This window comes from Rana temporaria, chromosome 9, assembly GCF_905171775.1.
Source record: "Rana temporaria chromosome 9, aRanTem1.1, whole genome shotgun sequence".
NCBI classification, from domain to species: Eukaryota; Metazoa; Chordata; class Amphibia; order Anura; family Ranidae; genus Rana; species Rana temporaria.
Genome location: NC_053497.1, coordinates 184,219,072 through 184,291,160, shown reverse-complemented (window position 1 = coordinate 184,291,160; position 72,089 = coordinate 184,219,072). Strand labels below are relative to the sequence as shown.

Below are 72,089 nucleotides of genomic sequence, written 5' to 3'. Positions count from 1 at the left end.
AACTCCTTCCAGACCTCAACCTTCATGCCCCACGGGTGCCTCTGCCTTTACAACTCCAAAGAGTCCCTCTCCTACGTGGTAGAAAGTATTGAAAAGAGCCGGGAGTCCAGTCTAGGAAGAAAAGACAACCACCTCGTGAACTTATATCTAACCCTAATCCTAGTCAATCGAAGAGGAGACATGAGCGGAGAGACCGCGCAGAGCCTCATCCATCAGGGCAAAGAAATCGCCGCCAGGCTGCAGTGCGAACTCTTGGACGCGGCGTCCACCGGCTTGGGCTACGGCCGCAACATAAACGAGAAACAGATTACGAAGATCCTGCGCGACCTGCTGGAATCCAAGCGGAATCAGAACCTCATTACCACCACGCCGAGCATCAAGGATCTGGTGGATTGCGATCTTCGGATCGTCATTTGCCTCATGTGTGGCGATCTCTTCAACATGGAGGATGTGCTGAACGCCCTCAAGCCTCACACCTACCGCCCTTCGCAGTTCGGAATCGGGCTCTCTGTGTTACTCGACTTGCACATCGGTAGCCAGAAGCGCCGCTTGGAGCTGCTCATCTTGTCCTATCACGCCTCCTTCAACATCCGCAAGACACGGCTGGTACACGGCTACATGGTCTTCTACGCGGCCAAGCGCCGCGCCTCACTGGCCATGTTGCGTGCCTTTCTGTGCGAAGTGCAGGACATCGTCCCCGTTCAGCTGGTTGCTCTGACCGAGGGCTCGCTAACGGTCCTGGACAACGTAACCAGAGAGCAGCTGGTGGAAGGAGAGGAAATTGCACAGGACATTGAGGGCAAGTTCATAATGTTGCCATGTGGCCCTGGGCAAGCCAAGATGGACATGTTCTACCCTTTCTTCAAGGACGTGATGGAGAAGAAAGTGATCATCGAAGCTTCGCACATGTATGACAACACGGCAGAAGCATGTAGCACTACAGAAGAGGTCTTTAGCTCACCCCGTGCCGGGTCTCCTCTCTGCAATTCCCACTTGCATGATTCCGAGGATGACTTGGACCCGTCTCCTCAGCACATTCTACCTAGAGAGGACCTGAGCATTGCTGCACCTACTAGAGACCATTCTAAACTGGCCAGAGAACTGGAGGACAGCGAGAGCCTTCCCTTCATCTCTGTCATGAGCACCTTAGAGAGCAGACTCAACAACAAGGTACCTCCACCCCTCAAACCAAAGCCCCCCATTCCATTTGATATCTCCAAGCCAGACCTGTCCTACCTAGATCCGGGCTCCCGAGACGGTCACAGGAGGTCCTTGACGTCCATCACCTGGCCTCCTCCGTCAGAAGCCTTCGATCCTTCGGATTACGCCGAGCCCATGGATTCCGTGGTGAAACCCAGGAACCTGGAGGAAAACATTTATTCTGTGCCCCACGACAGCACGCAAGGTAAAATCATCACCATCCGTAACACTAACAAGCCGCAGTCCAACGGCAGCGGCAACGGTTCCGATAGTGACATGGACACAAACTCTTTGGAGAGAGCAAGAAAAGCATCCATAGTGACCAAGCCGGTCCTGTACCGGACCAAGTGTGCCAAACTCGGCAAGTTCTCCAGCTACCGCAGCAGCCTGAGCGTGGGCAGCGACGATGAGCTTGGGCCAATCAGGAGGAAGGAGGACGAGATCGGAATCCAGGGGCCAAAGGACAACACTACTAATTCCTATGAGGCGGACGGTGAGGATCCGAGGAAGAGGAACATCCTGCGCAGCCTTCGAAGGACCACTAAGGTAGAGTTGACAATTCCTGTTTTTTTTATTTTTTAACAATTTTTGGGGGTGAAATTTTTAAATGTTGTATCTTTTATAGTATTAATTTGGGGTGACGCACGACTTTTGTACAAAGAAAGCAGAAACGGGGATTTTTAATGTGCCAAAAATGTCACAAGACCATTGCGTGTATAATCACTTCCTGCCCGGTCAATAACAGATTGACGTCCGGGAAGTGGTTCTGAAATCCTGACTGGACGTCTATGGACGTCCTGCAGGATTTCATGCCCGCGCGCGCCCGGTGATGCGGGGTGTCAGTCTGACACCCTGCATCTCCGATCTCGGTAAAGAGCCTCTGGCGGAGGCTCTTTACCACGTGATCAGCCGTGTCCAATCACGGCTGATCACGATGTCAACAGGAAGAGCCGTTGATGGCTCTTCCTCACTCGCGTCTGACAGAGGAGAGCCGATCGGCGGCTCTCCTGACGGGGGGGGTTCGCGCTGATTGTTTATCAGAGCAGCCCCCCCCTCGGATCGCCACACTGGACCACCAGGGAAGAGCAAAAAATAAATAAAAAAAGGGGGGCAATAAAAAAAAAGTCAGTAAAAATTTTTTTAAAAAAGGGCAGTAAAAAAAAAAGATGCCAATCGGTGCCCACAAATGGGCACTGACTGGCAACATGGATCCATCAGTGTCACCCCACAGTGCCCATCCATGCCCAGTGCCCGCCTATGAGTGCCCATCAGTGGCGCCTCCAATCAGTACTACCTCATCGATGTCCATCAAGTGCCATCTCATCGGTGCCCATCAGTGCCGCCTTATCAGTGCCTGTAATTGTAAGAGAAAACTTACTTATTTACAAAAGAATTTACAGAAAAAAAATCAAAATGTGATTTTTTTTCAAAATTTTCAGTCTTTTTTTAGTGTGCAAAAATAAAATTGCAGAGGTGATCAAATACCACCAAAAGAAATCTCTATTTGTGGGGAAAAAAGGACGCCAATTTTGTTTGGGTACAGTGTAGCACGACCGCGCAATTGTCATTCAAAGTGCGACGGCGCTGAAAGCTGAAAATTGGCCTGGGCGGGAAGGTGCGTAAGTGCCCCCCGGTACAGCGGAACCTCGGATTACGAGTAACGTGGTTATAGAGCGTTTCGGAATACGAACGTTGTATTTTTTAAAATCGTAACTCGGTTTGCGAGTGTCTCGCAAAAAAAAGCACGATTCAGGCCTGAGCGGTGTGCAGTACTGCGTTTGCTGATCGCCGCCGTTTGTAAATGTTTAGAAAGGCCCGGGGACAACTTGGCTGACCTCGGGAACAGAGGTTTGCCGAGGTGTCCTCGCGCCTTTTGGGCTGTTTCTGATGCTCTCCGGCGCCGCCTCTGGCCGCATGCGGTATTGCATGCCATTGAAGTCAATGCAGAGCGAATTATTCTCGTTTCCATTGACTTCAGTGGGGAAACTCGCTTTGATATGCGAGTGCTTTGGATTACGAGCGTTGTCCTGTAATCCGAGGTTCCGCTGTGTGTATATACGCTGCCGTCTGCATATCGGGGTTATGGCAGGAGATATCGCCCATCACCTCAGTACTGAGTGTTGGGGTGTGTTTTATTTCTTCAGTGGCCGGCCAGGTACTCGTCTCCCCCCTCCCGCTGCTCGCGGGTGCTTCTTGGTATTACGGTTACCGTCGGTTCGCCCGAGAAACGGTCCAACGGTGCGGCCGTCTGGTCTCACAGGCGATCAAAGAATTAACACTCTTTGACTCTATGGCTTTGGAGGACTGGAGCAATGTCATGACATCACTTCCGGTCCAGGCTTTAAAAAAATAAAATAAATAAAAATATATATAATATATATATTTTTTTAAGTAACCACTTCAGCTCCAGGGAATTTAACCCCCTTCCTGACCAGAGCACTTTTTGCGATTCGGCGCTGCGTCGCTTTAACTGACAATTGCGCGGTCGTGCGACGTGGCTCCCAAACAAAATCGACCTTTTTTTCCCCACAAATAGATTTTTTTTGGTGGTATTTGATCACCTCTGCGTTTTTTTATTTTGTTGCGCTATAAACAAATAAAAGGCGACAATTTTGTAAAAAAAAAGCGATATTAACTTTTTTCTATAATAAATATCCCCAAAAATATATATATATTTTTTTTCCCCCTCAGTTTAGGCCGATACGTATTCTACCTATTTTTGGTAAAAAAAAACGCAATAAGCGTTTATCGATCGGTTTGCACACATGTTATAGCGTTTACAAAATAGGGATCATTTTATGGCATTTTTGTTACTATTAATGGCAACGATCTGCGATTTTTATCGTGACTGCGACATTGCGGCGGACACTTTTGATGCTATTTTGGCACCATTGTCATTTTATACAGCGAACAGTGCTATAAAAATGCACGGATTACTGTGTGAATGTGACTGGCAAGGAAGGGGGTTAACACTAGGGCAGGCATATGCAATTAGCGGACCTCCAGCTGTTGTAAAACTACAAGTCCCATCATGCCTCTGCCTCTGGATGTCCTGCTTGTGGCTGTCAGAATCTTGCAATGCCTCATGGGACTTGTAGTTCTGCAACAGCTGGAGGTCCGCTAATTGCATATCCCTGCACTAGGGGGTGATCAAGGGGTTAATTGTGTGTCCTAGGGAGTGATTCTTACTGTGGGGGGGAGGGGACTGATGAGGGGGAGGAGACAGATTGTTGTTCCTATGTACAAGGAACATGCGATCAGTTCTCCTCTCTCCCCTGACAGGGCGTGGCTCTGTGTGTTTCCACCCCATCATTACACACGCAGATCCACATCCTTGCTCTGTGAGCAATCGCGGGTGCCTGGTGGCCGCCATGATTGCTCACGTGTATATAGGAACAACGATCTGTCTCCTCCCCCCCACTGTTAGAATCACTCCCTAGGACACACAACCCCTTGATCGCCCCGCGCTCGCCAGAATGCCGGGAAAACAAAGACGTCATATGACCTCCACCCTGAGGGAGGGAGGGTGCCTGCCGCCGTCATTTTACTGTACGGCGGTAGGCAAGTGGTTAATGTGAATTTTATTCGGGACCTCCTTTCCACTGCACCATGGCTAAGTACATGCCCCCGTCCCCGTCCCCGTCCCCTTCTGGGACCTATGTGTCCCAGAAGACAACAGGACCATTTATAAAACGCAGCGTGAGTCGCGCATGCGCGGTAGGAAATGGGCTGTGAAGCCGCAAGCCTAAACTTCCTATTTCCCCTTAGTAAGGACGCTGCACTCTGAGCCGATTGGCTTCGGGTGGCGACCCCCCGGGCTCCCTGGACAGGTAAGTGTCTTTATATGAAGTCAGCAGCTCCAGGATTTGTACCAGATTTGTAGCTGCTGACTTTTTAAATTTATTTATTCCCCCCCCTCCCCCAGGCTGAACTCCGCTTTAAAGTGGATATTAAAATTAAACAATGTTATTGTGATGTACAAATTAAAAAAAAAATAAAAACATATTAAAGGCACCACAGAGAATCCATACTGCTTGGATGTAGCAGCGGTGAATTTAGCTCTACGTGTTTCACCAAAATAGGGCTTCTTCAGGAGGCTTACAAATACTGCAAAAAAAATAAATAATAATAATAAATGTCACTATAAATGAAACATACAATTTGTGAGTAGAGGAAAATAAAAACGTGTTTTTTTTTTTTTTTTCTCTCTACTCACAAATTGTATGTTTCATTTATAGTGACATTTATTATTATTGTTATTATTATTATTATTATTATTATTAATGTATTGCAGTATTTATAAGCCTCCTGAAGAAGCCCTATTTTGGTGAGGGTAGAGAGAATAAACTCGTTTTTATTTTTCTCTACTCACAAATTGTATGTTTCATTTATAGTGACTATTATTATTAGTAGTAGTAGTAGTAGTAGTAGTAGTAGTAGTAGTAAAAGTATTCATAAGACTCCTGAAGAAGCCCTATATTGTTGAAACCTGTAGAGCTGAATTCACTGCTGCTACATCCAAGCAGTATGGAATTTCTGTGGTGCCTTTAAAATGTTATACCTTGAGGATGTTTATTTTTATTTGCGTACACAATTTATTTGTATTATATACATAATTGGTCTTTTGAATTGTTTGGCGCCTTTTTATAAAATGATCCCTCGTTTCTTTCTTTGTATTTATTTGGTGCTTTTTGATCTCCGGACACCTTGTAGCTTCTATACTAGAAAAGGTTTATAGTTTTGTTACTTGTGTGTTTTAATTTTTTTGTAGTTAAACATTTTAGACTTTATTTGGAGAGAGCTCCAACCAACAGAAACCGTATCTTCTATCTTTTTACGTTGTTATCATTCTAGAGGTGAAAGATATGGGGGGGGGGGGGGGAAGGAAAAGGGGGAGGGGATTGCTTAGGCTTTTTATTTATTTTTTAAGGATGGTTAAAATGTTAGTAAAGTGTTAAAAAAAAAAAAAAAAAGTTTATATAAAATAAACATGTTATGCTCCCCGGCTCTGTGCAGTGGTATAGCACAGAGCGCCTCCGATCCTCCTCTTCTCGGGTCCCCCGGTGACGCTCCTGGCTCCTCCTCTTTTTCCTGTGTTCCTCATAGCCAACCATTTTTCTATGGAGGCACGCCGTGTCTGTGCGTTCCCGAGCTACACTACATTACCAAAAGTATTGGGACTCCTGATATATACACTATACTACCAAAAGTATTGGGACGCCGGCCTTTACACACACATGATCTTTAATGACCCCCCAGTCTTAGTCCGGAGGGTTCAATATTGAGTTGGCTCCGCCCTTTGCCGCTATAACACCTTCACCTCTTCTGGGAAGGCCGTCCACAAGGTTTAGGAGGGTGTCTATGGGAATGTTTGACCGTTTTTCTAGAAGAGCATTTGTGAGGTCAGGCACTGATGTTGGATGAGAAGGTCTGGCTCGCAGTCTCCGCTCTAATTCATCCCAAAGGCATTCTATGGGGTTGATGTCAGGACTCTGTGCAGGCCAGATAAGTTCCTCCACCCCAAACTCGCTCATCCATGTCTTCATGGACCTTGCTGCAAACCATTTGGTAGAGGGGGGGGGGGAATTATGGTGTGTGTGGGGGGGGATTATGGTGTGTGTGTGTGTGTGTGTGTGGGGGGGGGATTATGGGGTTGGGGGAGGGGATGATAGTGTTTGGGTTGTTTTTCAGGGGTTGGGCCCCTTAGTTCCAGTGAAGGGAACTCTTAAAGGGTTACTAAAGGGGAAAAAAAATGTTCTTTAAAATAAGAAACATGTTATACTTCCCTCCTCTGTGCAGTTTGTTTTGTCTCTGGTCCTCCCCGCAAGAACTCACCACAGTCATGAGAGAGCTGGCATGGTGACGAGTCCTTGCGGGCGCGCTCCCGTGATTCAGCGAGCGGCCATAGCGGCCCCGCCCCTCGGCACGCCGCGTCACTGGATGTGATCGATAGCAGCTCCAGCCAGTGGCTGCGCTGCTCTCAATCCATCCACTCTCTAGCCAATCAGCGGCCAGGCTAAGCGGCGAAGAGGATCTCGGGACCGAGCGCGGGACTTTCGACGGGTCAGGTAAGTAAAACAGGGGGCTGGGCTGGGGGGGGGGGGCGATGGCATCAGATGTTTTTTCACCTTAATACATAGATTGCATTAAGGTGAAAAAAAATTCATTTAAGGCGTCGGCACACAAAGACATTTTGGACAATTTCATGTTCCCAACTTTGTGGGAGGAGTTTGGGGACGGCCCCTCCCTCTTCCAACATGACTGCCCGCCAGTGCACAAAGCAAGGTCCATAAAGACACGGAGGAGCGAGTTTGGGGTGGAGAAACTTGACTGGCCCGCACAGAGTCCTGACCTTAACCCCCCCATAGAACACCTTTGGGATGAATTGGGGTTTAAGCATGGTACATTCGAACATTCAATGTCCTGATACCAACTACGGCCTCCTCCACACCTGGTACTATGTGGCAGGCGCCCGGGTACAGGCAATGGGGTACAGTCGCAGGCACTTGTTTTCCTAGTGGGTTGTAGAGCTGCACGATTCTGCCCAGAAGGAGAATCGCAGTTTTTTGTTTTTTTTCTTCACTTTTTGTATGCCCGGTCACCACCATACCAGTCATGTGATGGCGCTGCACTGGTGACCGTATGTAAACATTTCTTAATCTCCGCCCCCCCCCCTCTCAGTTTAGGCCGATACGTATTCTTCTACATATTTTTGGTAAAAAAAAAAAAATCGCAATAACCGTATAGTGACTGGTTTGTGCAAAAATAGGGGACATAATTATGATTTTTTTTTTTACTAGGAATGGCGGCGATCTGCGATTTTCTTTTTTTTCTTCGGTACTGCGACATTATAGCGGACATATCAGACACTTTTGACACATTTTTGGGACCATTTACATTTATACAGCGATCAGTGCTATAAACATGCATTGATCACTGTATAAATGTGACTGGCAGGGAAGGGGTTAACCACTAGGGGGCGAGGAAGGGGTTAAATGTGTATTCCCTGGGTGTGTTCTAACTGTGTGGGGGGAGGGGAGTGACTGGGGGAGGTGACCGATGCTGTGTCCCTATGTACAAGGGACACAGATCGGTCTCCTCTCCTCTGACAGGACGTGGAGCTCTGTGTTTACATCCCATCATTACACACAGAGCTCCACAGTCCTGCTCAGTTACTGGGCAATCGCGTGTGCCCTGGCGGCCGCCGGGCACACGCATTGTGTTCCCAGTAACGCGCCCTAGCAGCTTTAAATGACAGGACGTCATTTGACGGCGGGTGCTAAGTGGTTAAATATGAGATCCGGGGGTCAAAAAGACGCCACATCTCATATTTGCACTAAAATGGAAAAAAAAAATTGTCATTTGAAAAAATTACAAGAAAAAAATGTGCCTTTTAAGACGCATGGGTGGAAGTGGCGTTTTGACGTCATTTCCGCCCCGCTATGGGGACGGGTGGGGGGGCCATCTTGCTCCTCACTCGGATACAAGGCAAGCAGCGTGAAAGTCACGATCACCTCCGCCCGGCTCCGGTAAGAGGTGGAAGGGCCCCTCTCCCACCGCCGATAACGGTGATCTTGCGGCGAATCCGCCGCGGAGACCACCGTTATCGTTTACGGGACCGCCGTTATCGAGATATTCATCTTTAAAGTGCCGACGAGTATGTACAGGGGGCGGTCCTTAAGTGGTGATGTTTTAAACAGGAGTTCTAGCGCTATAATTATTGCTCTCGCTCTGACGATCGTGGGGAGACCTCACATGAGTGGTGCGAATACTGTTTACATATGTATGACTTGCGTATGCACTCACTTCTACGCATGGGGGGGGGGGGGTGCTAGAATTTTTTTACACACTCCCTTTTTTAACCACTGCCTCCTGTACATATACGTCGGCAGAATGGCACGGCTGGGCACAGGCACGTACCTGTAAGAGCCCAGCCGTGGGTCACGCGCGACCCGGTCCGAAGCGCCGTGTCCCGATAGCCACCGGTGTCTCGCGATCGGGTCACAGAGCTGAAGAACGGGGAGAGGTGAGTGTAAACACAGCTTCCCCGTTCTTCTCTGTGGCAGTGTCACTTTTTTTGAATGTTAATAGGTTGGTCTGGCAAGATCGATCTTTCACTAATCCATGCTGGTGACTACTGATAATAATATTATCTGCAAGTTCCTGGATTATAATCCCCTCCAAAAGTTTACATACTATTGATATTAGGCTGACTGGCCTGTAGTTTCCCCTACCATCCCCTCCAAGAGTTTACATACTATTGATGTTAGGCTGACTGGCCTGTAGTTTACCCTACCATCCCCTCCAAGAGTTTACATACTATTGATGTTAGGCTGACTGGCCTGTAGTTTCCCCTACCATCCCTTCCAAGAGTTTACATACTATTGATGTTAGGCTGACTGGCCTGTAGTTTCCCCTACCATCCCCTCCAAGAGTTTACATACTATTGATGTTAGGCTGACTGGCCTGTAGTTTTTAGGTACATTCCTCGGGTCATTCTTGAATATTGGTACCAAGTTAGCTTGACAAATCCCAGGCTGCCATGCCAACAAATTAAATTGTTTCCTAGACCTTTACGGTAATATTGTGTGACCTAAAAAATATAAAGTATATACTTGTTACATCCTGTCCCCAGTGCAGTGTCTTCATTTAAGGGGTGTGATGGGGGACCGGAGGTGCTCTGCGATTGGTGGGGACCGAAGGTGCTCTACGATTGGGGGGACCGGAGGTGCTCTGCGATTGGTATGGGACCGGAGGAGCTCTGCGATTGGGAGGACCGAAGGTGCTCTGCGATTGGGAGGACCGAAGGTGCTCTACGATTGGAGGGACCGGAGGTGCTTTGCAATTGGTATGGGACCGGAGGAGCTCTGCGATTGGTGTGGACCGGAGGAGCTCTGCGATTGGTGTGGACCGGAGGAGCTCTGCGATTGGTGTGGACCGGAGGAGCTCTGCGATTGGTGTGGACCGGAGGTGCTGTGCGATTGGGGGGACCGGAGGAGCTCTGCGATTGGGGGGGACCGGAGGTGCTCTGCGATTGGTGGGCACCGGAGATGCTCTGCGATTGGTGGGCACCGGAGGTGCTCTGTGATTGGTAGGTACCGGAGGAGCTCTGCGATTGGGGGGACCGGAGGAGCTCTGCGATTGGGGGGACCGGAGGAGCTCTGCGATTGGGGGCACCGGAGGTGCTCTGCGATTGGTGGGCACCGGAGGTGCTCTGTGATTGGTAGGTACCGGAGGAGCTCTGCGATTGGGGGCACCGGAGGTGCTCTGCGATTGGGGGCACCGGAGGTGCTCTGCGATTGGGGGGCACCGGAGGTGCTCTGCGATTGGGGGGCACCGGAGGTGCTCTGCGATTGGGGGGCACCGGAGGTGCTCTGCGATTGGGGGGCACCGGAGGTGCTCTGCGATTGGGGGGGACCGGAGGTGCTCTGCGATTGGGGGGGACCGGAGGTGCTCTGCGATTGGGGGGGACCGGAGGTGCTGTGCGATTGGGGGGGACCTCTGTTGAGAGGAGATATGATGGTGATATACAAATATTTTCATGGTGATCCCAGTGTAGGGAGGAAACTCTTCAGTCTCGGGTCACTCATGAAGACACGGGGGGGCCACTCAATGAAGTCTCTGATCATGTTCCTTTTTTTCCTTCCCATAGAAAAGAACCCCCAAACTGCGACCATCTTTGACCAAGCAGACGTGGGAGAGCAACTATTTCGGGGTGCCACTGGTGAATGTGGTGACCTCCGATAGACCCATCCCGGTGTTCATTGAGAAGTGCGTGGAGTACATTGAGACCACGGGTGAGTGTGCCTGGGAATCGCAGCGGGTTGACGTGTGCTCAGCTCCGCCCACCCCTTGTGTCATGTGACCTGGTTCCACCTAAGCACCAATAGGGAAAGAATACCAGCTGATTGTTGGGTGTGTATAATGGATCTCTCTCTCTCCTCCTCAGGGATGAGCACGGAGGGGATCTACAGAGTCAGCGGGAATAAATCAGAAATGGATTCGCTGCAGAGACAGTTTGATCAAGGTGAGTGATGTGCGGCCGACATTGAAGAGTATGGGGGGGGGGTGTGTTATATGTGTGGGGGCGGGGCGATGGGAGGGGGTGAAGGGAGATTTTTCTTATAGGAGAGAGAGTGACAAGAGGAAAGGAGGGATATTTTATGTGGGAGGGGGTAACAGGATTGATATTGTGTGTATATGAGAGGGATACTGTATACATGAGGGATATACAAGGGGTTACTGGAGGTATATAACGTATATGGGAGGGGTGAAGGGATGGATATTGTTAATGGGGGGAGGCGGCGACCTCGCGGGGGCGGCGACCTCACGTAGGAGGCGAGGCGGCTGTTGCGACCTCACGTGGGAGGGGAGGCGGCGGTTGCGACCTCACGTAGGAGGGGAGGCGGCGGTTGCGACCTCACGTAGGAGGGGAGGCGGCGGTTGCGACCTCACGTAGGAGGGGAGGCGGCGGTTGCGACCTCACGTAGGAGGGGAGGCGGCGGTTGCGACCTCACGTAGGAGGGTAGGCGGCGGTTGCAACCTCACGTAGGAGGGGAGGCGGCGGTTGCGACCTCACGTAGGAGGGGAGGCGGCGGCAGCGATCTCACGTAGGAGGGGAGGCGGCGGTGTAGTGACATCACGTAGGAGGGGAGGCGGCGGCGACCTCACGTAGGAGGGGAGGCGGCGGCGACCTCACGTAGGAGGGGAGGCGGCGACCTCACGTAGGAGGGGAGGCGGCGGCGACCTCACGTAGGAGGGGAGGCGGCGGCAGCGATCTCACGTAGGAGGGGAGGCGGCGGTGTAGTGACATCACGTAGGAGGGGAGGCGGCGGCGACCTCACGTAGGAGGGGAGGCGGCGGCGACCTCACGTAGGAGGGGAGGCGGCGACCTCACGTAGGAGGGGAGGCGGCGGCGACCTCACGTAGGAGGGGAGGCGGCGGCGACCTCACGTAGGAGGGGAGGCGGCGGCGACCTCACGTAGGAGGGGAGGCGGCGGCGACCTCACGTAGGAGGGGAGGAGGCGGCGACCTCACGTAGGAGGGGAGGAGGCGGCGACCTCACGTAGGAGGGGAGGCGGCGGCGACCTCACGTAGGAGGGGAGGCGGCGGCGGCGACCTCACGTAGGAGGGGAGGCGGCGGCGGCGACCTCACGTAGGAGGGGAGGCGGCGGCGGCGACCTCACGTAGGAGGGGAGGCGGCGGCGGCGACCTCACGTAGGAGGGGAGGCGGCGGCGGCGACCTCACGTAGGAGCGGCGGCGGCGACCTCACGTAGGAGCGGCGGCGGCGACCTCACGTAGGAGGGGAGGCGGCGGCGGCGACCTCGCCTAGGAGGGGAGGAGGCGGCGGCGGCGACCCCACGTAGGAGGGGAGGCGGCTTACATTGAAGGATTCCTCACGCTGGCCTTCTTCATCCTCAGATCATAACCTGGACCTGGCGGAGAAGGATTTCACGGTGAACACGGTGGCGGGAGCCCTGAAGAGTTTCTTTGCGGAGTTGCCGGACCCCCTGGTGCCGTATATCCTGCAGACTGAGCTGGTGGACGCATTCAGTAAGTTGAGCAACGCGTCGGGGGGGGGGGGGGGTCCGTTGAGTCGTCTGTGATGAGAGATTTTCCTTACTCTGGAGGAGGAGCTCCAGCTCTCTTGTCCTTCATTATGCAGCTTTGATCACCTCTGTATTTTTTTTTTTTTTTGCTATAATATGCCAAAAAAAAAAAAGTCGTCTCTAAATCTATCCCATATTTGGTAGACTATATAACTTTTGCGCTGACATTGAATTTTATAGATGGGCAACTCCTATCCTCTTATTGATTATTGGTTCCAAATTAATAACTACTGCCGTAGGGAACAGACCCGCCGCATCTTTCCAAATAACTGTTTTATTATTATGCAATGGAAGGTTTTATACACTTGATTTACGGGGGGGTCACATTAATATCACAATTGTACTTGTATGGTAAGAAGGGGCGTAACATAGACGGGCCAATTCTAATCCGGAGAAAGAATACAAACATGGAATGAAAAAATTATTAGTGTAATACGTACAAAACACAATTCTATATACAGAGCCGACACATTTCCTTTACAATCTCCTCTCTATCGATCGATAACCACGCCGGCTCTTCACACACTCAGGTGGAAGTAGTTCCCGACCAATGAGGTAGAACTCCATTGTGGAGAATATAATAGCTGAGCAGCTTTTTCATTATAAATGTACTTTTCATTGTGAAAAACAAACGATTGATGAGACAATATTTACAGAGTACTGGATGTGCACTCCTGTGGCCTTCCAGCTTAATTGTTGGCATTCTGACTGATCAGCAAATGCAAAACCTATCGATATACGCGCTTATTGCAATTTCTTTTTTCTTTTCTTTTTTTTTTTCTTTTTTTTTACCCAAAATATGTAGCAAAGTACATATGGGCCTAAATTGATGAATACTGCTTCTCTTATATAATTTTCATAGTTTCCCATGTTAAACGTCAGTCTAGTCACACCGCACCAGAGATTGGGTAGTGAGGCACGCACGTGGGCACAGTGAGGCACGCACGTGGGCACAGTGGGGTAAAGCGAGGTATGCAGATGGACACCCTAGGCTTATACTCAAGTCTGTGTCTATCTTCAACTTTGTGTGCCTGATCCCGGGCCAGCCGTAGGTCCCCTGGACCCCATACTTGGCACACGTGTAGCCCCACTCTTCATCTACAAGTGTGCAAAGTTTGTTGTCTGGGGGACCTACGGCTGGGGAGCACCGATTTTTTTTTTCAAAGCTAGTCTAGTCGCACAGCACCGGAGATTGGGTAGTGAGGCATGCACGTGGGCACAGTGAGGCATGCAGATGGACACCCTCGGCTTATACTGGAGTCAAGAAGTTTTCCCATTTTTTTTTTTTGTGGTAAAATTAGGTGCCTCGGCTTATATTCGAGTATATATAAAAAAAATAAGAGTAGTCGTTTTCATCTGTTCAGGCCAATATGTATTTTGCTACATATTTTTGGTAAAAAGAAAATTGCAATACGCACGTATTTGATTGATTTTTTTTTGTATTTTTCTTTTTATATTTTTTACTTTCTGGTGTAAAACATATCCAATTTTATTTATATATATATATATATTTTAAATATTGTATTATAGTAAAAAAATATATAAAGGAAAAAAAAAAAGATATAAATAAATATATAAATAAATGTTGTACAGCGCTGCGTAAACTGTTGGCGCTATATAAATCCTGTATAATAATAATAAATAAATAAAAAAATATATATATATATATATATATATATATATATATATATATATATATATATATATATATATATATATATATATAACATTTCTTAACTTTTTGCTATAATGCAATATTTAATATTTATATATATATATATATATATATATATATATATAGAATTATAGTAAAAAAAAAAATTATATATATATATATATATATATACACACATATATACACATATATAAAATGATTAACTTTTTGCTACAATACAATATTTATATATATATATATATATATATATATATATATATATATATATATATATATATATATATATATATATATAATATTGTATTATAGTACAAATATATATAAAAAAAAAACATATAAAAATATATATTTTAACTTTTTGCTATAATACATAATTTTATTTTTTTTTGTTTTATAGCGCAAAAATAAAAACCGCAGAGGTGATCAAATACCACAAAAAGAAAGTTCTATTTGTGGGGGGAAAAAAGAACATACATTTTATTTGGGTACAACGTCGCACGACCGCGCAATTGTCAGTTAAAGTAACGCAGTGCTGTATCGCAAAAAGAAAATTGCCTGGTCAGGAATGGGGGGGGGGGGGTAAATCCTGGGGATTGAAGTGGTTAAATGACCTCATATGACGTCTCCCCCGGGAAGTGGTTAATACACTTGGACCCCTTTTCACACTGGGGCGCTTTTCATGCGTTTTAGTGCTTAAAATAGGCACCTCTCATCCCTCCCCCAGCGTGAAAGGCCAAGTGCTCTCACACTGGGGCGGTGCGCTTGCTGGACAGGGAAAAAAAACCTCCTGCCAGCAGCATCTTTGGGGCGGCGCGGGAGCGTGGTGTATACAGTGTACCTCCACCGCCCCTGCCCATTGAAATGAACGGGCAGCGCCGCAACACGGGCGCTTTTAACCCTTTCTTCGGCCCGCTAGCGGAGGGGGTTAAAAGTGCCTCGCTAGCGGCCGAAAAAGCGTCGCTTAACTAGTGGAACTTTACCGCCAAGGCCGGCACGCCCTATTGTGAAAGTAGCCTGAGGAAACTCGGGGGCGGGTCTCCTTTTCATTCTTGACTTTTCTCTCTCTCTCTCCTAGAAATCAATGACATGGAACAGAAGCTGCAGGCGATGAAGGACCTGCTGAGGAAGCTGCCCAAGGAGAACCAGGAGATCTTCAAATATGTCATATCTCACTTGAATAGGTGAGTTGTCCTCTATAGTCAGGAGGAGCACGTGGGTAGGGGCCCGTGTTCCTTGCACGTGGGGAGGGGCCCGTGTTCATTGCACGTGGGGAGGGGGCCGTGTTCATTGCACGTGGGGAGGGGGCCGTGTTCATTGCACGTGGGTAGGGGCCCGTGTTCCTTGCACGTGGGGAGGGGCCGTGTTCATTGGACGTGGGGAGGGGCCCGTGTTCATTGGACGTGGGGAGGGGCCGTGTTCATTGGACGTGGGGAGGGGCCGTGTTCATTGCACGTGGGTAGGGGCCCGTGTTCCTTGCACGTGGGGAGGGGCCCGTGTTCATTGGACGTGGGGAGGGGCCCCGTGTTCATTGGACGTGGGGAGGGGCCCGTGTTCATTGCACGTGGGGAGGGGCCCGTGTTCATTGCACGTGGGGAGGGGCCCGTGTTCATTGGACGTGGGGAGGGGCCCCGTGTTCATTGGACGTGGGGAGGGGCCCCGTGTTCATTGGACGTGGGGAGGGGCCCCGTGTTCATTGGACGTGGGGAGGGGCCCCGTGTTCATTGGACGTGGGGAGGGGCCCCGTGTTCATTGGACGTGGGGAGGGGCCCGTGTTCATTGCACGTGGGGAGGGGCCCGTGTTCATTGCACGTGGGGAGGGGCCCGTGTTCATTGCACGTGGGGAGGGGCCCGTGTTCATTGCACGTGGGGAGGGGCCTGTCTTCATTGCACGTGGGGAGGGGCCCGTGTTCATTGCACGTGGGGAGGGGCCCGTGTTCATTGCACGTGGGGAGGGGCCCGTGTTCATTGCACGTGGGGAGGGGCGCGTGTTCATTGCACGTGGGGAGGGGCGCGTGTTCATTGCACGTGGGGAGGGGGCCGTGTTCATTGCACGTGGGGAGAGGGCCCGTGTTCATTGCACGTGGGGAGAGGGCCCGTGTTTATTGCACGTGGGGAGAGGGCCCGTGTTCATTGCACGTGGGGAGAGGGCCCGTGTTCATTGCACGTGGGGAGAGGGCCCGTGTTCATTGCACGTGGGGAGAGGGCCCGTGTTCATTGCACGTGGGGAGAGGGCCCGTGTTCATTGCACGTGGGGAGAGGGGCCGTGTTCATTGCACGTGGGGAGGGGCCCGTGTTCATTGCACGTGGGGAGGGGGCCGTGTTCATTGCACGTGGGGAGAGGGCCCGTGTTCATTGCACGTGGGGAGAGGGCCCGTGTTCATTGCACGTGGGGAGAGGGCCCGTGTTCATTGCACGTGGGGAGAGGGCCCGTGTTCATTGCACGTGGGGAGAGGGCCCGTGTTCATTGCACGTGGGGAGAGGGCCCGTGTTCATTGCACGTGGGGAGAGGGCCCGTGTTCATTGCACGTGGGGAGAGGGCCCGTGTTCATTGCACGTGGGGAGAGGGCCCGTGTTCATTGCACGTGGGGAGAGGGCCCGTGTTCATTGCACGTGGGGAGGGGGCCGTGTTCATTGCACGTGGGGAGGGGCCCGTGTTCATTGCACGTGGGGAGGGGCCCGTGTTCATTGCACGTGGGGAGGGGCCCGTGTTCATTGCACGTGGGGAGGGGCCCGTGTTCATTGCACGTGGGGAGGGGCCCGTGTTCATTGCACGTGGGGAGGGGCCCGTGTTCATTGGACGTGGGGAGGGGGCCGTGTTCCTTGCACGTGGGGAGGGGCCCGTGTTCCTTGCACGTGGGGAGGGGGCCGTGTTCATTGCATGTGGGGAGGGGCCCGTGTTCATTGCACGTGGGGAGAGGGCCCGTGTTCATTGCACGTGGGGAGAGGGCCCGTGTTCATTGCACGTGGGGAGAGGGCCCGTGTTCATTGCACGTGGGGAGGGGGCCCGTGTTCATTGCAAGTTTGAGAGATGTACGGTGGAGAATGCCTAATGGTGGGAAGGAGGGTCTCCTTGAAGGAAGCATGTTCTGATTTGCTGTGGAGGTTCTAGCCAGCCCTCTTGTAGATGAGAGGCCCCGCCCCGGTTCGGTGACACCTCGCCAAGCTAGGCGACTCATAGATATGACCTTTCAGGGTAGATGTCACGTCTCCTCGCTCACCTGCTATACAATACACATTATCATAAGTGTAAACACAGGACATCTTCACGCAATAGTAGGGTCAATTAGTACAGAGAAGGTGAGGACATCCAACATTATGAATGAGTCACTCTTACAATTAACGGTGTGGCATGGAATTGGGCCCTCGGGCCGGTGTGGTGCGGAGTTGGGCCCTCGGGCCGGTGTGGCGCGGAGTTGGGCCCCTCGGGCCGGTGTGGCGCAGAATTGGGCGCAATTCTAAAGGGTGCCTTGACAGAGAGAGGTTGAAAAACCCACATTCTTCCACCACTCATCATCCTCTTCTCTGCTTTTTCCTCAGGGTCAGTCAGCACCATCACACCAACCTGATGACCAGCGAGAACCTGTCCATCTGCTTCTGGCCGACGTTGATGCGCCCGGACTTCACCACCATGGACGCTCTGACGGCGACGCGCACATACCAGACAATCATCGAGCTCTTCATCCACGAGTGTCTATACTTCTTCTACCATCGGCCTCCCTTGGACCTTCCCACCCCGAGCTCTCCATCCACCCCCTCGATCCACCAGGCCTCCCCACCACAGTCTCCTCCTCTGACCCCGGTGTCGCCCTCGCAGACCCTGCTACCTACGGATCAAAATATCCTGTGACAGCTCCTTAATTAACCCCAACCGCCTACCCCCCTCCCCCCCCCCCCAAACAGCTTTAGTCGCCCCGGAGGCATTGTCCGCCCTCCCCATTCCCTGCCACGTCGTGACCTCCCATAGCCGGGAGGGTCGTTTTTGGCCTTTGACACGTTGGGACCACTAGATAACGGGACTTTGGAAGTCTGAGCCAGGGACGGAGCCTTACAGAACGTGCACTTGTTTCACTTGGTACAGAACTAGGAGGAGGCTTCCCTGGTACACTACGAACTGCAAGAGAAACTGTGCCTGGTACATGAACTGTGCTACCCCCTTTGGAGGACTTCCTGCAGACCCCCACCCCCTTTGACTTCCCACAGACCCCACCCCCTGAAGGCATTCCTACAGGCCCCTCAGAGGACTTCCTGCAGGCCCCTTGGAGGACCTCCCGCAGGCCCCTTGGAGGACTTCCTGCAGGCCCCTTGGAGGACTTCCTGCAGGCCCCTCGGAGGACTTCCCGCAGGCCCCTCGGAGGACTTCCCGCAGGCCCCTCGGAGGACTTCCCGCAGGCCCCATTTGAGGACCTCCCGCAGGCCCCATTTGAGGACCTCCCGCAGGCCCCATTTGAGGACCTCACGCAGGCCCCATTTGAGGACTTCCCGCAGGCCCCATTTGAGGACCTCCCGCAGGCCCCATTTGAGGACTTCCCGCAGGCCCCATTTGAGGACTTCCCGCAGGCCCCTCGGAGGACTTCCCGCAGGCGCCATTTGAGGACCTCCCGCAGGCCCCATTTGAGGACCTCCTGCAGGCCCCTCGGAGGAGTGGCACTTAGACTGGATTCAGCAACACTGTGAATTGTTACGGGGAGCCGGTCCGGGTCCCTCCACGACCTCTCACCTGGTTCTCGGACACACATCTCACAGTTATATATATATCTCTTAGCACTTACAGGCGCGGCCCGCGGGATTACTAGGCTTTTATGGGGGCTGCATGAATTGTATGTGTTGTACATTACTACACGGAAAGAACACTAAAATGTGTGACACGGCTGGAGACCACACACACACACACACGCATGTTTCATGTGTCCGACAGGTTCTCTATGTTGGTTTAACCACTGCTGCTCCAGCATTGTCTCTTTTTTTTAATTCCTGGCACCTCGGGGGTTGAACGTCGACGCACGGCTTGTGGTTCCTGGACTCCTGAGGTGCCCCCCCTCCCCCTTTTTCTCACGTTCTGATCTTATTTTTATGTTCAGGCCCGATTCTCTCATACAGAGAGGGGTAAGACCCCCCCATTTAAACTGACATATTCTACTGAAGTGAAACCCCGCCCATGTCCTTGTAATAGACCCCACCCACTTTTTTTCTTTTTTTTTTACCGCATTTACGATGATCTTGTCCTCACTACCTCTGTGTCGATACACTAACCGTTTTCTAAATGTCGGTAAACCCCGCCCCCTTCTTCCCTGTCATTACTCTTAACCATCACTTCCTATGAACTGACCTTATTCCAATCGTAACTGTCCTTTTTTTTTTTTTTTTTTTTTTCCGCCCCCATGCGTGTGAGTCGGGACGGACGTCGAGGTGGGAGGGGGAAAGTTGTGTGTCTTTGGGACTGACTTGTATGTTAGATCTGAAAGGTGTAATGTAAGTTTCTGCGTAGAGTGTTCATAGCATCCAGAGAGAAGCTTTTTGTCTTTTGTGGACAGGGGATGGACCCAGAGGACAGACGTGACCCCCCTCCCTCCCCCTGGGGGGCTGTCTGTATTGCCGCCATCTTGGTGTTGGCGTGGACGTCTCCCATTAATAGGGCGGGGGGGTCGCTCGATTGTAGATAGGAAGGAAGACGGGAATCTTCTAGACTTGTATGTAGCAGACGGGTACAAACAGGACGGAGGTAATATCCGCCCCCCCCCTCTGGGTCTATCGCCTGTGCGTTTGTTCTGATGGGCCCGACGCCCCGGACTCTCCTCGGCTTGTCGGGTTATGTGAAGTGAAAGCAGCCGGTGAATGTGAAGCGGACCCTCCATTTTGTCACGCGGTGGTGGTGGTGGGGGGAGGAGGGAGTGGGGGGGGGGGCAGCCTGGTTCCACCACCGGGGGGGGGGGGTGTCCGGTTATTTCCTGTTCTGTTTGTTGCTGTCTAATTGGTTGTGACGGAGGGGCTCTGGGTCATTTTGTGCATGACGACTTTCCGCCGATGCCCTGAATCATGTATTGCTGCCAGTTCGCTCATTTGCAATTGGAAGAATCTTCAAGGGCCTTAATGTGACTTGTATTATAGCTAATAAATCTTGTTATAAACTCCCAGCGCTCTCCAGTCTCTTCTGTCCGCGCGCCTCCTGGAGGAAGGGGCGTCCATCGCTGGCTCCCCAAGTCAATGCTGGCCCCCCCCCCCTCCCCATAGTGCAAACTGATGAAACCCTCCGAACAGAAATCACTTCTCTGTACTAAATACACGCGTTCCCCGAAAATAAGCCCTGGGTCTTATCTTCATTTTGACAACAAAAGACACAGTAGGGCTTATTTTCGGGGGAGGTCTTGCCATGTAATGTGCCATCTTCCCTCCCTGCCTGTCAGGAATCCCCGGCTTGTAAAATCCTTATCCTCTCTATTACTGGAGTATATAATGTGCGCGTTTCTGTAATATAATTGTGCCAAATACCTTCGCTATATCGCCGCTCTGCGCTTTTCCGTTACCCGTTGGAGCTCTCTTCCCCGCTATTATGTTACAGAAACGCACACATTGTATATGATGTAATACAGGGCTCGACAAATCCCGGGCGCCGTGGCGACTAGAAATGGTGTCCTGGCGACTTGGCTTGGAAGGTGAGCTGGCGCCATCTGGTGGTGAGCCGTTGGTATTACAAGTTATTACCACCAGATGTGAGCTGGCGCCATCTGGTGGTGAGCCGTTGGTATTACAAGTTATTACCACCAGATGTGTGAGCTGGCGCCATCTGGTGGTGGCCGTTGGTATTACAAGTTAAGCATTACAAGTTAAACAGCAATTCTAATGTAATTTTTCGCTATTTTTCACTGCCATCTTCTTCCCTCTAATTAGAACCCCCCAAACATTATATATATTTTTTATCCTAACACCCTAGAGAATAAAATGGCGATCGTTGCAATACTTTCTGTCACGCCGTATTTGCGCAGCGGTCTTACAAGCGCACTTTTTTGGGAAAAAATTACTTTTTTTTAATTAAAAAATAAGACAACAGTAAAGTTATCCCCATTTTTTTTTTTATATTATGAAAGATAATGTTACGCCGAGTAAATTAATACCCAACATGTCACGCTTCAAAATTGCGTCCGCTCGTGGAATGCCGACAAACTTTTACCCTTTAAAATCTTCATAGGCGACGTTTAAAAAAATTCTACAGGTTGCATGTTTTGAGTTACAGAGGAGGTCTAGGGCTAGAATTATTGCTCTCGCTCTACCAATTGCGGTGATACCTCACATGTGTGGTTTAAACACTGTTTACATATGCGGGCGCTGCTCACGTATGTGTTCGCTTCTGCGCGCGAGCTCGTCGGGACGGGGCGCGTTTTCTGGCTCCTAACTTTTTTAGCTGGCTCCGAGATTCCAAGCAAATGTGTCACACCCTGCTGTAATAGATTATAGGATGTTACAAGCATAGGGCTTATTTTTGGGGTAGGGCTTATATTGCAGCCCTCCTGGGAAAATAACGCTAGGTCTTATTTTCGGGGGGAAACGCTGTATGCCTTCGGTAGCACTCTAGAGCAGCCTTCTCCAACCAAGGGTGCCTTCGGGGGTTTCTTTAGGGGTGATGTGGTAAAGGTGCCGCGCTCTACTAAATGATGTAAATAATAAGTTCCTTGGCATTTAAAGTAGGAGGTGCACCGAAATGGAAATTTCAGAAACGAAACCGAAATAAAAAAAGTCAGGCCGAAACCGAAAATGACTTTACTTTTTTTTATAATTTTATGTTAAAACATACACTCGCTGTGCCCCCAATTGCCGCCTCTTGTTTAGTTTTTTTTTTATTATTAATTTATCACTTTTTTTTTTTACACTTAAAGCGGGGGTTCACCCTAAAACTACTTTCTAGTATTACAATGTCCTGACACATTACAATACAATTATGCCTATTTTTTTTTTTTTATGCTGTACATACCTCGGTACAGCCAATTTACGCGCGGCTTCCGGGTTGCGAATCCCGCGGGAGTGGGCGTTCCTTGCTGGTGATTGCCGTGATAACCAAAAACGAGCTCCCCCCCCCCTTCGCATAAGCTGCGTCACGATTGCCGAAAGAAGCCGAACGGCGAGTCGGCGCTATACTGTGCCTGCGCACCGCCGTTCGGCAATCATGACGCAGCTTACGAGACGGGGGGGGGCTCGTTTTTGGTCATCACGTCAATCACCAGCAAGTTAGGAACGCCCACTCCCGCGGGATTCGCAACCCGGAAGCCGCAGGTGAATTGGCTGTACCGAGGTATGTACAGCATAAAAAAAAAAAAAATTAGGCATAATTGTATTGTAATGTGTCAGGACATTGTAATACTAGAAAGTAGTTTTAGGGTGAACCCCCGCTTTAACCTTATTGCTATCACACAGGAGAAAATAATTCCCTGTGTGATAGCAATTGGAGGTGACAGGTTCTCTTTATTAACCCTGTCACCTCCAAAAACAGGAGTGGATTGGTGGCAGGGATAGGAGCCGGGGGGGGGGGGGGGGGGGGGGGGGGGCGTAACCAGAGTTATGGGCGCCCGGGGGCAGGAGCTGGAGCGGACACTCGTAGCTCTGACCGGCCGGCAGCCAACATTACTTCACACAGCGAGGCCCCAGCTTGGGGGGGGGGGGATGGGGACGAAGGGGTGCGATCAGGGGAGCCCGGTGCCGAGCCAGGGATCAACTCCTGATAGGCGGATGGACTGCTCCTGGATGCCGGGCTTTGCTCTGCTCCTCTACACGCTGGCCTGCAGTCCAGGATTTCCACTGTCCCAGCTGTCCGGCCAGCAACAGAGACCCGCCGGCGCCTCATCAGTCATTATCTGCAATTTTAAGCTGTTTCGGCCGATATGTATCGGCCACCGATCTATCGGTGCACCCCTAATTTAAAGGGATGTTCCTGAACTGTTGTGGTGATGGAAGCCGCCCCACCAACACCCAATCACACGGACTCTTACCCTAAGGCAGTGATGATGAACCTCGGCACCCCAGATGTTTTGGAACTACGTTTCCCATGATGCTCAGGCACTCTGCAGTGTTGAGCATCATGGGAAATGTAATTCCAAAACATCTGGGGTGCAGAGGTTCATCATCACTGCCCCAAGGCATGGGGTGCTCAACCTGTGGCCTTCCAGCTGTTGCAGAACTACAAATCCCATTAACTCATTGCAGGCCGCTGAGAGTTGCCAGCTTGATTTCTCTTTCGTTCATAGACGGACACAGCCTTCTTTGACCTTAGGGTTATGCTTCTTCCTACCAGGAGATTTAGGCAGAATTCTACAGCACTTAAGGTGTTAAAACCTTTCCTTCATGCCGCTCCTCCCAGGGGGCGTGGCTCCCCCAGGCATAACCCCACCCTGCTCTAGCAGCCTTCAGTTTTTTTTCTGCCTAACGACAGGAGAGTCAGGCTCTCTGGAGTCCTGGACTAGAGTTTTTTTTTCTTGCAATTTTGTCGATTTTATTATTTTGTTCCTGCATTTTTGAATCCTGTGATTCTTCTATCAACAGCCGACTGGGTGACAGGCTGGGTCCTCGACCCTTGTAGTCCCCCCATGTTCGGCCTTCGAGCGTGTGCCGGCCCTCAGCTCAGCTTTGGGACGTCTACGACAGGCCCCATTGCTCCAGGGGCAGCCGGGGAACTTCGGTTCTAGGGCGCACATATGACGGTCTCTGGCTTTGTCACATTGTGTCTGGCCGTCAGCCATGCCGTTTAGCGGACGTTGGTTCTGTCTGGGATACCTCCAGCCGGGTAGTCGCAGGACGGGTAAGTAGTGGCCCCTTACTCAGGTAAGTGGTCTGGCTGGAATGTTTCCCTTGGGAGGTCGACTGAGGGTCCGCCCTGCTTTCCTCTCTCCCTTATTCCTCTCCCTCCTTCCCCTTTTGGGTGACGGCTGTGCGGGTTTTTTTTTTTTTCTGGGGCTCATGTTCACTGGACCCGTGGTTAGCGGGGGCTGTGTGTGTCACTGCAGGGGGCTGTGGTGTTCACTTCTGGACTTTTTACAGTGTGCTGTATGGTGATTTTTTTGTGTGACAGTTTGTGGTACACTGTCTTTTTAAATCTGCGTCACGGCAGCCATTTTGCCGGAGCCGCGCTTTATATAGCTCGGCGGCCATTTTCTTGTGGTCCTGTGCTGTTTTTTCAGCTTTCGGCGGCCATTTTGCTTGGCCTCTTGTGACGGTTTCGGCGGTGGAAAAAGACCGCAAATTCGTCTGAGGGGACAGACGCAGCGCTGCAGCTTTTCTATCAGCACTACTAGTCCTTCACAGACCGCGCTGTACCGGGAGGGTGGTGAGTCACAGGGGCCCCCATACTGTTCTAGCGGCCAGGAGGTGACCTGTTTTTTTTTTTTTTTTTCCTGCTTTGGCAGTGGGGGTGACATGGCAGCTGCACTATGGAGCCTGAATCAGGCCCCTCATTCCTAACAATGCCTGAGTTAACCCTTAATGCCCCTTCCCCTGCCACATCTGTTGAGGCAATGTCGGCTGTCCTGGAGTCTTTTCTCACCAGGTTTGAAGCAGCTAGTGCCCGGATGGGGGGTAAAAAGCGCCCCCTCCCTGAGCCTGCTTCTGGGGATATCTCTGACGCAGAATCAGATCATGCTGTTGCTGCTTCTGGTTCTGTAATGTCAGAGGATGCGGGCTTAACCCACATGGACAGCGAGGATGACTGCTGTGGAGTCGGCTGACAAGGAATTTGTTGAAGCTCTTATTTCTGCGGTGCGTGAGACTCTGAAAATTGAGGATGTGGCGGAGACACCACCAGTGTCGGTCCCTTTTGGGTTCCGCAACCCGCCACGTACCGCCAAAGTGTTCCCTTGTGTTCCTTATTTGGACAATATGTTATATAAGGAATGGGATACACCGCAAAAAGTTTTTACTGTTCCTAAAAGCTTTGCAACCCGTTACCCCCTTGAGGAGGACTTCTTAAAAAAGTGGGTCTCTCCTCCGTCAGTGGACCCTCCCGTGTCCAGACTGAGCAAGGATACTACGTTGCCTGTGGAAGGGGCTCCTGCTTTCAAGGACCCTGCTGATAGGAGAGTGGAGGCCGTGGCCCGCTCCCTATTCATGGTAGTGGGTTTGGCGGTGAGGCCGGCTCTGGCCGGAACCCTGGTGGCACAGACCCTGACTGAAAGGGCGAAGCTCCTACTGCAGGAGCTGGAAGACCAGGGCGCTTCCGAGTCCTCTAGGGACCTGGCTGAACAATTGGTTCAGGGTCAGAAATTTCTCTGCGAGGCGGCCATGGATACGATACCTTTGCTTTCCAGGGCTTCCGTCTATGCAGTGGTTCTGCGCCGCCTTGTGTGGCTGAAATGCTGGTCGGCTGACCAGTCCTCTAAAAAGGCCTTGGTGCACCAGATTTGGTTGAGCCATCTGGCCAAGTCTTCCCTGGCGTGGTGGCTGACGTCTCCGGTGCTTCGGTCTGGAAAGTCTTTTCTTCCGTGCCACTGGACAGTGGTCACGACGGATGCCAGCCTCTTCGGCTGGGGGGGCGTTTGGAGCACCCAGTCTGCCCAGGGGCGCTGGACTTGGGAGGAGTCCCGCCTGCCGATCAATATTCTGGAGCTCCGAGCAATCAAGCTGTGCCTTGCCAGGTGGTCCCTGGAGCTGTAGGGCCGTCCTGCCAGGATCCAGTCCGACAACGCCACGGCCGTGGCGTACGTCAATCATCAGGGCGGCACAAGGAGCTCGGCTGCAGCGACAGACGTCGCTCACATTCTTCGGTGGGCCGAAAGGTCCGTTCCGGCTCTGTCGGCCATATACATTCCGGGAGTTCAGAATTGGCAAGCCCTCCGGTCTCTCCACCCGGAGGTGTTTCAGAGCCTGTGCCAAAAATGGGGCACTCCAGACGTGGACCTTCTGGCGTCCCGTCTCAATCGGAAGGTGCCACGGTTCGTGGCCAGGTCAAAAGACCCGTGGGCGGACGCGTTGGTGGCTCCCTGGGGTCGCTATCACCTGATTTTCGCCTTCCCTCCTCTGAAACTCCTCCCTCGCCTGCTGCGCAGGGTGGAAGCCGAAGGGATTCCGACAATCCTGATCGCCCCGGACTGGCCGCGTCGCTCTTGGTACGCGGACCTGGTGCGTCTGGTGGTAGATGCCCCCTGGCGTCTACCCCTGAGGGAAGATCTCCTGTCTCAGGGTCCGATCTTCCATCCTGCTTTACGGTCATTGGCTTTAACGGCGTGGCTGTTGAGAGCCAGGTACTGAAGGACCGGGGCCTGTCGGGCCCGGTGATCTCTACCATGCTGCGTGCACGAAAGTCCACTTCTCGGAAGATTTACCATCGTACATGGAAAGCATACATCTCTATGTGTGAGGAGATGAAGTGGCACCCCCGTACATACGTGGTGTCCCGGATCCTGCTGTTTCTACAGCGGGGAGTGGACCAGGCTCTTGCCTTGAGCACGATCAAGAGTCAGATTTCTGCTCTGGCTGTTTATTTTCAGCGTCCCACTCCTTGATTCGCACGTTTGTGCAGGGGGTCCGTCATGTGGCCCCTCCGGTGTGCCCTCCACTGCCTTCATGGGACTTGAATTTGGTCCTCTCAGCGCTTAAGCATGCCCCCTTTGAGAACATTCGGAAGATCCCCTTGTTGACTCTGTCGCAGAAGGTGGTCTTTCTGGTAGCTATTAACTCTATCAGACGGGTGTCTGAACTGGCGGCCTTGTCTTGCAAGGCCCCCTACTTGGTCATCCATCAGGATAAGGCGGTCGTTTCGGCCTTTCACATTAACGAGGACATTGTTCTTCCATCCTTATGTCCTCAGCCGAAAAAACAGAAGGAGGCCACTTTACACTCTCTGGATGTGGTTCGGGCCCTTCGAGTTTACTTGTCAGCGACAGCTCCGTTCCGGAAGTCGGACTCACTGTTCGGTCCTAGTAAGGGCCTGGCAGTCTCGTCGGCCACCATTTCCAGGTGGATCCGACAGGTTGTGCTTCAGGCCTATGCCCTGAAAGGGCGGGCGCCCCCCTTTCGGGTCACAGCGCATTCGACCAGGGCGATTGGTGCCTCTTGGGCTTTCCGACACCAAGCCTCTGTGTTACAGGTGTGTAAGGCTGCGACCTGGTCGTCGGTCCACGCTTTTTCAAAGTTTTACAAGGTGGATGTGAGTGCATCTTCTGATGCCTCCTTCGGCCGCAGGGTGTTACAGGCGGCAGTTTAAGGTTGGAGTTCCTCCGTTGAGTAACTCCGGTTTTGTTTGGGGTGTAACCTGTTTTTGCTGTGTTGTTTTCCCACCCCTCGAATTTTTTGAGGACGTCCCTAAGGTCAATGAAGGCTGTGTCCATCTATGAACGAAAGAGAAAAAAGGATTTTTGTACTCACCGTAAAATCCATTTCTCTGAGTTCATAGACGGACACAGCACCCACCCCTCCTTGGTTTGTACTGCTTGTTAAGAACTGAAGGCTGCTAGAGCAGGGTGTGGGTTATGCCTGGGGGGGCCACGCCCCCTGGGAGGAGCGGCATGAAGGAAAGGTTTTTAACACCTTAAGTGCTGTAGAATTCTGCCTAAATCTCCTGGTAGGAAGAAGCATAACCCTAAGGTCAAAGAAGGCTGTGTCCGTCTATGAACTCAGAGAAATGGATTTTACGGTGAGTACAAAAATCCTATTTTCCCCTCAGATTTCATATATGTAATCCACCAACAGCCTACGTGAACGGCAATAGGAAAACTTCCGCCACAATGACACTCAAGAAATGGAAAAATTGCGCAGACATCCCAATTAAAGATTTATTAAAACGAAAAGAGTAAAGCGTACATTTCCGTAGTAGAACACACGCATGTGTAAAGCGACTTGCCTTTTCCAACCAGCAAGATGGCCCCTGCGTCCCAGCATCATACGTTCCCGGTGACCCTCTACGCGTTTCGTCATTGGATGATCAAAATGCCTAAAAATTCTTAAGAAGCCGGTGGGTGGATGAAACTTGCCTTTTTAGTTTACACAAAGCCACAGGCTTTCATTGTGCACCATTACAACCTTCTTGTTGCTGGGGTTCCATCAGAAAGCCCCGCTACCCGGCCTACTGCACATGAGCGATGTGCAACCGAAGTAACGTTGCCTCGCAGCCATCTTGGTACACCCGCACTCGTCTGCAGTAAGCCTGGCGTTGGAAGTCCGCAAGCAGACATCTTTATACACCCACAGGAGTCTCGCTTTTCACAGTTTTTTTTTTTTTTAACAGTCAAACCGGCTTATACAGTGAAACCTCGGAGGGTGAATAAAGCGGTTAACAAGCGTTTCGCAATATGAGAATTTTTTATTTTTCTTAAAATCACGACTCGGTTTGCGAGTGTTGTTGTCTTGCAAAATGAGCAGGATTCAAGCCACAGCGGTGTGCAGTACCGCATTTGGCCAGAGGTGTGGGGGGGGGCGCCGAAGCCATTTGGAAATGCTCCGTTTCCGAGTTCAGCCGAGCTGTCCCAGAGCCTCTCTCCGAGTATTTCTGAGGTTCTCTGGCGCCCCCCACCTCTGGCCACATGTGGTATTGCATGCCATAGAAGTCCATGCAGAACACCAATCCGGTGACCCAGATCTACATATTAAAGGAAATTCCTCAGGATGGGGGCCAGTGCGGCAAAACGATCAGGTCTGACGATGATCGTGCAAAACATAAAATGTGATTGGCTGACTGGCAGATGGCGACCGCTTCAATCTACACAAGTGGACTGGTTGTGGGGGGTCGGGGGATTTTTGGTCTCCTTGGATGGATGGTAAGCGATTCATAACTGGCCCCTCCCACCCGGCGACACAATAGTACCGTCTAGTGATATGAAGATTCAGAAACCGAAATTTCAGGATGCATTCGGCCGGAAACGGAAACTTCACTCTCCCAATCAACATTTTTCATTCCTATGCTGCCAGTGTTCGTAAATAGATAGGAAAGTATATTATACTGACTTTACTTTTTACTTTTCTTCAGATACACATAGTTATATTGCGTCTCTCCGTCTCCCGTAGTTACATCGTATCTCTCCATCTCCCGTAGTAACATTGCGTCTCCATCTCCCGTAGTTACATTGTATCTCTCCGTCTCCCGTAGTTACATTGCGTCTCTCCGTCTCCCGTAGTTACATTGCGTCTCTCCGTCTCCCGTAGTAACATTGCGTCTCCATCTCCCGTAGTTACATTGTATCTCTCCGTCTCCCGTAGTTACATTGCGTCTCTCCGTCTCCCGTAGTTACATTGCGTCTCTCCGTCTCCCGTAGTAACATGGCGTCTCTCCATCTCCCGTAGTTACATTGTGTCTCTCCGTCTCCCGTAGTTACATTGCGTCTCTCCGTCTCCCGTAGTTACATTGCGTCTCTCCGTCTCCCGTAGTAGCATTGCGTCTCTCCGTCTCCCGTAGTTGCATTGTGTCTCTCCGTCTCCCGTAGTTACATTGCGTCTCTCCGTCTCCCGTAGTTACATTGCGTCTCTCCGTCTCCCGTAGTTGCATTGCGTCTCTCCGTCTCCCGTAGTTGCATTGTGTCTCTCCGTCTCCCGTAGTTACTTTACGTCTCCGTCTCCCGTAGTTACTTTACGTCTCCGTCTCCCGTAGTTACATTGCGTCTCTCCGTCTCCCGTAGTTACATTGTATCTCTCCGTCTCCCGTAGTAATTGCGTCTCTCCGTCTCCCGTAGTTGCATTGTGTCTCTCCGTCTCCCGTAGTTACTTTGCGTCTCCGTCTCCCGTAGTTACATTGCGTCTCTCCGTCTCCCGTAGTTACATTGTATCTCTCCGTCTCCCGTAGTAACATTGCGTCTTTCCGTCTCCCGTAGTTACATTGCGTCTCCCGTAGTTACATTGTATCTCTCCATCTCCCGTAGTAACATTGCGTCTCTCCGTCTCCCGTAGTTACATCGTATCTCTCCATCTCCCGTAGTAACATTGCGTCTCCATCTCCCGTAGTTACATTGTATCTCTCCATCTCCCGTAGTTACATTGTGTCTCTCCGTCTCCCGTAGTTACATTGCGTCTCTCCGTCTCCCGTAGTTACATTGTATCCCTCCATCTCCCGTAGTTACATGGCGTCTCCGTCTCCCGTAGTTACATTGCGTCTCCCGTAGTTACATTGCGTCTCTCCGTCTCCCGTAGTTACATTGCGTCTCTCCGTCTCCCGTAGTTACATTGCGTCTCTCCGTCTCCGGTAGTTACATTGCGTCTCTCCGTCTCCCGTAGTTACATTGCGTCTCTCCGTCTCCCGTAGTAACATTGCGTCTCTCCGTCTCCCGTAGTTACATTGCGTCTCTCCGTCTCCCGTAGTTACATTGCGTCTCTCCGTCTCCCGTAGTTACATTGCGTCTCTCCGTCTCCCGTAGTTACATTGCGTCTCTCCGTCTCCCGTAGTTACATTGCGTCTCTCCGTCTCCCGTAGTTACATTGCGTCTCTCCGTCTCCCGTAGTTACATTGCGTCTCTCCGTCTCCCGTAGTTACATTGCGTCTCTCCGTCTCCCGTAGTTACATTGCGTCTCTCCGTCTCCCGTAGTTACATTGCGTCTCTCCGTCTCCCGTAGTTACATTGTGTCTCTCCGTCTCCCGTAGTTACATTGCGTCTCTGCGTCTCCCGTAGTTACATTGCGTCTCTCCGTCTCCCGTAGTTACATTGCGTCTCTCCGTCTCCCGTAGTTACATTGCGTCTCTCCGTCTCCCGTAGTTACATGGCGTCTCTCCGTCTCCCGTAGTTGCATTGCGTCTCTCCGTCTCCCGTAGTTGCATTGCGTCTCTCCGTCTCCCGTAGTAGCATTGCGTCTCTCCGTCTCCCGTAGTTGCATTGCGTCTCTCCGTCTCCCGTAGTTACATTGCGTCTCTCCGTCTCCCGTAGTTACATTGCGTCTCTCCGTCTCCCGTAGTTGCATTGCGTCTCTCCGTCTCCCGTAGTTGCATTGTGTCTCTCCGTCTCCCGTAGTTACTTTACGTCTCCGTCTCCCGTAGTTACTTTACGTCTCCGTCTCCCGTAGTTACATTGCGTCTCTCCGTCTCCCGTAGTTACATTGTATCTCTCCGTCTCCCGTAGTAATTGCGTCTCTCCGTCTCCCGTAGTTACATTGCGTCTCTCCGTCTCCCGTAGTTACATTGCGTCTCTCCGTCTCCCGTAGTAGCATTGCGTCTCTCCGTCTCCCGTAGTTGCATTGCGTCTCTCCGTCTCCCGTAGTTACATTGCGTCTCTCCGTCTCCCGTAGTAATTGTGTCTCTCCGTCTCCCGTAGTTACTTTGCGTCTCCGTCTCCCGTAGTTACATTGCGTCTCTCCGTCTCCCGTAGTTACATTGTATCTCTCCGTCTCCCGTAGTAACATTGCGTCTTTCCGTCTCCCGTAGTTACATTGCGTCTCCCGTAGTTACATTGTATCTCTCCATCTCCCGTAGTAACATTGCGTCTCTCCGTCTCCCGTAGTTACATCGTATCTCTCCATCTCCCGTAGTAACATTGCGTCTCCATCTCCCGTAGTTACATTGTATCTCTCCATCTCCCGTAGTTACATTGTGTCTCTCCGTCTCCCGTAGTTACATTGCGTCTCTCCGTCTCCCGTAGTTACATTGCGTCTCTCCGTCTCCCGTAGTTACATTGCGTCTCTCCGTCTCCCGTAGTTACATTGTATCCCTCCATCTCCCGTAGTTACATGGCGTCTCCGTCTCCCGTAGTTACATTGCGTCTCCCGTAGTTACATTGCGTCTCTCCGTCTCCCGTAGTTACATTGCGTCTCTCCGTCTCCCGTAGTTACATTGCGTCTCTCCGTCTCCGGTAGTTACATTGCGTCTCTCCGTCTCCCGTAGTTACATTGCGTCTCTCCGTCTCCCGTAGTAACATTGCGTCTCTCCGTCTCCCGTAGTTACATTGCGTCTCTCCGTCTCCCGTAGTTACATTGCGTCTCTCCGTCTCCCGTAGTTACATTGCGTCTCTCCGTCTCCCGTAGTTACATTGCGTCTCTCCGTCTCCCGTAGTTACATTGCGTCTCTCCGTCTCCCGTAGTTACATTGCGTCTCTCCGTCTCCCGTAGTTACATTGCGTCTCTCCGTCTCCCGTAGTTACATTGCGTCTCTCCGTCTCCCGTAGTTACATTGCGTCTCTCCGTCTCCCGTAGTTACATTGCGTCTCTCCGTCTCCCGTAGTTACATTGCGTCTCTCCGTCTCCCGTAGTTACATTGCGTCTCTCCGTCTCCCGTAGTTACATTGCGTCTCTCCGTCTCCCGTAGTTACATTGCGTCTCTCCGTCTCCCGTAGTTACATGGCGTCTCTCCGTCTCCCGTAGTTACATTGCGTCTCTCCGTCTCCCGTAGTTACATTGCGTCTCTCCGTCTCCCGTAGTTACATTGCGTCTCTCGGTCTCCCGTAGTTACATTGCGTCTCTCGGTCTCCCGTAGTTACATGGCGTCTCTCGGTCTCCCGTAGTTACATTGCGTCTCTCCGTCTCCCGTAGTTACATTGCGTCTCTCCGTCTCCCGTAGTTACATGGCGTCTCTCGGTCTCCCGTAGTTACATTGTATCTCTCCGTCTCCCGTAGTTACATTGTCTCTCTGTGTCTCCCGTAGTTACATTGCGTCTCTCGGTCTCCCGTAGTTACATTGCGTCTCTCGGTCTCCCGTAGTTACATGGCGTCTCTCGGTCTCCCGTAGTTACATTGTATCTCTCCGTCTCCCGTAGTTACGTTGTATCTCTCCGTCTCCCGTAGTTACATGGCGTCTCTCCATTTCCCGCAGTAACATTGCGTAGGAGGTGATGTTGAAAAAAAGACACAAGTCCATGAAGTCCCCCCTCTGTGTGAGATGAGATGTCAGTATTACATGGTACCTCCCGTAGTTACATTGTATATCTCTGTATGTTGAGGTCCTTCAGGTGATTATCTAATAGTTTCTTGAACCCATCGAGGCCCCTCCCCCACTGAGATCACCGCCTGTGGAAGGGAATTCCACATCCTTGCCGCTCTTACAGTAAAGAACCCTCTACATAGTTTAATGTTAAACCCCTTTTCCTCTAATTTTAGTGAGTGGCCCCGTGTTTTATTATTAAACTCCCTTCCGGGGAAAAGTTTCCTCCCTCTTGTGGGGTCACCAGTCCAGTATTTGTGAAATCCTCTGCCCCCCCTCACAGGTATTTCTCACCAAAATAAAGTATGGAGACATGGATGAGGGATGGATGGAAGGAGACATGGATGGAGACATGGATGAGGGATGGATGGAAGGAGACATGGATGAGGGATGGAAGGAGACATGGATGGAAGGAGACATGGATGATGGGTGGATGAGGGATGGAAGGAGACATGGATGGATGGAAGGAGACATGGATGAGGGATGGAAGGAGACATGGGTGAGGGATGGAAGGAGACATGGATGAGGGATGGAAGGAGACATGGATGGGTGGATGAGGGATGGGTGGAGACATGGATGAGGGATGGGTGGAGACATGGATGGATGAGGGATGGAAGGAGACACGGATGGGTGGATGAGGGATGGAAGGAGACATGGATGAGGGATGGAAGGAGACATGGATGGATGGAGACATGGATGAGGGATGGAAGGAGACATGGATGGAAGGAGACATGGATGGATGGATGGAGACATGGATGGATGGAGACATGGATGGAAGGAGACATGGATGAGGGATGGAGACATGGATGGAAGGAGACATGGATGGATGGAGACATGGATGAGGGATGGAAGGAGACATGGATGGAAGGAGACATGGTTGGATGGAGACATGGATGAGGGAAGGAGACATGGATGGAAGGAGACATGGATGGATGGAGACATGGATGAGGGATGGAGACATGGATGGAAGGAGACATGGATGAGGGATGGAAGGAGACACGGATGAGGGATGGAAGGAGACACGGATGAGGGATGGAAGGAGACACGGATGAGGGATGGATGGAGACATGGATGAGGGATGGAAGGAGACATGGATGGAAGGAGACATGGATGAGGGATGGATGGAGACATGGATGAGGGATGGAAGGAAACACGGATGAGGGATGGATGGAGACACGGATGAGGGATGGATGGAGACATGGATGAGGGATGGAAGGAGACATGGATGGAAGGAGAAATGGATGAGGGATGGAAGGAGACATGGATGAGGGATGGAAGGAGACATGGATGGATGGAGACATGGATGAGGGATGGAAGGAGACATGGATGAGGGATGGAAGGAGACACGGATGAGGGATGGAAGGAGACACGGATGAGGGATGGATGGAGACATGGATGAGGGATGGAAGGAGACACGGATGAGGGATGGAAGGAGACACGGATGAGGGATGGAAGGAGACACGGATGAGGGATGGATGGAGACACGGATGAGGGATGGAAGGAGACACGGATGAGGGATGGAAGGAGACACGGATGAGGGATGGATGGAGACATGGATGAGGGATGGAAGGAGACATGGATGGAAGGAGACATGGATGAGGGATGGATGGAGACATGGATGAGGGATGGAAGGAGACACGGATGAGGGATGGATGGAGACACGGATGAGGGATGGATGGAGACATGGATGAGGGATGGATGGAGACATGGATGAGGGATGGAAGGAGACATGGATGGAAGGAGACATGGATGAGGGATGGAAGGAGACATGGATGAGGGATGGAAGGATGGAGACATGGATGAGGGATGGAAGGAGACACGGATGAGGGATGGATGGAGACACGGATGAGGGATGGATGGAGACATGGATGAGGGATGGAAGGAGACATGGATGGAAGGAGACATGGATGAGGGATGGAAGGAGACATGGATGAGGGATGGAAGGAGACATGGATGGATGGAGACATGGATGAGGGATGGAAGGAGACATGGATGAGGGATGGAAGGAGACATGGATGGATGAGGGATGGAAGGAGACATGGATGGGTGGATGAGGGATGGAAGGAGACATGGATGGGTGGAGACATGGATGAGGGATGGAAGGAGACATGGATGGGTGAATGAGGGATGGAAGGAGACATGGATGGGTGGAGACATGGATGAGGGATGGATGGAAGGAGACATGGATGGGTGGATGAGGGATGGAAGGAGACATGGTTGGATGGAGACATGGATGAGGGATGGAAGGAGACACGGATGAGGGATGGAAGGAGACACGGATGAGGGATGGAAGGAGACATGGATGGATGGAGACATGGATGAGGGATGGAAGGAGACACGGATGAGGGATGGAAGGAGACATGGATGGATGGAGACACGGATGAGGGATGGAAGGAGACACGGATGAGGGATGGAAGGAGACATGGATGAGGGATGGAAGGAGACACGGATGAGGGATGGAAGGAGACATGGATGAGGGATGGAAGGAGACACGGATGAGGGATGGAAGGAGACATGGATGGATGGAGACACGGATGACGGATGGAAGGAGACATGGGTGGATGAGGGATGGAAGGAGACATGGATGATGGATGGATGAGGGATGGAAGGAGACATGGATGAGGGATGGAAGGAGACATGGATGGGTGGAGACATGGATGAGGGATGGATGGAAGGAGACATGGATGATGGATGGATGAGGGATGGAAGGAGACATGGATGAGGGATGGAAGGAGACACGGATGAGGGATGGATGGAGACACGGATGAGGGATGGATGGAGACACGGATGAGGGATGGAAGGAGACATGGATGGATGGAGACACGGATGAGGGATGGAAGGAGACACGGATGAGGGATGGAACGAGACACGGATGAGGGATGGAAGGAGACATGGATGGATGAGGGATGGAAGGAGACATGGATGGGTGGAGACATGGATGAGGGATGGATGGAAGGAGACATGGATGAGGGATGGAAGGAGACATGGTTGGATGGAGACATGGATGAGGGATGGAAGGAGACATGGATGGGTGGATGAGGGATGGAAGGAGACATGGTTGGATGGAGACATGGATGAGGGATGGAAGGAGACATGGATGGGTGGATGAGGGATGGAAGGAGACATGGTTGGATGGAGACATGGATGAGGGATGGATGGAAGGAGACATGGATGGAAGGAGACATGGTTGGATGGAGACATGGATGAGGGATGGAAGGAGACATGGTTGGATGGAGACATGGATGAGGGATGGAAGGAGACATGGTTGGATGGAGACATGGATGAGGGATGGAAGGAGACATGGATGGGTGGATGAGGGATGGAAGGAGACATGGATGAGGGATGGATGGAGACATGGATGAGGGATGGAAGGAGACATGGTTGGATGGAGACATGGATGAGGGATGGATGGAAGGAGACATGGATGGGTGGATGAGGGATGGAAGGAGACATGGTTGGATGGAGACATGGATGAGGGATGGATGGAAGGAGACATGGATGGGTGGATGAGGGATGGAAGGAGACATGGTTGGATGGAGACATGGATGAGGGATGGAAGGAGACATGGATGGGTGGATGAGGGATGGAAGGAGACATGGATGAGGGATGGAAGGAGACATGGATGGGGGATGGAAGGAGACATGGATGGGTGGATGAGGGATGGAAGGAGACATGGTTGGATGGAGACATGGATGAGGGATGGATGGAAGGAGACATGGATGGGTGGATGAGGGATGGAAGGAGACATGGTTGGATGGAGACATGGATGAGGGATGGAAGGAGACATGGTTGGATGGAGACATGGATGAGGGATGGAAGGAGACATGGATGGGTGGATGAGGGATGGAAGGAGACATGGTTGGATGGAGACATGGATGAGGGATGGATGGAAGGAGACATGGATGGGTGGATGAGGGATGGAAGGAGACATGGTTGGATGGAGACATGGATGAGGGATGGAAGGAGACATGGTTGGATGGAGACATGGATGAGGGATGGAAGGAGACATGGATGGGTGGATGAGGGATGGAAGGAGACATGGTTGGATGGAGACATGGATGAGGGATGGATGGAAGGAGACATGGATGGGTGGATGAGGGATGAAAGGAGACATGGTTGGATGGAGACATTGATGAGGGATGGAAGGAGACATGGATGAGGGATGGAAGGAGACATGGATGGGTGGATGAGGGATGGAAGGAGACATGGTTGGATGGAGACATGGATGAGGGATGGATGGAAGGAGACATGGATGGGTGGATGAGGGATAAAAGGAGACATGGTTGGATGAGGGATGGAAGGAGACATGGATGGGTGGATGAGGGATGGAAGGAGACATGGTTGGATGGAGACATGGATGAGGGATGGAAGGAGACATGGATGAGGGATGGAAGGAGACATGGATGGGTGGATGAGGGATGGAAGGAGACATGGTTGGATGGAGACATGGATGAGGGATGGATGGAAGGAGACATGGATGGGTGGATGAGGGATGGAAGGAGACATGGTTGGATGAGGGATGGATGGAGACATGGATGGGTGGATGAGGGATGGAAGGAGACATGGATGGGTGGATGAGGGATGGAAGGAGACATGGTTGGATGGAGACATGGATGAGGGATGGATGGAAGGAGACATGGATGGGTGGATGAGGGATGGAAGGAGACATGGTTGGATGGAGACATGGATGAGGGATGGAAGGAGACATGGATGGGTGGATGAGGGATGGAAGGAGACATGGTTGGATGGAGACATGGATGAGGGATGGAAGGAGACATGGATGAGGGATGGAAGGAGACATGGATGGGTGGAGACATGGTTGGATGGAGACATGGATGAGGGATGGATGGAAGGAGACATGGATGGGTGGATGAGGGATGGAAGGAGACATGGTTGGATGAGGGATGGAAGGAGACATGGATGGGTGGATGAAGGATGGAAGGAGACATGGTTGGATGGAGACATGGATGAGGGATGGAAGGAGACATGGTTGGATGGAGACATGGATGAGGGATGGAAGGAGACATGGATGGGTGGATGAGGGATGGAAGGAGACATGGTTGGATGGAGACATGGATGAGGGATGGATGGAAGGAGACATGGATGGGTGGATGAGGGATGGAAGGAGACATGGTTGGATGGAGACATGGATGAGGGATGGATGGAAGGAGACATGGATGGGTGGATGAGGGATGGAAGGAGACATGGTTGGATGAGGGATGGATGGAGACATGGATGGGTGGATGAGGGATGGAAGGAGACATGGTTGGATGGAGACATGGATGAGGGATGGAAGGAGACATGGATGAGGGATGGAAGGAGACATGGATGGGTGGATGAGGGATGGAAGGAGACATGGTTGGATGGAGACATGGATGAGGGATGGATGGAAGGAGACATGGATGGGTGGATGAGGGATGGAAGGAGACATGGTTGGATGAGGGATGGAAGGAGACATGGATGGGTGGATGAGGGATGGAAGGAGACATGGTTGGATGGAGACATGGATGAGGGATGGAAGGAGACATGGATGAGGGATGGAAGGAGACATGGATGGGTGGATGAGGGATGGAAGGAGACATGGTTGGATGGAGACATGGATGAGGGATGGATGGAAGGAGACATGGATGGGTGGATGAGGGATGGAAGGAGACATGGTTGGATGAGGGATGGATGGAGACATGGATGGGTGGATGAGGGATGGAAGGAGACATGGTTGGATGGAGACATGGATGAGGGATGGAAGGAGACATGGATGAGGGATGGAAGGAGACATGGATGGGTGGATGAGGGATGGAAGGAGACATGGTTGGATGGAGACATGGATGAGGGATGGATGGAAGGAGACATGGATGGGTGGATGAGGGATGGAAGGAGACATGGTTGGATGAGGGATGGAAGGAGACATGGATGGGTGGATGAGGGATGGAAGGAGACATGGTTGGATGGAGACATGGATGAGGGATGGAAGGAGACATGGATGAGGGATGGAAGGAGACATGGATGGGTGGATGAGGGATGGAAGGAGACATGGTTGGATGGAGACATGGATGAGGGATGGATGGAAGGAGACATGGATGGGTGGATGAGGGATGGAAGGAGACATGGATGGGTGGATGAGGGATGGATGGAGACATGGATGGGTGGATGAGGGATGGAAGGAGACATGGTTGGATGGATGAGGGATGGAAGGAGACATGGATGGGTGGAGACATGGATGAGGGATGGATGGAAGGAGACATGGATGGGTGGATGAGGGATGGAAGGAGACATGGTTGGATGAGGGATGGATGGAGACATGGATGGGTGGATGAGGGATGGAAGGAGACATGGTTGGATGGAGACATGGATGAGGGATGGAAGGAGACATGGATGGGTGGATGAGGGATGGAAGGAGACATGGTTGGATGGAGACATGGATGAGGGATGGATGGAAGGAGACATGGATGGGTGGATGAGGGATGGAAGGAGACATGGTTGGATGAGGGATGGATGGAGACATGGATGGGTGGATGAGGGATGGAAGGAGACATGGTTGGATGGAGACATGGATGAGGGATGGAAGGAGACATGGATGAGGGATGGAAGGAGACATGGATGGGTGGATGAGGGATGGAAGGAGACATGGTTGGATGGAGACATGGATGAGGGATGGATGGAAGGAGACATGGATGGGTGGATGAGGGATGGAAGGAGACATGGATGGGTGGATGAGGGATGGAAGGAGACATGGATGGGTGGATGAGGGATGGAAGGAGACATGGTTGGATGGAGACATGGATGAGGGATGGAAGGAGACATGGATGAGGGATGGAAGGAGACATGGATGGGTGGATGAGGGATGGAAGGAGACATGGTTGGATGGAGACATGGATGAGGGATGGATGGAAGGAGACATGGATGGGTGGATGAGGGATGGAAGGAGACATGGTTGGATGAGGGATGGATGGAGACATGGATGGGTGGATGAGGGATGGAAGGAGACATGGTTGGATGGAGACATGGATGAGGGATGGAAGGAGACATGGATGAGGGATGGAAGGAGACATGGATGGGTGGATGAGGGATGGAAGGAGACATGGTTGGATGGAGACATGGATGAGGGATGGATGGAAGGAGACATGGATGGGTGGATGAGGGATGGAAGGAGACATGGTTGGATGAGGGATGGAAGGAGACATGGATGGGTGGATGAGGGATGGAAGGAGACATGGTTGGATGGAGACATGGATGAGGGATGGAAGGAGACATGGATGAGGGATGGAAGGAGACATGGATGGGTGGATGAGGGATGGAAGGAGACATGGTTGGATGGAGACATGGATGAGGGATGGATGGAAGGAGACATGGATGGGTGGATGAGGGATGGAAGGAGACATGGTTGGATGGATGAGGGATGGATGGAGACATGGATGGGTGGATGAGGGATGGAAGGAGACATGGTTGGATGGATGAGGGATGGAAGGAGACATGGATGGGTGGAGACATGGATGAGGGATGGATGGAAGGAGACATGGATGGGTGGATGAGGGATGGAAGGAGACATGGTTGGATGAGGGATGGATGGAGACATGGATGGGTGGATGAGGGATGGAAGGAGACATGGTTGGATGGAGACATGGATGAGGGATGGAAGGAGACATGGATGAGGGATGGAAGGAGACATGGATGGGTGGATGAGGGATGGAAGGAGACATGGTTGGATGGAGACATGGATGAGGGATGGATGGAAGGAGACATGGATGGGTGGATGAGGGATAAAAGGAGACATGGTTGGATGAGGGATGGAAGGAGACATGGATGGGTGGATGAGGGATGGAAGGAGACATGGTTGGATGGAGACATGGATGAGGGATGGAAGGAGACATGGATGAGGGATGGAAGGAGACATGGATGGGTGGATGAGGGATGGAAGGAGACATGGTTGGATGGAGACATGGATGGAAGGAGACATGGATGGGTGGATGAGGGATGGAAGGAGACATGGTTGGATGAGGGATGGATGGAGACATGGATGGGTGGATGAGGGATGGAAGGAGACATGGTTGGATGGAGACATGGATGAGGGATGGAAGGAGACATGGATGAGGGATGGAAGGAGACATGGATGGGTGGATGAGGGATGGAAGGAGACATGGTTGGATGGAGACATGGATGAGGGATGGATGGAAGGAGACATGGATGGGTGGATGAGGGATGGAAGGAGACATGGTTGGATGAGGGATGGAAGGAGACATGGATGGGTGGATGAGGGATGGAAGGAGACATGGTTGGATGGAGACATGGATGAGGGATGGAAGGAGACATGGATGAGGGATGGAAGGAGACATGGATGGGTGGATGAGGGATGGAAGGAGACATGGTTGGATGGAGACATGGATGAGGGATGGATGGAAGGAGACATGGATGGGTGGATGAGGGATGGAAGGAGACATGGTTGGATGGATGAGGGATGGATGGAGACATGGATGGGTGGATGAGGGATGGAAGGAGACATGGTTGGATGGATGAGGGATGGAAGGAGACATGGATGGGTGGAGACATGGATGAGGGAGGGATGGAAGGAGACATGGATGGGTGGATGAGGGATGGAAGGAGACATGGTTGGATGAGGGATGGATGGAGACATGGATGGGTGGATGAGGGATGGAAGGAGACATGGTTGGATGGAGACATGGATGAGGGATGGAAGGAGACATGGATGGGTGGATGAGGGATGGAAGGAGACATGGTTGGATGGAGACATGGATGAGGGATGGATGGAAGGAGACATGGATGGGTGGATGAGGGATGGAAGGAGACATGGTTGGATGAGGGATGGAAGGAGACATGGATGGGTGGATGAGGGATGGAAGGAGACATGGTTGGATGGAGACATGGATGAGGGATGGAAGGAGACATGGATGAGGGATGGAAGGAGACATGGATGGGTGGATGAGGGATGGAAGGAGACATGGTTGGATGAGGGATGGATGGAGACATGGATGGGTGGATGAGGGATGGAAGGAGACATGGTTGGATGGAGACATGGATGAGGGATGGAAGGAGACATGGATGAGGGATGGAAGGAGACATGGATGGGTGGATGAGGGATGGAAGGAGACATGGTTGGATGGAGACATGGATGAGGGATGGATGGAAGGAGACATGGATGGGTGGATGAGGGATGGAAGGAGACATGGTTGGATGAGGGATGGAAGGAGACATGGATGGGTGGATGAGGGATGGAAGGAGACATGGTTGGATGGAGACATGGATGAGGGATGGAAGGAGACATGGATGAGGGATGGAAGGAGACATGGATGGGTGGATGAGGGATGGAAGGAGACATGGTTGGATGGAGACATGGATGGAAGGAGACATGGATGGGTGGATGAGGGATGGAAGGAGACATGGTTGGATGAGGGATGGATGGAGACATGGATGGGTGGATGAGGGATGGAAGGAGACATGGTTGGATGGAGACATGGATGAGGGATGGAAGGAGACATGGATGAGGGATGCAAGGAGACATGGATGGGTGGATGAGGGATGGAAGGAGACATGGTTGGATGGAGACATGGATGAGGGATGGATGGAAGGAGACATGGATGGGTGGATGAGGGATGGAAGGAGACATGGTTGGATGAGGGATGGAAGGAGACATGGATGGGTGGATGAGGGATGGAAGGAGACATGGTTGGATGGAGACATGGATGAGGGATGGAAGGAGACATGGATGAGGGATGGAAGGAGACATGGATGGGTGGATGAGGGATGGAAGGAGACATGGTTGGATGGAGACATGGATGAGGGATGGATGGAAGGAGACATGGATGGGTGGATGAGGGATGGAAGGAGACATGGTTGGATGGATGAGGGATGGATGGAGACATGGATGGGTGGATGAGGGATGGAAGGAGACATGGTTGGATGGATGAGGGATGGAAGGAGACATGGATGGGTGGAGACATGGATGAGGGATGGATGGAAGGAGACATGGATGGGTGGATGAGGGATGGAAGGAGACATGGTTGGATGAGGGATGGATGGAGACATGGATGGGTGGATGAGGGATGGAAGGAGACATGGTTGGATGGAGACATGGATGAGGGATGGAAGGAGACATGGATGGGTGGATGAGGGATGGAAGGAGACATGGTTGGATGGAGACATGGATGAGGGATGGATGGAAGGAGACATGGATGGGTGGATGAGGGATGGAAGGAGACATGGTTGGATGAGGGATGGAAGGAGACATGGATGGGTGGATGAGGGATGGAAGGAGACATGGTTGGATGGAGACATGGATGAGGGATGGAAGGAGACATGGATGAGGGATGGAAGGAGACATGGATGGGTGGATGAGGGATGGAAGGAGACATGGTTGGATGAGGGATGGATGGAGACATGGATGGGTGGATGAGGGATGGAAGGAGACATGGTTGGATGGAGACATGGATGAGGGATGGAAGGAGACATGGATGAGGGATGGAAGGAGACATGGATGGGTGGATGAGGGATGGAAGGAGACATGGTTGGATGGAGACATGGATGAGGGATGGATGGAAGGAGACATGGATGGGTGGATGAGGGATGGAAGGAGACATGGTTGGATGAGGGATGGAAGGAGACATGGATGGGTGGATGAGGGATGGAAGGAGACATGGTTGGATGGAGACATGGATGAGGGATGGAAGGAGACATGGATGAGGGATGGAAGGAGACATGGATGGGTGGATGAGGGATGGAAGGAGACATGGTTGTATGGAGACATGGATGAGGGATGGATGGAAGGAGACATGGATGGGTGGATGAGGGATGGAAGGAGACATGGTTGGATGGATGAGGGATGGATGGAGACATGGATGGGTGGATGAGGGATGGAAGGAGACATGGATGGGTGGAGACATGGATGAGGGATGGATGGATGGAGACATGGATGGGTGGATGAGGGATGGATGGAGACATAGATGTTTATGTGCTGCTCAGTATGAGAGGAATCTGTCACCACCTTGTGTTCGTTCTGCAGTACTGCAGCTGGAGAAGATCAATAGAGAACTCCAATGTCCCTCACGCACAATCCTATGGAAATAGAATGAGCCGCTTCTGCAAATAAATATACGCATATTGACTCCATACCCACCAAAAGTATAAACTACGGAACTGGAGAGAACAAAACGAGCGCAAAACTTATTATTTTTGCAAATTTTTATAAAATAGTTAAAACAAATATTGTTATCAATGTATCTCCTTTGCACTTATGTGAACCTCCTTCCCCCTGATGAAGACCCCTCTAGTGATATAAAGATCTATATAGAGGAATCAGGACCTCCTTCCCCCTGATGAAGACCCCTCTAGTGATATAACGATCTATATAGAGGAATCAGGACCTCCTTCCTCCTGCTGGTGACCCCTCTAGTGATATAAAGATCTATATAGAGGAATCAGGACCTCCTTCCTCCTGATGAAGACCCCTCTAGTGATATAAAGATCTATATAGAGGAATCAGGTTCTCTTTCCCCTGATGAAGACCCCTCTAGTGATATATAATTTTTTTAATTCATTTTATTTTTTAATAGTCCTGTTTGGTGGACTTTGGTGAAATATCCGGGTTTATCCCCAATCCTTTTCTCGGCACTGAAGGAATGAGAAGGAAGCGCTCTGTAATAAACCTTCACATTGTTTACATTCGCCGGCACAAAACAAGGTTCTTCGGAGAAATATTGAACTCATTGATAAATGTTACGTTTGGAGTCGATGTGCACACAGAATTCCAGTCTTCGCTCTACATTATAGGATTGGGGGGACCACATTTCCAAACTGCCGCTCAGGGACCAGTGGCTAGGATGACCACCCGTCCCGTATTTCCCGGGACAGTCCCGCATCTTGCAGGTCTGTCCCGGGTCTCGGGCACCTTCATTCCAGAACAATACAGTGTCCCCGGAATAAAATTGACACAGCCCCCCCCCCCCCCCCAGGGGATGCCCCCAAAAAAGGCCGTCACATTGCCGCTCTACTCACTGGCAGTACTTGTCCTGGCTGGGAATGTCTGGAGAGGCACAATCTCCGCCCCCTGTGATTGGAGAAATCATAAGTCCCGCCGCCGCCGTCCCTGCTGTGCTGTGATTCGTTACAGCAGAGGCAGATTTTTGAGAAGGTGGGGGTGGTCAGTAGGGTGACCACATTTCCAAACTGTCGTTCAGGGACCACCCCCACCTTCTCAAAAATCTGCTTGTGCTTTAACGATTCACAGCACAGCCGGGGCGGTATTTAAGATTTCTCCAATCACAAGCAGGGGGCGGAGATTGTGCCTCTCCAGACATTCCCAGCTAGGACAAGTACTGCCAGTGAGTAAAGCAGCAAAGTGGCGGCCTTTTTTGGAGGGCATCCCCTGGGGGGGGGGGGGGGGGACACTGTATTGTCCTGGATTGAAGGTGCCCGAGACCCGGGACTGACCTGCAAAATGCAGCACTGTCCCGGGAAATACAGGCCTGTCCCGGGAAATACGGGCCTGTCCCGAGAAATATGGGCCTGTCTCGGGAAATATGGGCCTGTCCCGCGAAATACGGGACTGTCCCGGGAAATACAGGCCTGTCCCGGGAAATACGGGCCTGTCCCGAGAAATATGGGCCTGTCTCGGGAAATATGGGCCTGTCCCGCGAAATACGGGACTGTCCCGGGAAATACGGGCCTGTGCCGGGAAATACTGGCCTGTGCCGGGAAATACGGGACTGTCCCGGGAAATACGGGACTGTCCCGGGAAATACGGGCCTGTGCCGGGAAATACGGGCCTGTGCCGGAAAATACGGGACTGTCCTGGGAAATACGGGCCTGTATCGGGAAATACGGGCCTGTGCCGGGAAATACGGGCCTGTCACGGGAAATACGGGCCTGTCCCGGGATATACGGGACTGTCCCAGGATATACGGGACTGTCCCGGGATATACGGGACTGTGCCGGGAAATACAGGCCTGTCACGGGAAATACGGGACTGTCCCGGGATATACGGGACTGTGCCGGGAAATACGGGACTGTGCCGGGAAATACAGGTCGGTACCGGGAAATAGGGGCCAGTATGGTCACCCTATACAGAATATATAGAGGGTCGGGGGAGGGCTATTGCTGAGGGAAAAGCCTCTGGATCACCTTATCTACGTTGGGCACTAAGGACAGATTGTATCTCATTATTCTATCATCTGGAAGGAGGTCGTTGACGTCGACGTTTCTCATCTGTTTACAGTGGAAGAGCATGGTCGTATCTTGTCCTAAAACGGTGGAATTTCTTGTGTGTTTCAGAGTATTGTGGATGGAGGTCTGAAATACGTCTCGGGGGTTCAGGATCATTTTGGGGGCAGTAAAGTTATTGTTGGGGCGTCGAAGAAGGTGAGTGAGAACATTGACCCCGGGAACATGGGACCACGTGCCAAATCCAGAATTGTTGACCGAAGTGGGGAAGACGTGACTCTGGAAGCGGAAGACGCTTGTATCTGGGTGTTTGTTCTGAAGATCCTCCATCAGGGATGGCCAGTCCCAGTCCTTGACCGGAAGAAGGATTTCATCAATGTCATTGAGGAGAACAAACCTACTTTTGTACATGTTCCTGTATAGACAATCGTTTAGGGTTGCAGTTTGTCCAAAATATCCAATCTCGGCGGCGAGTCCTTCGGAATAATGCCATTTTTTTGATGTCCGAAGATGGCGGTCTATTGGCCATGGCACCACCTCTAGAGTTCCTTCATCAACGTAATGGCGTAAGACCTTCTCTACATCCCGGGAACAGTTGGTGTTATAGATGGTGACTCTGGAGGCCCCCAGAATCTTGTACATCTCAATACTCTGGATCACCTGGAGGACATTGTTGTAGTTTCCATACAAAGTAGAAAGACAGACGGTGAAATTGGCGGAGATCGGCTGCGGCGGACGGTTCCTGACCTCAAACAGGAGGTCCTGACTTGTATTTGTGGAATTAGTTGAAGAGAAAGACATATAAGTGTAATCGCACCCGGAAGGTTCTGCACATAGAAGATCTGCCGTCCCATACGGGAACCCGAAACCGTCGCTGTGAAGATCGATCTGTGCCCGGAGGAAGACGTTCTCATTGGAGGAACAATGGAAGATACAGTAGAGTTCTTGCACAGACACATGGAGGATGGCGATGACCCGGACTGATTGGCCAAGCCTGGGCTCGTAATACGGAGAGATGATAAATGTTCGATTATCCAGTGGTGTGATGGTGTCTGTGGCAACGGGAAGTACCCGAGATCTACTCTCCTGTCTGATTTGTACACGGTAGGTGTAAAAAATGACGGCAAGGCTCATGAATGCGGACAGAGTGCAGAACATGTGTCTAGAAGAGGTCCACATTCTGGTCCTATCAGGTGATCACAGCTGTAGGAAGAGAGAGTAAGTTCAGTGAGATTTGAAATCTGCAAGTCTAATGTAAAAGTTGGTGAATGGCTCAAATGTACCAGCGGAGCTTACACCGGGGTCGCAAAGGCCACACATTTGCGACTGGGCCCTGGTGTGCCGTCACTTGTCTTGCTGGCCGCAGGGCTCTGAGCTGAGAGCGTCTCTCTCATACAGCCCGGAGCCTGCACTGAATTCCCCCTCCCCTCCTCCCTCACACAGATGGGAGAGCAGAGAGCCAATCGGCTTCTTCACCTCCCGCCCCTCTCCTCCCTTGTGTGCACCACAGGAAGTATGAAGCTAAGCTGCTGGGCTTCACACTTCCCACTGTGCACACAGGAGGGGAGGAGCGGGAAGAGAAGGAGAAGATCGGCTCTCTCCTCTCCCATCTGTGTGAGGGAGGAGGGGAGGGGAAATGTCAGTGCAGGCTCCGGGCTGTATGAGAGAGACGCTCTCAGCTCAGAGCCCTGCGGCCAGCAAGACAAGTGACGGCACACCAGGGCCCAGTCGCAAGTGTGGCCTTTGCGAACCTGAGCTCAGAGTCCTGCTGAGTCGGCACTGATGGACAATGATAGGTTGCACTGATGGGCACTAATAGACGGCACTGATGATCAGTGTTCATGGACACCCTCCCGAAACTGGAAGCCTGGAGGTTCGGATGTTGAGGGGGAGGGGGGTCCCTTCATGTTTTTTTGCATTGTGTCCCTGAAGGTTCTAGTTACGCCTCTAAATAACACTTTATTGTCCTCACCACAATCACATAAGTATAAAACATTTATATAGCTCTGCCATATACCGCAGTGCTGTACAGAGTTCACTGAGCCAGAGGAGCTTACACTCTAATGTCCCATCCCCCCCACAGTCACATCAGTCTCTGTACAGAGGAGCTTACACTCTAATGTCCCCTCCCCCCACATCACATCAGTCTCTGTACAGAGGAGCTTACACTCTAATGTCCCCCCCCCCCACATCACATCAGTCTCTGTACAGAGGAGCTTACACTCTAATGTCCCCTCCCCCACAGTCACATCAGTCTCTGTACAGAGGAGCTTACACTCTAATGTCCCCTCCTCCCCACATCACATCAGTCTCTGTACAGAGGAGCTTACACTCTAATGTCCCCCACCCCCCACAGTCACACCAGTCTCTGTACAGAGGAGCTTACACTCTAATGCCCCCCCCCCCACAGTCACATCAGTCTCTGTACAGAGGAGCTTACACTCTAATGTCCCCTCCCCCCACAGTCACATCAGTCTCTGTACAGAGGAGCTTACACTCTAATGTCCCCTCCCCCCACATCACATCAGTCTCTGTACAGAGGAGCTTACACTCTAATGTCCCCCCCCCACAGTCACATCAGTCTCTGTACAGAGGAGCTTACACTCTAATGTCCCCTCCCCCCCACACAGTCACATCAGTCTCTGTACAGAGGAGCTTACACTCTAATGTCCCCTCCCCCACAGTCACATCAGTCTCTGTACAGAGGAGCTTACACTCTAATGTCCCCTCCCCCCACAGTCACATCAGTCTCTGTACAGAGGAGCTTACACTCTAATGTCCCCTCCCCCCACAGTCACATCATTCTCTGTACAGAGGAGCTTACACTCTAATGTCCCCTCCCCCCACAGTCACATCAGTCTCTGTACAGAGGAGCTTACACTCTAATGTCCCCTCCCCTCCCCCACAGTCACATCAGTCTCTGTACAGAGGAGCTTACACTCTAATGTCCCCTCCCCCCACAGTCACATCAGTCTCTGTACAGAGGAGCTTACACTCTAATGCCCCCCCCCCCCCACAGTCACATCAGTCTCTGTACAGAGGAGCTTACACTCTAATGTCCCCTCCCCCCACAGTCACATCAGTCTCTGTACAGAGGAGCTTACACTCTAATGTCCCCTCCCCCACATCACATCACATCAGTCTCTGTACAGAGGAGCTTACACTCTAATGTCCCCTCCCCCACATCACATCAGTCTCTGTACAGAGGAGCTTACACTCTAATGTCCCCCCCCCACAGTCACATCAGTCTCTGTACAGAGGAGCTTACACTCTAATGTCCCCCCCCCCACACATCACATCAGTCTCTGTACAGAGGAGCTTACACTCTAATGTCCCCCACCCCCCCCCCCCACATCAGTCTCTGTACAGAGGAGCTTACACTCTAATGTCCCCTCCCCCTCCCACATCACATCAGTCTCTGTACAGAGGAGCTTACACGCTAATGTCCCCTCCCCCCACATCACATCAGTCTCTGTACAGAGGAGCTTACACTCTAATGTCCCCTCCCCCCACAGTCACATCAGTCTCTGTACAGAGGAGCTTACACTCTAATATCCCCTCCCCCCACAGTCACATCAGTCTCTGTACAGAGGAGCTTACACTCTAATGTCCCCTCCCCCCACAGTCACATCAGTCTCTGTACAGAGGAGCTTACACTCTAATGTCCCCTCCCCCACACATCACATCAGTCTCTGTACAGAGGAGCTTACACTCTAATGTCCCCTCCCCCCCCACATCACATCAGTCTCTGTACAGAGGAGCTTACACTCTAATGTCCCCTCCCCCCCACATCACATCAGTCACTGTACAGAGGAGCTTACACTCTAATGTCCCCTCCCCCCCACATCACATCAGTCTCTGTACAGAGGAGCTTACACTCTAATGTCCCCTCCCCCCCCCACAGTCACATCAGTCTCTGTACAGAGGAGCTTACACTCTAATGTCCCCTCCCCCCACATCACATCAGTCTCTGTACAGAGGAGCTTACACTCTAATGTCCCCTCCCCCCACATCACATCAGTCTCTGTACAGAGGAGCTTACACTCTAATGTCCCCTCCCCCCACAGTCACATCATTCTCTGTACAGAGGAGCTTACACTCTAATGTCCCCTCCCCCCACAGTCACATCAGTCTCTGTACAGAGGAGCTTACACTCTAATGTCCCCTCCCCCCACATCACATCAGTCTCTGTACAGAGGAGCTTACACTCTAATGTCCCCTCCCCCCACAGTCACATCAGTCTCTGTACAGAGGAGCTTACACTCTAATGTCCCCTCCCCCCACACATCACATCAGTCTCTGTACAGAGGAGCTTACACTCTAATGTCCCCTCCCCCCCACATCACATCAGTCTCTGTACAGAGGAGCTTACACTCTAATGTCCCCCCCCCACAGTCACATCAGTCTCTGTACAGAGGAGCTTACACTCTAATGCCCCCCCTCCCCCCCCCTACATCACATCAGTCTCTGTACAGAGGAGCTTACACTCTAATGTCCCCTCCCCCCCACATCACATCAATCTCTGTACAGAGGAGCTTACACTCTAATGTCCCCTCCCCCCACAGTCACATCAGTCTCTGTACAGAGGAGCTTACACTCTAATGTCCCCTCCCCCACATCACATCAGTCTCTGTACAGAGGAGCTTACACTCTAATGTCCCCTCCCCCCACAGTCACATCAGTCTCTGTACAGAGGAGCTTACACTCTAATGTCCCCTCCCCCCACATCACATCAATCTCTGTACAGAGGAGCTTACACTCTAATGTCCCCTCCCCCCACATCACATCAATCTCTGTACAGAGGAGCTTACACTCTAATGTCCCCTCCCCCCACAGTCACATCAGTCTCTGTACAGAGGAGCTTACACTCTAATGTCCCCTCCCCCCACATCACATCAATCTCTGTACAGAGGAGCTTACACTCTAATGTCCCCTCCCCCCACATCACATCAGTCTCTTACAGAGGAGCTTACACTCTAATGAAAATTGTACTTACATGAAGGCTCTCCAATATCTTGCCACAGACGGAGGTATCCGGATAGATGGTGAGCTCTTGGGGTTGAGGTGATACACTGAGTGGTGGAGTATTGTGTCTCAGTAGTGGCCGGGGGGGGGGGGGGGGGGGGGGGGGGGGGGGGGGTCACGGATCCCACACAGAATGACCAATCAACAACCCCCATGGGACTGATTTCCATCAGGAGAGATAGAAAGAGGCGAGTCTTTTATATGTAAATGTTATCATTGTCCGGAGAAGAGACCCCCCCACCCCCCCAGTGTTTGTATAGAGCAAAGTGTGTGAGTGATCGGTGCCGATCTGTCTACTGATAGAAAGATCTACATAGAGGGATCAGGACCTCCTCCCCCGGTCTTCAGCAGTACATGCAAACTGACAAAAAGTTTGTGCGAACCGCGCTAAAGTCTATGCGACTCAAACGTGAGAAATAAAAAGTGCTTATGTTAAAGGCTAATATGCAAGTAATTGTCCTAAAAAGGGTCTGGGGTCCCAGGTCCTGCCCCAGGGGAGCGTTTGGGGACCCGGGTCCTGCCCCAGGGGAGAGTTTGGGGACCGGGTCCTGCCCCAGGGGAGTGTTTGAGGACCCGGGTCCTGCCCCAGGGGAGTGTTTGAGGACCCGGGTCCTGTCCCAGGGGAGTGTTTGAGGACCCGGGTTCTGCCCCAGGGGAGTGTTTGAGGACCCGGGTCCTGCCCCAGGGGAGTGTTTGGGGACCCGGGTCCTGCCCTAGGGGAGTGTTTGAGGACCCGGGTCCTGTCCCAGGGGAGTGTTTGAGGACCCGGGTCCTGCCCCAGGGGAGCGTTTGGGGACCGGGTCCTGCCCCAGGGGAGTGTTTGAGGACCCGGGTCCTGCCCCAGGGGAGTGTTTGAGGACCCGGGTCCTGCCCCAGGGGAGTGTTTGGGGACCCGGTCCTGCCCCAGGGGAGTGTTTGAGGACCCGGGTCCTGCCCCAGGGGAGTGTTTGGGGACCCGAGTCCTGCCCCAGGGGAGTGTTTGGGGACCCGGGTCCTGCCCCAGGGGAGCGTTTGGGGACCGGGTCCTGCCCCAGGGGAGTGTTTGAGGACCCGGGTCCTGCCCCAGGGGAGTGTTTGGGGACCCGAGTCCTGCCCCAGGGGAGTGTTTGAGGACCCGGGTCCTGCCCCAGGGGAGTGTTTGAGGACCCGGGTCCTGCCCCAGGGGGAGTGTTTGAGGACCCGGGTCCTGCCCCAGGGGAGTGTTTGAGGACCCGGGTCCTGCCCCAGGGGAGTGTTTGGGGACCCGGGTCCTGCCCCAGGGGAGTGTTTGAGGACCCGGGTCCTGCCCCAGGGGGAGTGTTTGAGGACCCGGGTCCTGCCCCAGGGGAGCATTTGGGGACCCGGGTCCTGCCCCAGGGGAGTGTTTGGGGTCCCTGGTCCTGCCCCAGGGGAGTGTTTGGGGACCCGGTCCTGCCCCAGGGGAGTGTTTGAGGACCCGGGTCCTGCCCCAGGGGAGTGTTTGGGGACCCGAGTCCTGCCCCAGGGGAGTGTTTGAGGACCCGGGTCCTGCCCCAGGGGGAGTGTTTGAGGACCCGGGTCCTGCCCCAGGGGAGCATTTGGGGACCCGGGTCCTGCCCCAGGGGAGTGTTTGGGGACCCGGTCCTGCCCCAGGGGAGTGTTTGAGGACCCGGGTCCTGCCCCAGGGGAGTGTTTGGGGACCCGAGTCCTGCCCCAGGGGAGTGTTTGAGGACCCAGGTCCTGCCCCAGGGGAGTGTTTGGGGACCCGAGTCCTGCCCCAGGGGAGTGTTTGAGGACCCGGGTCCTGCCCCAGGGGGAGTGTTTGAGGACCCGGGTCCTGCCCCAGGGGAGCATTTGGGGACCCGGGTCCTGCCCCAGGGGAGTGTTTGGGGTCCCTGGTCCTGCCCCAGGGGAGTGTTTGAGGACCCGGGTCCTGCCCCAGGGGAGTGTTTGGGGACCCGGGTCCTGCCCCAGGGGAGTGTTTGGGGACCCGGGTCCTGCCCCCAGGGGGAGTGTTTGGGGACCCGGGTCCTGCCCCAGGGGAGCGTTTGGGGACCCGGGTCCTGCCCCAGGCGAGTGTTTGGGGTCCCAGGTCCTGCCCCAGGGGAGCGTTTGAGGACCCGGGTCCTGCCCCAGGGGAGTGTTTGGGGACCCGGGTCCTGCCCCAGGGGGAGTGTTTGGGGATCCGGGTCCTGCCCCAGGGGAGCGTTTGGGGACCCGGGTCCTGCCCCAGGGGAGCGTTTGGGGACCCGGGTCCTGCCCCAGGGGAGCGTTTGGGGACCCGGGTCCTGCCCCAGGGGAGCGTTTGGGGTCCCAGGTCCTGCCCCAGGGGAGCGTTTGAGGACCCGGGTCCTGCCCCAGGGGAGCGTTTGAGGACCCGGGTCCTGCCCCAGGGGAGCGTTTGAGGACCCGGGTCCTGCCCCAGGGGAGTGTTTGGGGACCCGGGTCCTGCCCCAGGGGAGCGTTTGGGGACCCGGGTCCTGCCCCAGGGGAGTGTTTGGGGTCCCAGGTCCTGCCCCAGGGGAGTGTTTGAGGACCCGGGTCCTGCCCCAGGGGAGTGTTTGAGGACCCGGGTCCTGCCCCAGGGGAGCGTTTGGGGACCCGAGTCCTGCCCCAGGGGAGCGTTTGGGGACCCGGGTCCTGCCTCAGGGGAGCGTTTGGGGACCCGGGTCCTGCCCCAGGGGAGCGTTTGGGGACCCGAGTCCTGCCCCAGGGGAGTGTTTGGGGACCCGGGTCCTGCCCCAGGGGAGTGTTTGGGGACCCGGGTCCTGCCCCAGGGGAGTGTTTGGGGACCCGAGTCCTGCCCCAGGGGAGTGTTCATCATTCAGATATCATTCTTTAGTGCCGGCGATTCTGTGCACCATAAGAACGATCATAGGGGCAGTTCCGCCGCTTGATCGTTCTTATAGCCGCCATCCAGTGCTTCTCCGGGCTCTCCCATGCCATCAGGGGCCCGGAGAAAGAATCCTCCTGGTGCAGGCTAGGAAGCATAGAGATGACTGGTGGTCAACAGTCATCTCTATGACCGTCGGAGGCCCAGGCGCGATGTGATGACGTCACGCCCGGGTACCCGGAAGTAAACAAAGCCGCGATTGCGGCTAGTAAGCAACACTAATCATGAGATTGGTGATTTTTTTTTTACAATCTCATGCTTTCCAGCCTGGAGGAGAGATGTGGGGGGAGGAGGAGGTCTTATTGACCCCGCCTCTCTCCATAAAGAGGACCTGTCACACACATTTCCTATTACAAGGGATGTTTACATTCCTTGTAATAGGAATAAAAGTGTAAAAAAATAAATGAATTAAAACGCGAACGCACACGTAAGTCCTGCCCACATATGTAAACACCATTCAAACCACACATGTGAGGTACCACCGCGTGCGTTAGAGCGCCAGCAACAATTCTCGCACTAGACCTCCTCTGTAAATCTAAACTGGTAACCTGTAACAATTTTCAAAGCGTCGCCTATGGAGATTTTTAAATAACGAAGTTTGGCGCCATTCCATGAGTGTGCGCAATTTTAAAAGCGTGACATGTTGGGTATCTATTTACTCGGCGTAACATCATCTTTCATATTATACAAAAAAATTGGGCTAACTTTACCGTTTTGTTATGTTTTAATTCATGAAACCATTTTTTTTCCCCCAAAAAAAGGCGTGTGAAAAATTATTGCCCAAATACTGTGCGAGATAAAAAGTTGCAATGACCGTCGTTTTATTCCCTAGGGTGTCTGCTAAAAAAAACATATATAATGTTTGGGGGTTCTGAGTAATTTTCTAGCAAAAGAATGATGATTTGTATATGTGGGAGAGAAGTGCCAGAATAGGCCCCCGGTATGGAGGTGGGTATAAAAGCCCGGTATGGAGGTGGGTATAAAAGCCCAGGATTTAAGGGGTTAATAATGCTTAAAGTGGAACAAATAAAAGTGAAATATTCCTTTACATTTCGTACCTGGGGGGTGTCTATAGAATGCCTGTGAAGTGGCGCATGTTTCCCGTGTTTAGAACTGTCCCTGCACAAAATATCATTTCTAAAAGGAATAAAAGTCATTTAAAACTACTTGGATATGGATGAAAATCATTAAGAAAAACGCCATAGGTACACCAAAAAACCATACCAAACATCTACACCGTAAGCCCTCCTAGTAACTCTTGGTAGGCGCAGGGACGGCCCTGTTTTGAAATATTTGATCAAAAAATTTTAAATACACGCCCCTGTTAAACAGGGGCAGAAAAATTGGGCCTCAGGCACTGTGGTAGTGCCCTGAAACAAAAATATTCTTATAAGCTATCAATATGAAGATTGAGGAGGAATAGGATAGTCACTCAGCATAATAGGATAGTCACTCAGCATAATAGGATAGTCACTCAGCATAATAGGATAGTCACTCAGCATAATAGGATAGTCACTCAGCATAGGTGTCTTCAAGGGATCCCACATCCATAGAAAAATCAATCGTTGCTTGGTAGCTGCTGATCCAAGACTGATACATTTTTATGAATGTGAGCTGATCAAAGGAGTCTGTGGACAGGCACACTCTATGATCCTTTACAAACCCTCCAGCAGCACTGAATGTGCGTTCAGAAAGAATGCTGGATGCAGGACAGGCCAGTAGCCAAATTGCGTACTGTTCAAGCTCTGACCAGTGGTCCATCCTCAAGACCCAGTAACCCAGTGGATGTTCTGTTGGAAAGGTCTCCAAGTCTGATCTTGCCCCTAGGTATTCCTGCACCATGTAATGTAGACGCTGGCGATGGTTGCTGGAACCGGTCAGACCTTGGCGTTGAGGACTGAAGAATTGCCTGAAGGCATCAGTCAGACGGCCACCTTCTCCACCGCTCTTCCTCTGACTGACCGAAGCCTCAGCAACACGTTGTCCAGGACCTGGAAATTGTAACCCCCCCCCGTCTCTGGAAACGCGTTGCACAAACCTTTCTGCGAGGCCTCCTGAAGATGTTCCATCCTCTGCTCCCACTGCGCCGGCAAGATAAGGTCCGCAACCTTACCCTTGTAATGTGGATCAACAAGGTTTCCAGCCAGTAATGATCCCTCTCCTTGAACCCACGAATCCTAGGGTCCTTTCACAGGCTTTGCAGGATCAGGGAGGCCATGCAGCGTAAGTTTGCAGAGGCATTCGGTCCGGAGTCCTCTGGGTCACTAAGGATCACATGATCCGCAACCACCTCCGCCCAGCCACGTACAAGTCCATGGGTTTCTGGGGACTGAAAACGATCCCTTGAAGACTGCTGCTCCTCTACCTCCGTGCTGACACAATCCTCCTCTTCCTGTGTGATCGGAGGGCCCGCAGAATACTATCTGGATAAAGGGGGCCTCGAAAAGGTAAGGAAGTCCTCCTCTTCTTCCCACTGTTCTGCCTCAAGTGCCCCGTACATTATTCCACGCAGGAAGACAAGAGGGACAGTGTCACTGATGCATGCACTGTCACTGCTCACCATCCTCGTGGCCTCCTCAAATGGTGACAGGACAGTGCATGCATCCCTGATCAGTAGCCACTGGCGTGGCAAAAAAAAAGCCAAGCTCCCCTGACCCCGTCCTGGTGCCATACTCACACAGATGCTCATTGATGGCCCTCTGCTGCGTGTGCAGCCGCTTCACTTCAGCATGGCCAATGTTCCACCTGGTGGGCATGTCACAAATGAGGCCGTTCTTGGGCAGGTTGTATTCCATTTGGAGGTCGGCCAGCTGAGCACTGGCATTATACGACTGGCGGGAATGCCCACAGAGTTTCCTGGCTTGTGTACACCACCAGAAGTGTAATAACAACTACGTCTGCACTGTATTGTGTACACCACCAGAAGTGTAATAACAACTACGTCTGCACTGTATTGTGTACACCACCAGAAGTGTAATAACAACTACGTCTGCACTGTATTGTGTACACCACCAGAAGTGTAATAACAACTAAGTCTGCACTGTATTGTGTACACCGCCAGAAGTGTAATAACAACTACATCTGCACTGTATTGTGTACACCACCAGAAGTGTAATAACAACTACGTCTGCACTGTATTGTGTACACCACCAGAAGTGTAATAACAACTACGGCTGCACTGTATTGTGTACTCCACCAGAAGTGTAATAACAACTATGACTGCACTGTATTGTGTACACCACCAGAAGTGTAATAACAACTACGGCTGCACTGTATTGTGTACACCACCAGAAGTGTAGTAACAACTACGTCTGCACTGTATTGTGTACACCACCAGAAGTGTAATAACAACTACGGCTGCACTGTATTGTGTACACCACCAGAAGTGTAATAACAACTACGGCTGCACTGTATTGTGTACACCACCAGAAGTGTAATAACAACTACGGCTGCACTGTATTGTGTACACCACCAGAAGTGTAATAACAACTACGGCTGCACTGTATTGTGTACACCACCAGAAATGTAATCGCAACTACGGCTACACTGTATTGTGTACACCACCAGAAGTGTAATAACAACTACGGCTGCACTGTATTGTGTACACCACCAGAAGTGTAATAACAACTACGGCTGCACTGTATTGTGTACACCACCAGAAGTGTAATAACAACTACGTCTGCACTGTATTGTGTACACCACCAGAAGTGTAATAACAACTACGGCTGCACTGTATTGTGTACACCACCAGAAGTGTAATAACAACTACGGCTGCACTGTATTGTGTACACCACCAGAAATGTAATCGCAACTACGGCTACACTGTATTGTGTACACCACCAGAAATGTAATCGCAACTACGGCTACACTGTATTGTGTACACCACCAGAAGTGTAATAACAACTACGGCTGCACTGTATTGTGTACACCACCAGAAGTGTAATAACAACTACGGCTGCACTGTATTGTGTACACCACCAGAAGTGTAATAACAACTACGTCTGCACTGTATTGTGTACACCACCAGAAGTGTGTTAGAAAAAGTACACCAGGAAGGGCCTGCAGTCAGATCTAGCTGCACTGGATGCAGAGTATATATCAGTGGGGGTGTGTCCATAGAGGGTGCAGGAGCACCGCCCCCTCTCTCTCCTGCACCGCCACTAAAAACAATACATTCATACATTGCATGGATCTATGTATTGTCGCCGCTGCCGCCCCCTGGTGAGCGCCTGGCCATCTGAATAACGGCAGCTGGTTGGCTGTGGAAGTGCCTATCGGAGCCAGCGGCCCGAGGGCTCCAATCGGCTTCCAAATAGTTAACCAGGGGACGCAGGGGGTGTGCGTTCTCTGTTTAACACTGACAGGCGTCTCAGCCAATCAGGTTCTGGTTACCTGATTGGCTGAAGCGACATCGAGGGCGGGACTACATCGAGGGATCGTGCAGGAGGATCCAAGGATGGCTGACCGAGAAAGGTAAGTGCCAGGCGGGAAGGAGGGGGGCAACTTGGAGGCATTTTAGGGGCAAACTGGTGGCAATTGATGGGCACGGTGGCGACAATGGCAGGGCACAGTGGCTGCGTTTGGCAGGGCACAGTGGCGACAATTGAAAGGCACAGTGGCGACAATTGATGGGCACAGTGGCGACAATTGATGGGCACAGTGGTGACAATTGATGGGCACAGTGGCTGCGTTTGGCATGGCACAGTGGTGACAATTGATGGGCACAGTGGCTGCTTTTGGCAGGGCACAGTGGTGACAATTGATGGCACAGTGGCTGCGTTTTGGCATGGCACAGTGGCGACAATTGATAGGCACAGTGGCGACAATTGATGGGCACAGTAGTGACAATTGATGGGCACAGTGGCGACAATTGATGGGCACAGTAGTGACAATTGATAGGCACAGTGGCGACAATTGATGGGTACAGTGGTGACAATTGTTGGGCACAGTGGCTGCGTTTTGGCATGGCACAGTGGCGACAATTGATAGGCACAGTGGCGACAATTGATGGGCACAGTAGTGACAATTGATGGGCACAGTGGCGACAATTGATGGCACAGTGGCTGCGTTTGGCATGGCACAGTGGCGACAATTGATGGCACAGTGGCTGCGTTTTGGCATGGCACAGTGGCGACAATTGATAGGCACAGTGGCGACAATTGATGCGCACAGTGGTGACAATTGATGGGCACAGTGGCGACAATTGATGCGCACAGTGGTGACAATTGATGGGCACAGTGGCTGCGTTTGGCATGGCACAGTGGTGACAATTGATGGGCACAGTGGCTGCATTTGGCAGGGCACAGTGGTGACAATTGATGGGCACAGTGGCTGCGTTTGGCATGGCACAGTGGCGACATCTCGCCGTGCATTATGGGGCGTTCCGCGAGTCAGGGCCGCTCGAATTTTCTGCGAACGCCCCAGAACATTTGTTTTTCCGAGGAGCGGGCGAACGTTGGGCTCGAACACAAAGCTCACCCCTGATCCGGAGCACGCCGTTTCACACGGCGATCGGGGAATGTTTTTTCTGGCAGACGCGGTGGGAGAAGAGCCAGCTGCGGTCTATTACCGAGCGCCACGGAAACTGGGAGGACGGGAGCCGCTGTGCGACGCCCATCCCCCGCACACAAATATTGATCGAGTCTGGGATTGGCGTGCATCTCAGACATGAATGGAGCGATCTCTTCCCGTCCAGCCGCGCTCTCCCACCGCACACAATGGTCTGTTTACTCGCCATTACCGCGGACAATCAGCGTCCAACAATGGTGCCGATTGCAGTACAAAGGCCGCCATTACTGCCGCTCACCTGGCTGTCACACTGTCAGAGGTCCCAACATTTCTATAGACACCATTCGTTGTTTATGTTGTTGTAGGCGGAGAATGGACTTTAATTAGGGGTGGGGCTTTCATAAATGTGGGCGTGGTCTTACATATCATTATCCTATTATAGTGTAAATACCGGAAGATTCATCATAATGAGGAGAAAAACGCGAGCCCAGCGATCCCTCCAATCACAGAGCGCACATTCCTAACCCCAACCCAGCGATCCCTCCAATCACACAGCGCACACTCCTAACCCCAACCCAGCGATCCCTCCAATCACACAGCGCACACTCCTAACCCAGCGATCCCTCCAATCACACAGCGCACACTCCTAACCCCAACCCAGCGATCCCTCCAATCACACAGCGCACACTCCTAACCCCAACCCAGCGATCCCTCCAATCACAGAGCGCACATTCCTAACCCCAACCCAGCGATCCCCCCAATCACACAGCGCACATTCCTAACCCCAACCCAGCGATCCCTCCAATCACAGAGCGCACATTCCTAACCCCAACCCAGCGATCCCTCCAATCACACAGCGCACATTCCTAACCCCAACCCAGCGATCCCTCCAATCACACAGCGCACACTCCCAACCCCAACCCAGCGATCCCTCCAATCACACAGCGCACATTCCTAACCCCAACCCAGCGATCCCTCCAATCACAGAGCGCACATTCCTAACCCCAACCCAGCGATCCCTCCAATCACACAGCGCACATTCCTAACCCCAACCCAGCGATCCCTCCAATCACAGAGCGCACATTCCTAACCCCAACCCAGCGATCCCTCCAATCACACAGCGCACATTCCTAACCCCAACCCAGCGATCCCTCCAATCACAAAGCGCACATTCCCAACCCCAACCCAGCGATCCCTCCAATCACACAGCTCACACTCCTAACCCCAACCCAGCGATCCCACCAATCACACAGCGCACACTCCTAACCCAGCGATCCCTCCAATCACAGAGCTCACACTCCTAACCCCAACCCAGCGATCCCTCCAATCACAGAGCTCACACTCCTAACCCCAACCCAGCGATCCCTCCAATCACACAGCGCACACTCCTAACCCCAACCCAGCGATCCCTCCAATCACAGAGCGCACACTCCTAACCCCAACCCAGCAATCCCTCCAATCACACAGCTCACACTCCTAACCCCAACCCAGCGATCCCACCAATCACACAGCGCACACTCCTAACCCCAACCCACTGATCCCTCCAATCACACAGCGAACATTCCCAACCCAGCGATCCCTCCAATCACAGAGCTCACAGTCCTAACCCCAACCCAGCGATCCCTCCAATCACACAGCGCACATTCCCAACCCAGAGATCCCTCCAATCACAGAGCTCACACTCCTAACCCCAACCCAGCGATCCCTCCAATCACACAGCGCACACTCCCAACCCCAACCCAGCGATCCCTCCAATCACACAGCGCACACTCCTAACCCCAACCCAGCGATCCCTCCAATCACACAGCGCACACTCCCAACCCCAACCCAGCGATCCCTCCAATCACACAGCGCACACTCCCAACCCAGCGATCCCTCCAATCACAGAGCGCACATTCCTAACCCCAACCCAGCAATCCCTCCAATCACACAGCGCACACTCCTAACCCCAACCCAGCGATCCCTCCAATCACACAGCGCACACTCCTAACCCCAACCCAGCGATCCCTCCAATCACACAGCGCACACTCCTAACCCCAACCCAGCGATCCCTCCAATCACAGAGCGCACACTCCCAACCCCAACCCAGCGATCCCTCCAATCACACAGCGCACACTCCCAACCCCAACCCAGCGATCCCTCCAATCACACAGCGCACACTCCTAACCCCAACCCAGCGATCCCTCCAATCACACAGCGCACACTCCTAACCCCAACCCAGCAATCCCTCCAATCACACAGCGCACACTCCTAACCCCAACCCAGCGATCCCACCAATCACACAGCGCACACTCCTAACCCCAACCCAGCAATCCCTCCAATCACACAGCGCACACTCCTAACCCCAACCCAGCGATCCCTCCAATCACACAGCGCACATTCCTAACCCCAACCCAGCGATCCCTCCAATCACACAGCGCACACTCCTAACCCAGCGATCCCTCCAATCACAGAGCGCACACTCCCAACCCCAACCCAGCGATCCCTCCAATCACAGAGCGCACACTCCTAACCCCAACCCAGCGATCCCTCCAATCACACAGCGCACACTCCTAACCCCAACCCAGCGATCCCTCCAATCACACAGCGCACACTCCTAACCCCAACCCAGCGATCCCACCACACAGCTCTCAGTCCTATCCCCAACCCAGCGATCCCTCCAATCACACAGCGCACACTCCTAACCCCAACCCAGCGATCCCTCCAATCACACAGCGCACACTCCTAACCCCAACCCAGCGATCCCTCCAATCACACAGCGCACACTCCTAACCCCAACCCAGCGATCCCTCCAATCACACAGCGCACACTCCTAACCCCAACCCAGCAATCCCTCCAATCACACAGCGCACACTCCTAACCCCAACCCAGCGATCCCTCCAATCACACAGCGCACATTCCTAACCCCAACCCAGCGATCCCTCCAATCACACAGCGCACACTCCTAACCCAGCGATCCCTCCAATCACAGAGCGCACACTCCCAACCCCAACCCAGCAATCCCTCCAATCACAGAGCGCACACTCCTAACCCCAACCCAGCGATCCCTCCAATCACACAGCGCACACTCCTAACCCCAACCCAGCGATCCCTCCAATCACACAGCGCACACTCCTAACCCCAACCCAGCGATCCCACCACACAGCTCTCAGTCCTATCCCCAACCCAGCGATCCCTCCAATCACACAGCGCACACTCCTAACCCCAACCCAGCGATCCCTCCAATCACACAGCGCACACTCCTAACCCCAACCCAGCGATCCCTCCAATCACACAGCGCACACTCCTAACCCCAACCCAGCGATCCCTCCAATCACACAGCGCACACTCCTAACCCCAACCCAGCGATCCCTCCAATCACACAGCGCACACTCCTAACCCCAACCCAGCAATCCCTCCAATCACACAGCGCACACTCCTAACCCCAACCCAGCGATCCCACCAATCACACAGCGCACACTCCTAACCCCAACCCAGCAATCCCTCCAATCACACAGCGCACACTCCTAACCCCAACCCAGCGATCCCTCCAATCACACAGCGCACACTCCTAACCCCAACCCAGCAATCCCTCCAATCACAGAGCGCACACTCCTAACCCCAACCCAGCGATCCCTCCAATCACACAGCGCACACTCCTAACCCCAACCCAGCGATCCCACCAATCACACAGCGCACACACCTAACCCCAACCCAGCGATCCCTCCAATCACACAGCGAACATTCCTAACCCCAACCCAGCGATCCCACCAATCACACAGCGCATATTCCTAACCCCAACCCAGCGATCCCTCCAATCACACAGCGCACACTCCTAACCCCAACCCAGCGATCCCTCCAATCACACAGCGCACACTCCCAACCCCAACCCAGCAATCCCTCCAATCACACAGCGCACACTCCCAACCCCAACCCAGCGATCCCTCCAATCACAGAGCGCACACTCCTAACCCCAACCCAGCAATCCCTCCAATCACACAGCGCACACTCCTAACCCCAACCCAGCGATCCCACCAATCACACAGCGCACACTCCTAACCCCAACCCAGCAATCCCTCCAATCACACAGCGCACACTCCCAACCCCAACCCAGCGATCCCTCCAATCACACAGCGAACATTCCTAACCCCAACCCAGCGATCCCTCCAATCATACAGCGCACACTCCCAACCCCAACCCAGCGATCCCTCCAATCACACAGCGCACACTCCTAACCCCAACCCAGCGATCCCACCAATCACACAGCGCACACACCTAACCCCAACCCAGCGATCCCTCCAATCACACAGCGAACATTCCTAACCCCAACCCAGCGATCCCACCAATCACACAGCGCATATTCCTAACCCCAACCCAGCGATCCCTCCAATCACACAGCGCACACTCCTAACCCCAACCCAGCGATCCCTCCAATCACACAGCGCACACTCCCAACCCCAACCCAGCAATCCCTCCAATCACACAGCGCACACTCCCAACCCCAACCCAGCGATCCCTCCAATCACAGAGCGCACACTCCTAACCCCAACCCAGCAATCCCTCCAATCACACAGCGCACACTCCTAACCCCAACCCAGCGATCCCTCCAATCACACAGCGCACACTCCTAACCCCAACCCAGCGATCCCTCCAATCACAGAGCGCACAGTCCTAACCCCAACCCAGCAATCCCTCCAATCACAGAGCGCACACTCCTAACGCCAACCCAGCGATCCCTCCAATCACAGAGCGCACACTCCTAACCCCAACCCAGCAATCCCTCCAATCACAGAGCGCACACTCCTAACCCCAACCCAGCGATCCCTCCAATCACAGAGCGCACAGTCCTAACCCCAACCCAGCAATCCCTCCAATCACAGAGCGCACAGTCCTAACCCCAACCCAGCGATCCCTCCAATCACACAGCGCACACTCCTAACCTCAACCCAGCAATCCATCCAATCACAGAGCTCACACTCCTAACCCCAACCCAGCGATCCCTCCAATCACACAGCGCACACTCCTAACCCCAACCCAGCGATCCCTCCAATCACACAGCGCACACTCCTAACGCCAACCCAGCGATCCCGCCAATCACAGAGCGCACACTCCTAACCCCAACCCAGCGATCCCTCCAATCACAGAGCGCACACTCCTAACCCCAACCCAGCGATCCCTCCAATCACAGAGCTCACACTCCTAACCCCAACCCAGCGATCCCTCCAATCACAGAGCGCACAGTCCTAACCCCAACCCAGCAATCCCTCCAATCACAGAGCGCACAGTCCTAACCCCAACCCAGCGATCCCTCCAATCACACAGCGCACACTCCTAACCTCAACCCAGCAATCCATCCAATCACAGAGCTCACACTCCTAACCCCAACCCAGCGATCCCTCCAATCACACAGCGCACACTCCTAACCCCAACCCAGCGATCCCTCCAATCACACAGCGCACACTCCTAACGCCAACCCAGCGATCCCGCCAATCACAGAGCGCACACTCCTAACCCCAACCCAGCGATCCCTCCAATCACAGAGCGCACACTCCTAACCCCAACCCAGCGATCCCTCCAATCACAGAGCTCACACTCCTAACCCCAACCCAGCGATCCCTCCAATCACAGAGCGCACACTCCTAACCTCAACCCAGCGATCCCGCCAATCACACAGCGCACACTCCTAACCCCAACCCAGCGATCCCTCCAATCACAGAGCGCACACTCCTAACCCCAACCCAGCGATCCCTCCAATCACACAGCTCACACTCCTAACCCAGCGATCCCTCCAATCACAGAGCTCACACTCCTAACCCCAACCCAGCGATCCCTCCAATCACAGAGCTCACACTCCTAACCCCAACCCAGCGATCCCTCCAATCACAAAGCGCACACTCCTAACCCCAACCCAGCGATCCCTCCAATCACACAGCGCACACTCCTAACCCAGCGATCCCTCCAATCACAGAGCTCACACTCCTAACCCCAACCCAGCGATCCCTCCAATCACAGAGCTCACACTCCTAACCCCAACCCAGCGATCCCTCCAATCACACAGCGCACACTCCTAACCCCAACCCAGCGATCCCTCCAATCACAGAGCTCACACTCCTAACCCCAACCCAGCGATCCCTCCAATCACACAGCGCACACTCCTAACCCCAACCCAGCGATCCCCCCAATCACACAGCGCACACTCCTAACCCCAACCCAGCGATCCCTCCAATCACAGAGCGCACACTCCTAACCCCAACCCAGCGATCCCTCCAATCACACAGCGCACACTCCTAACCCCAACCCAGCAATCCCTCCAATCACAGAGCTCACACTCCTAACCCCAACCCAGCAATCCCTCCAATCACAGAGCGCACACTCCTAACCCCAACCCAGCGATCCCTCCAATCACAGAGCTCACACTCCTAACCCCAACCCAGCGATCCCTCCAATCTCACAGCGCATATTCCTAACCCCAACCCAGCGATCCCTCCAATCACAAAGCGCACACTCCTAACCCCAACCTAGCGATCCCTCCAATCACAGAGCTCGCACTCCTAACCCCAACCCAGCGATCCCACCAATCACAGAGCGCACACTCCTAACCCCAACCCAGCGATCCCACCAATCACAGAGCGCACACTCCTAACCCCAACCCAGTGATCCCACCAATCACAGAGCTCACACTCCTAACCCCAACCCAGCAATCCCTCCAATCACACAGCGCACACTCCTAACCCCAACCCAGCGATCCCTCCAATCACACAGCGCACACTCCTAACCCCAACCCAGCGATCCCTCCAATCACACAGCGCACACTCCTAACCCCAACCCAGCGATCCCTCCAATCACAGAGCTCACACTCCTAACCCCAACCCAGCGATCCCACCAATCACACAGCGCAAAGTCCTAACCCCAACCCAGCCATCCCTCCAATCACACAGCGCACACTCCTAACCCCAACCCAGCGATCCCTCCAATCACACAGCGCACACTCCTAACCCCAACCCAGCGATCCCTCCAATCACAGAGCTCACACTCCTAACCCCAACCCAGCGATCCCTCCAATCACAAAGCTCACACTCCTAACCCCAACCTAGCGATCCCTCCAATCACAGAGCTCACACTCCTAACCCCAACCCAGCGATCCCTCCAATCACACAGCGCACATTCCTAGCCCCAACCCAGTGTAGTGAGGTCAGAACCCTCAGGAGATCTATGTGGATGGTAGTGGATGGGTGTAGTGAGGTCAGAACCCTCAGGAGATCTATGTGGATGGTAGTGGATGGGTGTAGTGAGGTCAGAAACCTCAGGAGATCTATGTGGAGGGTAGTGGATGGGTGTAGTGAGGTCAGAACCCTCAGGAGATGTATGTGGATGGTAGTGGATGGGTGTAGTGAGGTCAGAATCCTCAGACATTCGATGTGGCCGGTAGTGGATGGGTGTAGTGAGGTCAGAACCCTCAGGAGATCTATGTGGATGGTAGTGGATGGGTGTAGTGAGGTCAGAACCCTCAGGAGATGTATGTGGATGGTAGTGGATGGGTGTAGTGAGGTCAGAACCCTCAGGAGATGTATGTGGATGGTAGTGGATGGGTGTAGTGAGGTCAGAATCCTCAGACATTCGATGTGGCCGGTAGTGGATGGGTGTAGTGAGGTCAGAACCCTCAGGAGATCTATGTGGATGGTAGTGGATGGATGTAGTGAGGTCAGAACCCTCAGGAGATGTATGTGGATGGTAGTGGATGGGTGTAGTGAGGTCAGAACCCTCAGGAGATCTATGTGGATGGTAGTGGATGGGTGTAGTGAGGTCAGAATCCTCAGACATTCGATGTGGCCGGTAGTGGATGGGTGTAGTGAGGTCAGAACCCTCAGGAGATGTATGTGGATGGTAGTGGATGGGTGTAGTGAGGTCAGAACCCTCAGGAGATCTATATGGATGGTAGTGCCTGGGTGTAGTGAGGTCAGAGCCCTCAGGAGATCTATGTGGATGGTAGTGGATGGGTGTAGTGAGGTCAGAACCCTCAGGAGATGTATGTGGATGGTAGTGGATGGGTGTAGTGAGGTCAGAACCCTCAGGAGATCTATGTGGAGGGTAGTGGATGGGTGTAGTGAGGTCAGAACCCTCAGACGTTCCATGTGGCCGGTAGTGGATGGGTGTAGTGAGGTCAGAACCCTCAGGAGATCTATGTGGGTGGTAGTGGATGGGTGTAGTGAGGTCAGAGCCCTCAGAAGATCTATGTGGATGGTAGTGGATGGGTGTAGTGAGGTCAGAACCCTCAGGAGATCTATGTGGATGGGTGTAGTGAGGTCAGAACCCTCAGGAGATCTATGTGGATGGTAGTGGATGGGTGTAGTGAGGTCAGAACCCTCAGGAGATCTATGTGGATGGGTGTAGTGAGGTCAGAACCCTCAGGAGATGTATGTGGATGGTAGTGGATGGGTGTAGTGAGGTCAGAACCCTCAGGAGATCTATGTGGATGGTAGTGGATGGGTGTAGTGAGGTCAGAACCCTCAGGAGATCGATGTGGATGGTAGTGGATGGGTGTAGTGAGGTCAGAACCCTCAGGAGATCTATGTGGATGGTGGTGGATGGGTGTAGTGAGGTCAGAACCCTCAGGAGATCTATGTGGATGGTAGTGGATGGGTGTAGTGAAGTCAGAACCCTCAGGAGAGCTATGTGGATGGTAGTGGATGGGTGTAGTGAGGTCAGAACCCTCAGGAGATCTATGTGGATGGTAGTGGATGGGTTTAGTGAGGTCAGAACCCTCAGGAGATCTATGTGGATGGTAGTGGATGGGTGTAGTGTGGTCAGAACCCTCAGGAGATCTATGTGGATGGTAGTGGATGGGTGTAGTGAGGTCAGAGCCCTCAGAAGATCTCTGTGGATGGTAGTGGATGGGTGTAGTGAGGTCAGAACCCTCAGGAGATCTATGTGGATGGGTGCAGTGAGGTCAGAGCCCTCAGAAGATCTATGTGGATGGTAGTGGATGGGTGTAGTGAGGTCAGAACCCTCAGACGTTCCATGTGGCCGGTAGTGGATGGGTGTAGTGAGGTCAGAACCCTCAGGAGATCTATGTGGATAGGTGTAGTGAGGTCAGAACCCTCAGTAGATCTATGTGGATGGAAGTGGATCGGGTATAGTGAGGTCAGAGCCCTCAGAAGATCTATGTGGATGGGTTTAGTGAGGTCAGAACCCTCAGGAGATCTATGTGGATGGTAGTGGATGGGTGTAGTGAGGTCAGAACCCTCAGGAGATCTATGTGGATGGTAGTGGATGGGTGTAGTGAGGTCAGAACCCTCAGGAGATCTATGTGGATGGTAGTGGGTGGGTGTAGTGAGGTCAGAACCCTCAGAAGATCTATGTGGATGGTAGTGGATGGGTGTAGTGAGGTCAGAACCCTCAGGAGATGTATATGGATGGTAGTGGATGGGTGTAGTGAGGTCAGAACCCCCAGGAGATCTATGTGGCCGGTAGTGGATGGGTGTAGTGAGGTCAGAACCCTCAGGAGATGTATGTGGATGGTAGTGGATGGGTGTAGTGAGGTCAGAACCCTCAGGAGATGTATGTGGATGGTAGTGGATGGGTGTAGTGAGGTCAGAACCCTCAGGAGATCTATGTGGATGGTAGTGGATGGGTGTAGTGAGGTCAGAACCCTCAGGAGATGTATGTGGATGGTAGTGGATGGGTGTAGTGAGGTCAGAACCCTCAGGAGATGTATGTGGATGGTAGTGGATGGGTGTAGTGAGGTCAGAACCCTCAGGAGATCTATGTGGATGGTAGTGGATGGGTGTAGTGAGGTCAGAACCCTCAGGAGATGTATGTGGATGGTAGTGGATGGGTGTAGTGAGGTCAGAACCCTCAGACGTTCCATGTGGCCGGTAGTGGATGGGTGTCGTGGCTCTGGGCAATCAATGTAAGGACACTTGGAGGTCGAATTCTGTAGGTCACACACATTACCTCTTTCTTATATCAAAATGAAGTAAATCTGCAGGAAAGGCGAATATCCCTTCCTGCCTCTCCCCGCCATCCCTCCTCTGACAGGTGTTTGTGGAACTTTTCACGCCTGGTTGGAGTAACACACTGGCCTGGGCAGTGATAAGAGAATAATATCACGCAGAGATACCGAGCCCATCGAATACAGAGAAGTGATCAGACCACAGCTGTGGACATAAAGCGCCTTGTGTACATAAATCATCTATTTACAGCGCCAACCATCTGGGCGCAAAAGACTCAACATGGCCGTCATTAAACAACAAGACTCAGCTGCTGAGATATGAAACCCCGACAATCGTCCACCATGACCGATCGTTTCCCTGCCATGTAATCCATGTGGAGTCTTCTCACCATCCTGAGGAACCTGCAATAGTTTTATCTGAAGGGTCGGCTCAGCCGTGTGCAGGCAGAAGATAGAGGAGCTCCTGGGATGTCTACTGAGGACCGTGGAAAGACCACCATTCCAGGTGGGTTAGAACCTCGATTCCTCACATAATATATTGATTCCAAACCTCTCCATTCCTAACATATCAATTCCAAACATATTGATTCTTGACCTATCGATTTCAAACATATCAAGTCCAAAACTTTCGATTCCAAATCTATAGACTCCAAGGGGCAGATCCTCAAAGAAATTACGCCGGCGTATCTCTTGATACGCCGGCGTAATTTCAAATTTTGCGCGTCGTATCTTTGTTTTGGTATCCACAAAACAAGATACGACGACATCTGGGTTAGATCCGACAGGCATACGCCTTAGTACGCCGTCGGATCTTAGATGCAATGTTTCTGCGGCCGCTAGGTGGAGTTCCGGTCGTATTCCGCGTTGAGTATGCAAATTAGCTAGTTACGGCGAATCACGAACGTACAAGCGGCCGTCGCATTTTTTTACGTCGTTTCCGTTCGGCTTTTTCCGGCGTATAGTTAAAGCTGCTATCTGGTGGCGTACTCAATGTTAAGTATGGCCGTCGTTGCCGCGTATAATTTTGAAAATTTTAAGTCGTCCGTGAATGGGGCTGGACGCCATTTACGTTCACGTCAAAACCAATAACGTCCTTGCGATGCACGGCACGGCGGGAAACTTTAGGGACGGTGCATGCGCAGTTCGTTCGGCGCGGGGACGCGCTTCATTTAAATGAAACACGCCCCCTACCCGCCGCATTTGAATTCCGTGCCCTTACGCCGTGAGAGATACACTACGCCGCGGTAACTTACGGCGCAAATTCGTTGAGGATTCAAACCAATTCAAAGTAAGTTACAGCGGCGTAGCGTATCTTGCATACGCTGCGCCCGGCGCAGATGTATGTGGATCTGCCCCCAAGTCTATAGATTCCAAACCTATCGATTCCTAGCATCTCCCTATCCAAACCTATCAACTCCAAACCTAGAGACCCCAAACCTGTCAATTCCAACTATATTGATTCCAAATCTATCAATTCCTAACCTATCGATTCCTAACCTATCGATTCCTAGCCTATCGATTCCTAACCTATCGATTCCTAACCTATCGATTCCTAGCCTATCGATTCCTAACCTATCGATTCCTAGCCTATCGATTCCTAGCCTATCGATTCCTAACCTATCGATTCCTAACCTATCGATTCCTAACCTATCGATTCCTAGCCTATCGATTCCTAGCCTATCGATTCCTAACCTATCGATTCCTAACCTATCGATTCCTAGCCTATCGATTCCTAGCCTATCGATTCCTAACCTATCGATTCCAAACCTATCGATTCCAAACCTATCGATTCCAAACCTATCGATTCCAAACCTATCGATTCCAAACCTATCGATTCCAAACCTATCGATTCCTAACCTATCGATTCCTAGCCTATCGATTCCTAACCTATCGATTCCAAACCTATCGATTCCAAACCTATCGATTCCAAACCTATCGATTCCAAACCTATCGATTCCAAACCTATCGATTCCAAACCTATCGATTCCAAACCTATCGATTCCAAACCTATCGATTCCAAACCTATAAATTCCTAATATATAGATTCCAAACCTATCAATTCCAAACCTATCAATTCCAAACCTATCTATTCCAAACCTATCAATTCCTAACGTATTGATTCCAAACCTATCGATTCCAAACCTATTAATTCCTAACATATCAATTCCTAACATATTGATTCCAAACCTATTAATTCCTAATATATAGATTTCAAATCTATTGATTCCAAACCTATCAATTCCTAACCTATCGATTCCAAACCTATCAATTCCTAACGTATCAATTCCAAACCTATCTATTCCAAACCTATCAATTCCAAACC

The 72,089-nt window shown here is 52.3% G+C and overlaps 2 protein-coding genes across 2 annotated transcripts in view; one reads left to right on the top strand and one right to left on the bottom strand.

The window, feature by feature from the left end:
• The window catches only part of ARHGAP35 (Rho GTPase activating protein 35), a 22,043-nt gene extending 2,195 nt beyond the window's left edge, over nt 1-19,848 (top strand). The window contains exons 1-6 of the mRNA XM_040325084.1: nt 1-1,746; nt 10,853-10,997; nt 11,150-11,227; nt 12,623-12,754; nt 15,561-15,666; nt 18,023-19,848. The exon at nt 1-1,746 is cut by the window's left edge and continues 2,195 nt beyond it. Of these exons, the coding sequence (XP_040181018.1) occupies nt 1-1,746; nt 10,853-10,997; nt 11,150-11,227; nt 12,623-12,754; nt 15,561-15,666; nt 18,023-18,332 (2,517 nt within the window). The 3' untranslated portion in view covers nt 18,333-19,848. The remainder of the gene's footprint in view (nt 1,747-10,852; nt 10,998-11,149; nt 11,228-12,622; nt 12,755-15,560; nt 15,667-18,022) is intronic.
• Nucleotides 19,849-45,702: 25,854 nt separating this feature from the next.
• On the bottom strand, nt 45,703-47,690 carry LOC120914508 (beta-1,4-galactosyltransferase galt-1-like). Its single transcript, XM_040325184.1, has one exon. It carries the CDS (start codon nt 47,628-47,630, stop codon nt 46,383-46,385), a length of 1,248 nt encoding a protein of 415 aa, XP_040181118.1. The 5' UTR covers nt 47,631-47,690; the 3' UTR covers nt 45,703-46,382.
• Nucleotides 47,691-72,089: the final 24,399 nt, after the last annotated feature.

Bases quoted from the DNA above. Each gene is read 5' to 3' on its own strand.
- LOC120914508 (XM_040325184.1), bottom strand. From the start codon at position 47,630: ATGTGGACCTCTTCTAGACACATGTTCTGCACTCTGTCCGCATTCATG.